We start from the raw sequence: 71,336 nt of genomic DNA, 5'->3' as shown, positions 1-71,336 counted from the left end.
GTAAATCTTCAAAAAACCACAGTTTATTTATTTATATTTCAAATATTGATAAAACTCTATTTCCAGCTTTCTATGTACACTATGTTTGAAATTAAACGATTTTAAAATTCTGAAAAATCCATATTGCTTTATTATTTACTGCTGCTTTGTGGAACAATCCAGTTAAATAACCTTTGGCGAAACCTATTAATAGCAGTGTCTCGTCAAAGTATATCACCGTAGTGAACTTTCACCATATTCCGGTGAAGTAAAACTCAGGCCTGTCAAATCATCCTTCATGAGTTTCTCATTTGAAATGCTTCATGCTACTCACTTGGATAATTATTTAATAAGCTGTAACTGAAACAAGGCAGGCAGGTGCACTTTAGGGACAGTTGTTTTGTACTGTATTAAAAGAAAATAGTTGGAGATCCAAAAACAGATGTAAACATAGATGGAAATTGTTATACAAAGATAACTAAGAAAAAACTATCTGAATCAAAAAATTTGAAATCTTTTAATTTGTGCTATAAGATTAGTTCAAAATTCATACTTTAACTACACTATATTTGAAGGTGCAGAAGTTATATTTATAATCTTAAAGAAACTAATGACTATAATAAGTGTTATAATTAATCAACATCCTTTAAGGGATTCAAAAAGATTTCTAACAAAATCTTTTAGAAAAATAATATTTTTTCTGTTTGATAAACATACGACCAATTTTAAACTGCTTTTGCCAAACATGTTAAAATATTGAAAACTAATTTCATGTTCTTAACTTCAGTTCTTAATTAATTTTTCTCATTGTTAAATATTTCAGAATTTCACATGTTTTTTTCCTGCTTCCGAACGAAATCCGTCTGGATTTTCCGCATATTAAAACATATTTCCCAATTTTAACAAAACAAGGAAAAAGTATATCCCATTATCCTGCTTCCGAAACCCGTACATTCCCATGACTTTGACTTGTCGACTTAACCGGTGAAGCATTTCCGCAATGGATCTGCGGCTAGTCCTTTAACTTGGCAAAACAAGAAACATTCCCATTGATTGGTTTTACCAGGATCAGGATTCGGGATCCGTGGGACTTTGAGACTAAGCCCATTGCGACACAAGCGGTCCTTTTTTGAGGATTGACTTTGGGTGATTAAATTAAGCAATATTTACACAACATTTAGTACAAACTTTCCCAAGCGGTGGAGAGTCAAAGATCAAACAGGCTGAATCAATAGGTCCTGTAGGATTTTCCCTGAGTGCGTGTGTCTGGGATTCTGTGTTGGCCGGATTTGATTTTCGATCCGTTTAAACATCGGATGTGCCGTCGGTTTGTCAGTGCCTGACAGCTTTAACCTCGGCGTTTGGCAATTGTCGCCGCTGTTGACAGTTGACAAACAGTCGGCGAACTTTTCCATTTCAAAGTGACTGGGACTGGGACTCGGAATGGGAATGGGAATGGGACTGGAACTGACTCCGCCTACCCTTTCATTTCCCTGCGTTTGGCTTGGAGTCGCGAGCGGTAATTAACATCATGTCATAAGTGTACAAAGGCAAATAAATAAATAAATAGATAAACACGGAGTGGATGGAGTGGAGACACATGAAAGACACAGGCCGAATATTTCCCAGCACATGATATATGGCATCGCACTGGCTGACTTCCTGCTGTATCCATTTGTTGTTGATACTAATATTATTACTATTGTTGTTGCTCTTGTCAACACATGGCCAAAAGGATTAGCCATCTCTCGGGGGAAACACATGTCGTCTGTGTCCAGTATTTGCATGTGGAAAACGCGAGAGCCGGAGAGATCCTCCAAATCGCGGAAACGGAAACCGAAGGATAAGATGGCCATAAAAAAAAATGGGAAGACCTGAAATTCCGGGCCAAGGACCTGCACCAATAAAGAAGTCATTGGCTCGGCCATAAAGCCATAAAAAACTATAAAACTCTCGACCTGCTCGACATTAGTAGCCTGTCATTGTTTCCGGAGGTCCTGCTCGACGGAAAAAATATCGAAATACAAAAATGTAGAGCGTAAAAAATATAACAACGAGAGCAAAAAAATCACAAAATCATCATAAACCGAAAATGACAACTTACTTAGTCGCTTCTTTGGCATCATAAAAACGCCCAAAAGACACTTCGCAGAAGACCCTTGGTTTTGGTTGACTCTCAAATCTCCGGACTCTGACCCGGTTTTTAGCAATGTTCTTCTTTTTTTGGTTTGCTTTCATTGTCTGCATTTTTTTGGGCCACAGCCATGCATATTTTATGGTATTTTTTCGTGTTTCCACGAATAAAATTAGATTTTTTAGAGCAGAAATGTCAGAGTCGATGTGGCAGAGTCATGGACAATAATTGTTAAATGACTTTTTAGTGGGCCATATGCCAGAGGTTTCGCGTTTCCACTAAAATCGCTTTTTGTTAGCCATGGAAAAAATCAGGAAAATGGAGAGTCCTATTTTTTGGGAATCTCAATTTGATGACCTTCACTTATAGGGAAATGTTTTATTTTTTTCCAGCGAATGGAACTTCTTTAAGCTACTGAAAGAAGTTAACCGAGATTTTTGATTCCATTCGAGGAAGTCATAATAGTAAAGAAATAGTTTCGATGTCAATAGAGGAAGTCACTTGCAACCAATATATGTTTATGTTTTACATTAAACTAAAAATCAAACATTTTGATGTGCACGATTTTGAATGCATGATTTATTGAAATAATATTAAAGAATTATGGATTTATTATGATATTCAATTTTAATTTATAATCAATAATAATGGTTGAGGTCCTCTGAATGCAATGTTTTAGATAATACAGATTTCAGTACGCCATTTTGCTGCGTTGCAACAAAATCCATCTCTAGGTACAATTTTACATAATTTCCCCCAGATGGGAGGGGTTAAAATGCAGCACAATTTTCTCAGGCCCCAAGTTAAGATGGAAGAGGGCCAAAAGCATTAGTTCAAGGCTTCACTCAAAAGCAATTTGCAATTTCATGGCAAAAACAGACCAAGTGTAGTAACAACGATGAGGTAAAGGAAAAAACAATTTCAGTTATTGGAAATTCTTCCAACGAACTGGGCAACAACAACAACCAACAACGCAACCTCGATTTCCCAAGCAAAACGCCAAAAAGTCGCTAAAATTGTTCCACAGCAGTCCTTGGGATTCGCATGATAATTAGGTAAATATATATGGTATTGGGATTGGCCTTTTGAAGGGATGTGCAGAAGTCAAGGCTGCCGAAAAAGACGGGTGCATGAGGCATTGTTGCGATTTGAATTGCTTGCGAAAAGTATCTAAACACACCATAAACGCGTCACGCCCGCGACTCCGCGAATCGTAAACCCAAGGACATCGCGGCCATAAGTTGCCACGACCAAAACCAAAACTCTCTCTATCTCAAGAAAAAGGGGTGTACCCTTTACTAGCGTAATTAAAGGGGTGTGTACGGGTAGGGTGCCCAGGTAGCCGATACCATCTTGCTACGGTGCTGTAGGGGTCATAAACCCGGGTTCCAGGACCAGCAACCCTAACCCTAAACGTTACCCTGAACTGGACTTTGGCTTCGGGGACATTGTCTTTCGCATTGCGGTGGGCGCGACGCACTTTTACTCCTTGAAAAAGGATGAATACATCCAGATATATTCCCTCGTTCACGCACGACCATCGTACCTGGAAGATCGGGCGAACAAAAGGAGTAGCCCAAGGATTAGTGAGCTTGGACCGAGTATCCTTCGAATGGTATTTGCACATTCCGCGTGTGTGTGGCCTTGTCCAGTTTTCCCTGGCTGAATTCGAGTGTAGCGAATCCGGAAAGGGTTAGTCCGCAAAAAGGGTTGCACTTTATTTGCAAAAATAATTAGATTGATCCTGAGGGCAGTTGACTTGTCTGGTCATATTAGTCCAGCGCAAGGCAACTCCCCCACAACAAACCTGTGATTTCCTGTAGCGAATCCAAAGGGTTTAGGGTTGAGTTCGGTTTTGGGCGAGCAACTCCCCGAAAGGATTGGCACTCTATTTGCCAAAATAATTAGATTAATCCTTTAACTTGGCAACAGATTAGTTTCGGGTTATGATTGCCGAAAGAGTGTTATAAGAGGTCTATGAGGATGGAGGATAAGCTAAATACCAAATACCTAAAATATAAATGCTTTCAAAATTCAAATTTCTACAAAATATAGTACCTGTTACCTTAGCTTTTAACATGATATATAAAATATTTTAAGGCTAAGACTTACATTCTATTGAATTGTTATATCAACAATGTTCGTAAATCTATTTTTTTAAATATGACTATACATTTAACCAGGAGTGGAAACCGATTTGTTGATTTTTTAATGAAGCTAAAGCTAAAAAGAACTTAGCATATGTACCTTAATTATTTCCGAAATTTACCTTGTTTAATAATTAAGTTCTGGCCTTTTGAAAATTTCACTTATAGACTCTCCATGGCTTCTTTTTCCGTCTAATTTCCACCCAAATCGTGACTCACCTCCCAAAACTCCTCCCCTTTGGCGTTATCGACATAGGCGCTTTGTGGGTTGTCAGCTACCTAAAAGCACCTCGTTCCCTGGTTGCCTTATCGATCGGGCGGCAGTCACCATCATATCATCATATCCTATCCCCACCATGATTGCGTTGCTGTTTGCCGTAGCTTTATTACCATAAACGGAGCCCGGAGCCAACCCCGTATTTTGATAAGGGCCTCGAAAATGTCGCAAAAACAGAATGAGTTGGTAGAAATCTAATAATAAAAAACGGCACGAGGGGCGACAACACCTTTACGACGATGGCCCACAGTTAGAGCGAGTGGGATGGGGCTAAGGCGGTAGAAAGGGACGGGTGACCAGCCAGCGACTTTGATTTTAGCCGCTGCGCTTGTCATAAACATCGGCCGACTTTCATATTTCGCCGGCTGTTTCCCTCTTTTTTCCATTTATTTTCCTTTTATGCTTTATTTGCGTTTGTGATTTAGCAATATGGCGGACGGTTCGGTGGATATGGTGGTTAACTTATCCGGTGGTTCAGTGGTTCGGTGGTTGGGTTCCCATATTCATGGCCTCTCTGTCGGCAGCCCCCAAAGTAAACCGCCAGCCGCCAATCAAAATGCCTGGCCGGAATTAACCCACTGAGGAATCTGATGATTGGATAGTTGGCCCTTTACAATAAATGTTGGCATATGTCGACAAAGTAAAAAAGGGATGGATAGAAGCACAATTACTTCTTATATAGGAAATGAGATTTGGAATTTGTATATTGATTAAATTGAACATTATAAAGTGGTAGGAACTTATATAAACTTAATACATTATATTATATTATACATTATGAATTCCTTTATGGTATTTTCAAGCCGTTTTGAGCAATTAACAATGACTTTTAAGAACACAAATCAATATCTAACTAACTAATGTCTTCTACAAGAATATAAATAAATATTAAATATAAATAGGTATTCAGTTTTATTAAAACCTTTAACAAAATCTATGATTTTCACTTTAAAAGCTAAAATTTAATTTGTTCATTCCCGAGCCACCATTTTTTATTTCCCTACAGCCCACCAAGTGTTAAGAGTCAGCTCGACTTTGTCTTCCTTTCGAAACGATGCTTTGATTAATTAATAATGGAATTGCTAGAGTTCAACTGGTGATCAGTTGGGGTGCCAGCACAGAGGACTAATTGAAATGGCATGAATGAGTTTACTTGAGGGTCCCTTTCAGCTCGTTCGATCTTTTCAATTAGCCCGAAAAAATCACCTGGGGAGAGTGTTCGCGCTTTCGATTCGAGCCACGTCTAATTACGGGTAGTATTAATGAAGGGCGACCCCTTTGATCTGGGCATCGGGATCTAGGGTGATGACCACCCATTGATAGATAATCATGGTGACTGATATAACCCCAACATCACCGGGCGTGTAATCCAAGACAAGTGCGTAATTAATAATGCCCCAAGGGCCACGCTTCTCGCTTTTCGATGATTTCCAGTGAAGATCTCTCGTAAAGTATTCAAATTACTGGGCGACGAAAAGTGTGAAAATGCGTTCAGAAATACATGAAAGGTTGCACCCCTGACATTAAGTGATTTATGATGCCAAAACATGTGCGACCCACAAAAAGACAAGGTCCATAGGCTCCATGCCAGATGGAGATCCTCCAGGATGGTTCTCCCGATCCTTCAGCGCCACTTGCGGGAGTGTCAAGTGTTTGTTTGCTCCGATTACATGCTATGTTGGTTATTTCGATCCAGCTATTAGGGCAGTGTTTACAGTGCGGCGCTATCCATAAATTACCAACATATTCCCAATGATCTGTAGCGGAGAAAGCAGATCTCCAGTTCGTAACCCGTAACCCGTAACTTGTAACCCGATGCGGAATTTCAATTTCTGGAAAATCTCCCCAACCCCCAAGTTTGTTTACATTTTCCATGAGACTAATTGTCGACATTGTATTCGAACTAGCAGAGACTTTCGGGCACTGGGCAAAAGTGCTTCAATTTCCAACTAAGTATTTGAAATTTATTGGTCAAATCTCTGGATATTCTTGTAGCTTGTGTGGTCCATAATCGCATTTCCATTTGCATCTCAAGTGGGGGAGTGTTGGCCGTTTGCTGGGTTTTGCAGTTGCATTTTTACGACTACTTAAGACTAATGCCCGGTTCGGGGAATCTGGAGATTCGAATACGGTAGTAAATAGTTGCACCACTCAAGTGGCTGCCCGTGGAGTTCCAGCTATACGACTTAACCCACTACCGAACAACACTCCTTAAAAAAAATTCCAAACCTGCTTATCAGTTCGGTTTTGTTTGGTTTCGTTTTGACAGGCCTGCGAAAGGAGCCATGTTATGCACTCTTGTGGTTGTTACAAAACAACCATGCCACTAAAGTCGAAGCGGGAAGTTTCAGATATCGCGGCCATCGATTCCCGGGAGTGCCAGTCGGGATCATAAAAAAAAACTTAAGTGTATGTCTTCCCATTTTGCTGCACTCACTATCTATTCATTCAAATTTTATTAGATGTTTAACGTTACTTTCAAAATTTAAGTGTTCTGCGTCGAAATCTTGCAGAGGTGTCATCTCAAAGTAGTTTAACTTAAAAGCGACTTCGATGAAATTTAATTGCTTTCTTTACTTACCAGCCTCAGCATTGATTTAATTAAAAAATTTAGTCAAAGGTAGATAGGTAAGAACTTTATTTTCCATTTAGGTGACAACATATTATTAGAATGATCAATTCATGGGGTGAAATACATAAGAATATAATCAGGGATAAAAATGTTAAACGAATTATACGCCCCCTGCTTTAAGAGTCTTACGTGTTTTAAACCCTTTGATCAGTCATAAGATAAAATGTTGCATTCCTTTTCAAATTGAGTTCAATTACCCTACAACCTTTTAATCTCATAAAGCATCGCATTGCTTAAATGTCTTAATTTTGGTCCTGAAAAAGTCCCCTGCTAACACATTAAGTGATTAAACTAATCGAACTTAGTTTCACGGTTAACCCCAGACTGCCCGCTCCGTCACCTTGGACCACACACATTCCAGGTCCTGGAGATTGTATCCAGCAGGTTATTCTACAGGTCCTGCTGCTAACTAGTTACAAATAATTATCTGTTTCCCAAATACTCGGGGACAACTTTATCCGGAGAACTGGCCATCTCAACCAACCGTCCATCCAATTGCAATTATAAGCCAGTGACCTTGAGTCGCCGCTGGGGCACCGAGGTTAGCCCAACCATCAGAGTTTTGGGTTTCGGAACTGGCATATCGAATCCAAAGGAATCGAGCGCGTCCTCTGAAGTGGAATCTCTGCGACTAATGCTGTGATTAGCATCTGCGTTGACAAACACAGTAAGCGGTCCCAAGGCAAAGATCCTGCCATGCAGTTTCTTGAGTTTTTCACATCTACGGAATAGAGGGAACTGGCACTGGAAGACGAACCCCACCCAAGATGAATAATTATGGGTGATCTTTATGCTAGCACCGGCTCCTCGCTGGGACCGTTAATGCTCAAGTTGAGTCGCGGGGTTCCAGGGGTTCTACGGAGTATGGGTTCCGTTCCGTTCCGTTCCAAAGGCGGGAGGATTACCTGCGGCGTTTCCTCTGGCATTCCTGAAATTTCCTTCCTTCACCTTCAATTGATGCGCTCGAGTCGCGCTTTGTTAGCAGCTATATATTCACGCGTATTCCGCCGAAACTCGCTAATGGTCACAGCAAGTCGTCCGATACGATACGATCCGTACCGAACTGAGCCGAACCGAAACCATGTTTCACCTTGGTCCCCGCCTGTGTTATTAATGATGGAAATTTGAAAATACAGAAGGTTCAATAATTGCAACATCATTGGGTCTTCGATTTCTCAACCTTCGGCTGACTTTTGTCCCCGGCCGTAAACAAATTGCCAGGCATTTCGCCACACTTTCCGATTCCGATACCAATCCCGGACTTGAAACAACACACGCGCGTCCCTGAGGATACGAGAGGGAGAAATATATATGTCCACATACCGAAAACATGGCTTTATGGACTGGGTCTAGGCCTACATCTACCTACGATCCGTAGAGATCCGATCGGCAGCACTGCGTTTATATTGCAGCAATTTCGAATCAATTGAATAGTTTCCACGAATGCGCACAAAGGCCATAAAACGCGTCGCGTGGTGAAGGCGCGCAGATACAGATACGCAAACTATGAGATATTGTAACCGGGAGAAGGACAAACTTCTGCTTTTTCAGCAACAGCTTCACCTTCACTTGGCTCTGTTGCCTGTTGGCCCTGTTTGCCTGTTTTATTGGCCTTTTTGTCATCGTAATTCACGTGTAAAACATGCCGAATGCCAAGTTCCCTTTCGGCCATTTCCCCTCTGTACCAAAACGAAAAACTGGACTCGAAGATTGCGCGTGCGCACCTCTCCATTTGTTTACATTGCGCGCACGCCCTTCCTCAGGGACTCCTTTGGACTTCCTTTTTAGAGGCGTACGCCCGGAATCCGGAATTTAAAATCAAGTAATGAACAAACAAATGCTGAGCGACTCATCCCATTGTCGATTCCCCTGAATTTTAGGCGCACGAATCAAGTTCTTTTAACACTTGCCAAGGAGAAAGTTATATTATTATGGTAGTTGCCTTGTCAAAGGAGCCTAGAAAAGAGGATAGAGAATGCTTATACTAACTGAATTAAATATTAAATTGTACTAGAAGTAACCTTTAACTCCTAGTAATAACCTAATATTTATTATAATCTATCTAATTCGGAAATTCGGAAACGAAAATGTATAAGGTGCTGCAAACCCTTGTGAAGATTACAAAATCACTGTCTTTCATATTGATTTCCGCAATATTTTAGTTCACTGCAACTCTGATTAGAGCCTATTCAAATAGTTAGTTCTTATCATCGGCAATCGCGGCCCTTGAAAAGTTGGACAAGTTGCAGTTAAGCTCCCGTCTGGATGTTTTTCCCCTTAAGCTCCCGACCAGAAGTGCTTCTTCAAGAGTCAAACCCCCCGATAAGCTATCGGCGATTGTCTGCCTTGGAGCAGCTTATATCAGCTGAAACCTCTCGAGAAGCTCCCACAAGTGGCAGTACGGACCGAAAAGCCTAAAATCAAAAGCCCAAAACCAAACCCAATTCAAGTAGCTCGTGCAGTTCACCTTAATGCGGCCCTCGGCATTCGGCATTCAACATTCGGCACTCGACGGGGGACAGGAAACTGCAGCTCCAAGTGACCGCCACTGCAACTGCATTTCGGACTCGAGATTGGCCAGTTATCTGATGTCAGTCCATAGTCGTCACTCCTCCCTAGTTCCTCTGTCCAGCAGATAGCTACCCGTCATTGTCCGGAGGCACGAGCTCGATTAGTTGCTAGGGAAAGGTGTGCACTGAAAGAAAAACACTTAGGCTTTGGGTCGAAAATTTTAAAACTTTTTTACCAGTATGCGTTCCCGAATTTTGGTTTAGAATTTTTATGTGAAATTCTTTTTTGTTGCACTGTTCATTTCCACAAAATGCCCGTTTTAAAAATTATAAATCTGAAAAACTCATTCTCGAATATAATATTTTGTAAGATCATGTAAAAATTTTGGTAACAAAGAAACATCCTAGCTAGTTAAAAAGAAATATCCTTTTATAATTTCAATTTTGTTTGTTAATTTGCAATACTTACATTTTTTGTTTATAATTTTGGAAACTTTTTTCCGAGTGTGTTGTTTGCCTTTGACCGGACGTTAATTGGATCACTGCTGGACCCCAGTAGGGCCTACTCCCGGTTCCAATCTTGGCAGCTGTCTGCTGAACGACGCCCGCTGGGCACACATGTCCTGCGATGTGTCCTCCTTTGATTGCCTACTAATCCTGGCCATCGATGCTCAGGCGACAATCGAAGTAAACAGCCAGACAAATGGGCAAACAAATGAGCCGGGGCGTGTGTCCTTAAACGAGCCAAATTGGATCATAACTGCGAAATGCTGAAATCTGTGCAAACAGCGCTCTAATTAAGTCCTGCGGAGAAGGCTCACATAAAAAGGGCATCGGACCTCGCTCCAAATAGCCGGGACCATTAAAACTGGACAATGTGGGTGCGTGTTTTCTGAATTGCGTCACAAGAGCGTTGACTTGTATCGGGAATTAAATACTTGGGGTAGAAATAGGCCTCGGGGGAAGGTTCTGACGTCAGCTGGTTTCTGAAACACAATAAAGTAGATATTTTAAAAGAGGTGCGATAAAAACCCAAGTAGAAGACCAGATTACCATTTTCTTTAACACAAAAACATTTTTAATAAAATCGATAAACGCCTCATTAAAATATGTATATTCAAAACTATAAAAAGAGCAGAAAAGTATAATTATTTGTAAAAAAGATTTAACAAATTTCTTCACGTAGGCATTTTGGGGATAGAAGAAGAAAGGGTCAGAGTGGCCTCACGACGTAGGGCCTTGGGAATCGCGTGATCCTCTAAAACCAGGCTTGCGATAAGGCAAGACCAGAAGTCCCCAAAGTGTGTGGGGCGTTTCCCATGTGTATTTGATATTGCCAGATATTATCCAGATTTGAGAACTAATTTCCCAACAGAAAAACAGAAACAACTCTCAACTCGATGGACGCAATATCGACAATCTGGGTTTATAATGGGGGCGAAACTACTGATCGAAGCCACTCACAGCCACCAGAATCAGTAGAACCACCAGCACCACACTCCATCGAAATACAATTGGTCCCATGGGGCACCTACTTATCGCTCGAAATGTTCGTTTTTTAATTGCCCCGTTTTGTTGAAATACAATTTGCTCATGCTGATGCCTTTGTTGAATTTAACACTGTTTTTATCGAGAATGAAAAAAGAAGAGGAACACTTACCGAGAAAAAACACTTAGCGTTAACTGGCCGCTATCAAGTGTGAGAGAGTGTTTCGCCCAGAGCCAATCGGCATCGAAAGGGCCTGGGAAGTGGGTCGATATAACGCCCACTCCCATTAGCTGGTGTGGAGCCACTCTGAAACATAACCCCCCAACCACCCACCATTCAGATACCCTTTGCATTTCCCAACGAGCCATCATCGGACGACTCCAATCGAATTAATGCTAGAGGCCGTTTCTTCTTCCGTCCTCAAATGTGACACACTTAAAAGATATTTTCCTCATTGAAGTGGTTTCATAATAATGTGTTTTCCTCTTATAAGATAAGCAATTTGTTACATATATAATATTATAATTTTAAAGAACTCTATTTTCAGATGTTTGTATAATAATGTTTAGTGAAAAAATAATAATTTTCATTAGCATAAGTATTTTGTGTACAACCATTTTTATTTTCATTACCTAAAAACTGTAATTTAGTCGTACTTTTAGTCTTAAAATATATTTGCTTTAAATCATATTTTATTACAAGCATTTGTTTTCGTTTAAGCGCATATCATACAACTTTGGGTTATGGTAAATCATTTCAATCTTTCTTCAGACATTTCTCTGAGTGCATTTCTGGGCAGGGCCAGGCACTTCAAATTACCGCCACTAATCTTGCGGGCATGTCAGCCGGACCCGGCAAAACCATTGACAGATCCCAGTGCCCAAACCGAAAGCCGAATTCAAATCCAAAAACCGACGACCCAGGACCGCAGCTCAAAGTGCAGAGTGCACTTGACAGACAGCCAGCTGCAGCAGCTGCCAAATCTATCTGTATCTGAAAATGTATCTGTAACTCTGGGCGTATATTCCTTGGATCCGTTGCTGCATTTCGAATGGCAATTGCATTTATTATCGCTCCATATCGCTTGAGGTTCAATTAACGCTTACTACTGTCCATTATCGCTATGTTTGGAGGGCGTTTCGCATCGCCATCGCAATTCAATTGTCCAGTTGAATATCTTGAGGCCGTTTTGCAACCGACAGTTAAGACAGATGACTTAAGTTAACACTTGACTTGATTTCTAGACGGATAATTTAATTTCAAGTATTATTGCCAGCATTCTGGGTTTATCCCATTACCATAGATTCGTTTAAATATTGTTAAAGATACAAGAAATAACGATAAATCTTACAGATAAAACTATAAGCAAAAAATTGCCGTCTGTTTTGTTTTTTTTTATAGTAAATTTAAGTAATGTTACATTTAACATTTTTCTAGTTTATACCTTATTTTCAAAATAAATATAGCACGTGCAAAAGTCATATAAATATTTTTAAATCAGAGCCTTGTTAGTGGCGCCATCTTTATTGGGTTTCAACTTTTAAGCCAGGTGGCAACACAGCCACAAATTTTTAGATATCCCAAAAGTATGCTATAAATTTATTTTTTAAGTTCTTTCCTTTGAGATAGGCTATACAATGTGTTTGATAAATAAGATAGGTTTTAAAAAATGGAATTATTATTGGGTATAATAATATAAATAACCAAAGATTTAAAGCCTAAGATATTAGAATTCAAATAATATAAACCAAATCATTCATCCTGACTCTTTAATTACTGTCTCACTTTAATTACTTGAATTATACTATCGATATATGTATCGTTATCGATAGCAGTTCCAGTTGGAACTTTCCACAGGAAGGGAATCCCAGCAAGTGCATTTTGTGCAATTGCACTAACCATTCAGAAACCACAACAAAACATTTTGATTAGCAATGTCATTAAAACCCCACGGCACAATGGAAGATAAGGTTATCGGATCTAAAAGTTGGGTAACCGACTCAATCGGTGGAAAAGTACGGAGCGATGTGGGTGCGCAGCGGAGTGTTAATTGTATTTCTAGGGATTCTGGGGGTTCCTCCCCCGATCTCGGCTGGTAACGTTCTGGCTGTCTATCCGCACTTTGGTTTTAGCCACTTCAAAGTGGTGATGCCCATACTAAATGAGCTGGCGACTCGGGGACACGATATCACAGTGATCTCGTATGTGAAGAATCCCCATGCGGTAGCCTTTCCCAACTACGAGGAACTGCTAATCTCAGCGCCTGGTGAGGATCAGTCGAGCACCACGATCAATTTGGTTCCCCTGACGGAAAACACACCCACCAGATCCCTGCCAGTACTGATCCGGGAATATAAAGCCCTGCACGATGAGGGTCAGAAGACCTGTGGACATCTCTTTGCCAGTGGTCACATAGAAAGGGTTGTCGAACGACACCGAAAAAAACCTTATGATCTATTCCTCACGGAATATTTCAACTCCGACTGCCAACTAGCCATGGCCAAGTTAATGAATCTCCCAATTATAGGCTTGAGTACCTGCGCCCTGATGCCCTACTATTACGATCGCATCGATCTGCCGGATACACCCGCCTTTATACAATCTGAATTTGTGGGATTTGCTGGCCAACTGAAATGGCATGAGCGTCTGCTTAACTTTATACAAGCAAAGCTATTAAAGTTTCTCTACAAATATCACTCCAATAGAGCCGACAACATGGTGATACGAAAGTATCTTGGCGTAGAAATAGATGTAGAGGAAGTAGCTCGTACCCAAACTGCTTTTATTTTCGGAAATCAGCATTATTCGCTAATGGGCAGTCGTCCACAATCCCTACAATTTGTGGAAATTGGTGGAGTGCACATCACTAAAAAGGCTGAAAAGGAATTACCAGAGAATATCAGCAATTTCCTGAATCGGTCAAACGAAGGTGTGATCTTCATCAGCTGGGGTTCTATGGTGCGAGCTTCGAGCATCGATAAAGATAAGCTAACAGCTATTTTGGAAGTTCTACAACACCAGCCCTTAAGAATCATTTGGAAGTGGGAGGGGGATGAGACCCCAAAAACAGATTCCTCCAAATTCCTCTTTATAAAATGGGCTCCTCAATTAGCTCTTCTTTGTAAGTTATACTTCTGAAATTCCCCAAGCCCGGATTTCATTTTCAATAATTGCTTTATACTAAATTCTAAACATAAAACCAGTTATTACGTAAAAACCGGACTAGGGCCCTTTACATTTTAAATATCTACTCACACACAATTCTATTTTAGGTCACCCCAAAGTAAAGTTGTTCTGGTCTCATGGCGGCCTACTTGGAACCACTGAATCGGTTCATTGTGGGAAACCCCTACTAGTCACTCCGATATATGGGGATCAATTCCTAAATGCATTTTCTGTGCAAAATCGTGGAATGGGTCTAAAGTTGGACTATGAAGATATTACTATACCAAACCTAAAGCAAGCCTTTACAGAGCTACGCAAAAAGAGGTAGATTTTGAATACATTTTTACGAAGCAACAATTTTTTAATCTCTATCGTTTTTCCAGTTACGCACAACGTTCTGTTCAGATCTCGAAAATTTTCAATGAGCGTGAGAAAGCGCCGCTGGAAATAGCTATTTGGTCTGTGGAACATGTCATTAAAAATGGTTTAGTAGCCGCAGAACTACTTCAATCGCCAGGCATTGAACTTAATGGATTTATCTACCACTCATTGGATAGTATAGCCCTGATATTCATATCAGTGGTTCTCTTGATAATAATCTTAAGTTATATGTGCAGAGGAAAGCCATCTACGCCTGCCAATAAGAAACTTGGCAAGCCAAAGAGATCTTAAGCCTCACAAGTCCACTAAACATAACGAATGACATACAAATTTTTGTAACAAGAAATATATAGTAAGTATAGTTTAATGAGGATTTCAGTAGCGCAGGCGTTGCATGCAGTCCCTGCGACACTCCTCAAAGGTCAGGAAATTATTCTCAGTGGAGGCACAGCCCGTGTAGTAGAAGCTCTCGCAATTTCCGGTCTTCTTGTTGTAGGCATATCGCAGTTGACGACCTTTGCACAATCCAGGTGCCTTGGGCTGTCTGCAAGCTGACGAAATATTAAAGTTTATAAAACATATAATAAAATCTTATTTTTAAAAGAATAAATAGCTCACCTATTATCTGTTCGATTTGGTCGTGCGTCTGATTTTCCAAACTGGGAAGACCCAAAGAGAGGCCAACGAACAAAAACAACACTAGACAAAGTTGCCTCCACCTCACAATCAAGGCCATTTTAATTACTTCATAAATATAGCAATAGGCTAAACAAATTTAATTAAATTCCAGAATTTAATTTCACTCTATCCTCCTGTTCAACTTTCGTTTTTAAACTATAGAGCTTCAGTTTTCCGGTGCGATCTGCAGTAACGTCGGGCACAGAATGTTCTTATTTAATTTGTCTGGCATTTTGACTGATTTTTCTCAGCTTTCTCTGTGTAACGATTCTTCTTCCGTTCGTCACGTACCTGAGTTTTGTTTTTGGCCAACTTCGTTTTCATTTCAGCGTTTCCTCTTTTTATTGCATATTTTCCGCTGCACTCTCTGCCAAGTGAAAACGTGTGCAAAGAGTAGCGCCCATATAGGAAGAACCTTGGATAGGTTAAATTTAGGTGGAGGGCATTTACATGATGTAAACACAATGTAAATTTCGTTTTTCACTTAAATAAATTACAAAGCTTTCTTTTTGAATGTCATAATACTAAATATTGTTATCTATGACGACCAAAGAAAACTGTTAAGGGAAGAGCTTGCTAGAAAAATACAAAGAACTATCGCATAAATTTGTTTATTCAATTTCTAACTGATTTACTTAAAAGAGACAATTAAAAGGGCATGTTATTCGTACAAATAATAGACATGATCGCTAGGACTATTGAAAGATAGAAGAGAGGCTAGATAGAGTTTTAACAAATGTTTTTTTAGGGCGTATGACGGAAGACCTTGGTCAGATGTTGCTTTAAAATGTTCTTACAGACTATAAGGCAACCCGATTTGTATGCATTAACAATGATATATAATAATTATGTTATAATATTTAATAGATACAAATAAAAAGAATTTATACAATGCACATGGCTAATAGAGCTCCAAAACAGAGTCACAGAGTCCTACTTACAATTTACACCAATTCCAGGCGAACTAGACACATATCCTCATTACAAAATAATAGTTATAAACTCGTTAATAAATTCATTGCGTTGCACATCATGGGGATAACACGTCACGGAGACGTATATCTATAAATCTAAAAGAGCTAAAAAACGATGGATGATTGTGTGCTTTTGTGTCGGCCCTTGGCCTTGCGACTGCTACGTTTCTTTGTTTTTTGGGGCAGCTTTTCAATGCGAGCTGCTGACTGTTGCTGTTGGCTTTGGCGTACATATGGCGCACTTAAGATCAGTTTCTTCTCCTTCCTTGCTTTCATCTGCTCTGGTTTTCTGTAGCAGAAGCGTATAGAGAGCATCGTCTGGGAAGCGGGACCTTAACTCCCCCTAGAAGTCCTTGTCCCATCCAGTGACATCGTCAGGTGGTGGACCCTCCGGATCGGCGGGATAGTCATCAAAGTTCGTCGTATCCACCACGCTTTTCACGGCGGGCTTAATGGGCGGTTCCAGAGTGCAGTTCTGTAGGCCCCACCAGTAAAAGCCATCAAACCATCTGGATGGGACGAAACCAACATATTAGTTTGATTTAAAGATACTTTTATAGGGAATCTTACTTGTGCTTCTGTATCTCGCTGATTCCCCCACGTTGGTAGCCCAAACGCTCGGCGGGATTGTCTCGGCACAGCTTCTTGATCAGATTGCTGGCATTACGTGTGATATTTCTGGGGAACTCGATGGCATCGATGCCCTTAAGTATGATATTGTAGGTACGCATAGGATCCGAGCCAGTGAATGGAGGGGTACCTAGAAAAAGGGAATAGATAATGTTTATTCCAATGGCATTATTCTCCCAATCATTTGCCCAACTCACCCGTTAGCAACTCAAACATGAGCACTCCCAGCGACCAGTAATCGGCACTAATGTCGTGACCCCGGTTGAGAATCACCTCGGGAGCTACATACTCCGGCGTGCCGCAGAAAGTCCAGGTCTTCCTGCCCGTCTGCAGCTTCTTGGCGAAGCCAAAGTCTACCAGCTTCACATATCCCCGTTCGTTGAGCAGCAGGTTTTCCGGCTTCAAGTCCCTGTAGATAATGTTCCGCGAGTGCAGGTAATCGAAGGCCTCCACCACACACGCCGTGTAGAAGCGGGTGGTGCTGTCATCAAAGTTGCCCTTGTCCCGCAGAATCGTCCAGAGCTCTCCGCCCAGGCAACTCTCCATCAGCATGTACAGGTACTTTTTGTCCTTGAAGGTTTTGAACAGCTTCACGATGAACTGGCAATTGGCCTCGCCCATAATCTCCTTTTCGGACATGATATGCTGCTGCTGTCGCGTCTCCACGATCTGTGACTTCTTCATCTGCTTGAGGGCGAAGGATCTGGAGCTATCTCCATTGGTTTGGACCAGCTCTACGCGGCCAAAGCCGCCAACTCCTAGGGTAGCGATAACTCGCAGATCTGTGAGGTTGATGTCCCGGAATTCCTCATTGATCCTGAAAAGAGTATTGGTTGTTAGTCTATATGTACTTGGTAAGTCAAATATCTATTATTTAAATGAGTAATAGGCCTTTAGGGAACATTTTAAGCCTTGTTAAAATTTAATCATATAATCTTTTTTAAAATAGCAAGTAATAATATATTTTCCTCAATTGAAATCTGAAATGAACTAACATTTTAAATACTTCCAATTCTAATTAGCGCTTTATAACTATATTATTAGTCTTCCTCTCAAGATTTGTATATTAACTACTAGCTATGTTCAAAACAAATGTGGTAATTAAGTGTGGCGATCACTTGACTATCAAATAATTATACACTTCAAAATTTAAATAGCTTTGAGTTGATTTCGAGGCAGTTTATTGACCTTGTTGTACGTTGATTCCATTCCTTAGTGCTAATCTTGATTCATATTTTTTGTTAAATCATTTTTTGCTTACTTTCTGCGCTCCATGGCTCCCTCGTCGTCGTAGCGATGCTTAATCTCGTCCAGATTTGAAATTAGCTGATTGAAGGTCTCGCGATCGATGACCAGACAACTGACGCCATCAGCGGATTCGCAAATAATATTCGCCGTGCGCAGATCATCGCTAAATAATAAATAATTTAATTAGTTTTGGTACGTAATAGAGAGTTAAAGGTGTAAAACTCACCCCTGGAGAGCCTTTTCTCCAAAGAAATCCCCCTTGCCCAGCATGCGAATGAACTTCTCCTCTTGCGTATCCTGCTGTTTGATCGTCACCCGAACTTTGCCCTTTGAAATGATGAAGAAGGTGTCGCCTCTGGCTCCTTGGCGCACAATGTAGTCGCCTCGCTGGTAGTGCGTCTCCTCCAAGACATCGGAGATCTTGATAAGCGTGTCATCCGCCAGGTCTTTGAAGATGGGCACGCTGGCGGAAGATAAGAAAGCAAAAATTGTTAGTTTTTTTCGAGAGATAATCGTAAAGAAAGTGGTTTAATTAGTGGTCGCGGCAAGTTCGATCCAGATAAGAGAATTCCACAGTAATGGTAGGTCTATTGTTGACCTACATCGATCACTGAGAGTCGCACCAGAACTCCTCCCATTATGTTTTTCCCTCTGGCTTTGTGCATCGCATATATCTCTAATCTCTACACTGAAAAACAATTTTGTAACTTTGGGAAGTGAAGAAAGTAAAGTTAAAGTAGAAGTAAACTAGTCTTTGAACCAAGCTATGAAGTATATCAGTTTCAAAAGTTATAAAAAGGGTAAAAAATAAACAAAATAGTTGCCAGATAGATTTCTTGGGTTTTTAATAAACCCTTTATACACAGGGCTTTGAAATGATTGTACAATTTTCCCTAAGTGTAGACCAAGATAATCGAACTACTACTCCGCCCATTCTTTTTCCCTGCTGGCTGGCATTTTTTTAGTGAATGCCCACATGTATCTGGCAGCTGCAGTATCTGTATCTGAATCTTTCATCATCATCATCATCATCCCAATGCACTTTCATTTTCTATCCGTTTTTTTTCCGCTACTTCTTTGAATGTGGAATAGGCAACGAGTGCATGGTCGAGGCCTCAATTATGGTTTTTTAGCAGTTTTTACGGACGACCAATTAAACGCGATTAATTTGCCGGTCACTTTGGGAAGGAGCGACTGGAGGTGGAAGTGAGACTGGAAGCTGATCATTGCACAGACTTGGCCAAAAACTGGTTGCCACGGCTGCCATTGGAAAAAGAAATTTCTATGCGTTCGTTGGCCGCAGTTTGAAGTTTAGCTGAAGTGAGCTGTGAGTTTTCAGCTTGAGTTTTCAGTTTGAGCCATTGCACGTCATATGGACGCCCATGACCATGACGATGACGGGATGGCCATAATGGTGGATTCGATCTGAAGAGATGCCGTCGATGGGGCCGACGGAGAAAGTTACCTTACTTTATTCGACAAACCTTGCACGATTTGAAAACACAAATCGACCGGGGCTAAGAAATGAAAAAAAAAATCCTTAAACTAAGCGATTTTTACATTTGCCATTATAAAGTAATGACCATACACGAAGTGCTCTGCGGAATTGATATAATTAAGTGCAAATGAACATTAATTACGCCCAAATTGCAAATAACCAGTCGGCACCATCTCGCCATCGCCACAGGCCCAAAGGCTCATTAAAATTCACATTAAATTGCCGATTGGCAATGGGGAAGTCGGGTCTGGTCTTCGAGAGGCTGTTGGCCAAAAAGGAAAGCGGCGGACCGGGCGGAGGGCTACTCACCTCTTGAGGAAGTCGCTGTACTCCGCCTGGCGAATGAGGCCCGTTCGCATCATGATGGTCTGGAAGCACTGGCGCTCAATGGCCCACAGGTTGCACTCGGTGATCGCAGTGATGGTCGCCGTCCTCTGGCAGTTGTACAGGATGGCCAGTTCGCCAAGGACCTTTGCCCCCGAAAGGGTCGAGAGGTACTTGCCCTCGCGGGAAACCTCGACGCGTCCATCTGGGGAGGAAATAATGAAATTAGTAGGACGAATAAAACAGTTTTGGATACAAATTCCCCACTTTTGCTAGCCTAAGTAGTAATTCTATGATACATTGTAAAAATATTATCATATTTTTAAAAACTGATCCTAACTAGAAATGATCTTAACTGATCTGATCATTCTCCATGATCAAAATAAATATAAAATAAATGTATTATTGCAATGATCTATTAGGAATACCTTAAACCCTTATCCAATCCAATCATCTAACCCTTACCCTTCTCTGCATCTTCCTCCTGCCCCCCACTCGACTGCTCCTTGAGATTTCCGGTCCTTCGCCGCCGGGCATATGTGTGCACTGGAACGATGAGACGAGGCCGTGGGATACAAAACCCTTCCCCGTTGAGATCCTTGGAGCTGCCATTACTGCTGGCAGCGGGCGAGATGTGTGGACTCTTCTGACGAACTTCCTTTTCCTCCTCCAGTTTGAGTTCCTTGATCGCCTGCTCCAAACTATGACGTCTCAGCGATGCATTGGAATCCCTGGATCTGCCTATACTTCTGCTGGAGGACATTGATTGGTTGGGCATCCTTATGGTGGCATATCTCTGAACAGAAGTTTGCGATCTACTTAGTGGTTTGGACACCCTTTTGGGTGGTTCCGGAGGCGGTTCTCTGGGCGGCGGAGCCATCAACCTCTGTGGCTGCTGGCAGATCACTACCTGATCCTGAGAATCCTCTGCAGCGGAGGAGAATGTGGAGTAGGCGGAGGAGGAACTGTTGCTGAGATTCTGCTGCGTTTTGCTGGAGATTTTCTGGGGTGATCTCAGGGTAGCAAAGCTGGGTGGTTGCGACATCGTTTGAGAGCGACGCAGCGAGGGCGGTTTCACCGAGAACTGTTGTCGTGGTCGCGGAAATCTGGGTCTCTCCGTGGGATCCAGGACATAATGATTGACAGCGGGAGATTCCTGAAGATTAGCCGACTTTTCTTTACCCTCCACAGGTGGACGTATCTCTTCGATTTCATCCTGATCCTCGGCCACCCAACCATTGTGCATCTGCTGCTGCTGATGATGTTGCAATGCCGATGGTCTATAACCATTTAGTTCCTTGATGGTGCTAACTATACGTTTATCCCTCGATTGCTGCTCCAACTGGCGGATATTCTCCAGGGTCATTTGGTACTTGCTCAGGGCAGAGATGCCCTCGATGAGGAAACTGCTGCCGGCGGAACTGCTCTGCCGGATCAATTTGGAGCTCGTCGGACGTGTGGGTTGGCTCGCCTGAATCGCCTGATTAGCCTGATTCGCCGCCCTTAGCCAGTTTTCCTCATACAAAGCACCCATGGCACTGCTGCCCTCCAGCGAAAGACTCGCATCGACGGCTTTGCCCGGATAATGTTTGATTTTCATTACGAAAGACAACAAATTTCACTTGACCAGCTGCAGCGACGTGCTTCTTTGTTTGTCTTCACTTCTCCGTTTAAGTTTATGTTTTTTTCTTTCTGTTTTTCTTTTGTTTTTGTTTTTTTGAACTCTTTTGCATAACCCAAGAGTTCGGAAATTTCGCGCACGGAATATTTGAAGAGTCACTGGGAATGGCGATGCCTATGGTTTTCAGGCCTTATGTTGGTAACAAAATAACAAAATTTATTTGTTATTTATATTGCAAAAGCCACACACGTTTGGTGGCTCTTTGCTGTTTCAGTTGCTGTGTTTCTGCCGTTGTTGTCGATGTTGTAAGCTTTCCATGTTTTCGCGACTTGCCTCACGTTTGTGCATTGATTTTGTTTATGACCAGTTGATCTACCCACTTTGACAACTCTTTCACAATGCTGAGCAGAATAATAACAATAAATTTAAATTCAAATTGGGCCATTCCAAAGGAAAGAGTCGTTTTCAATAAGTTTACTGGTAAACGATTATAAAAATGGGATTTTTAATATTCCATTAACAGTAATTAAACTTTAATAGACTTTATTTCCTATTGGGTAATTCACTACTATGTCTAGAAAACCATATATCTTGCCGGATTTGGGGAATTACGCACGTTTCAGCCATATACAATGTTAAATAGCATTTAGCTCAAGTTGCAAATTAATTTCGGGCAATTGGTAAGAGCGTGTGAATGAGTGAATCTCGATTTTTTACCACTGGCGAATGCATCGAAAGCTTAATCATCGACAAATTAGCCAGTTGTGAATGAATGTGGGCGACGCGGTGAAAAGGGGAAGTGACAATTGGCGATATTGCCAAGGGTAAACAATAATAAAGGCATTTAACAATCAAAGGTGACGTATTGGCCGACCTAGAAAACCCCAAAATAAATCAAGTGACCATCGGTGCTGGGCTCGAAAATAAAATGGGAGCGTGACTCTGAATTGGAAGGGAGTTGTTAGCTACGAGGGATTTCCAATCGAACGTCTGTGGATTCATTTACGCTAATTGATAGGCCAAACTGACGCAAATGATCTTGTGTGGGTTTTATGACTCAGTTTTTCCATGGGGGTGTGTTCGATAACTGCGGGTGATCTCTAGCAAATATTTACTTTTGAAGTAGACTTTAGTTAATATTCAATGAGCATTTGGAGAGGGCATGCATGACTAGAAAAAATGTGCACAGAAAATTAGAAAGTCTGGATTTTTCGGAATTGGGTGTGCTGTAAAAGTGTTTATTAATCGCGAATGGGAAATTTTTATGGGTATATTAATTAATAACACCATTTTTGGGATAAGATATTTATTGATCTCCCAAACAAATTTAAAATGAAAAACGCACTACTTTTGAAAACCTTTGATATAAATATAATATAATTGCGAGGAATATCATAAAAATATCTGTCAGAAGCAGACAATTCTCTTTAGCTTTTACTAGAAAAATTACCCAATAAAAGCATTTATATTATAATACGTTTTTCCCATTCAATACACTCTTGTTAAACATCACGCTAAAAAATTCCACAACATCTGCGATCCAATTGAAAACACTCGATTGTCACGACTACGCACAATCGGAAACGGTGACTAAACAAACACCGGCGACGAGCAACAATTACGAGCGGCGAGCACAAACAGCAAACAATGATCATTTGTAGCACCTTGAACATGATCAATCAAACAGTAAACAAAAGTGTTGTTGAACTATTCTCTTAGCTAATAGCAAATAAATTACCGTACAAACACACACAGAGATACAGATACTATACATTTGCGTAAGAGTAGGCGGTGAGATATTTCGAGAATTCGTTATCACTACGTGGTTTTCCCTGTGAAAACCCCTCGTGCCTTGGCTTTTTTAAGTGATAATGGGTAAACAACACACGACTGAGATTGCGGGCTAAATACAAATTTTCCTAGGTATACAAAACAATTTATATAAATTTAGTTTTAATAATGGGCAAGATTTTCCAAAAACTAAGTGTGGAAAGCACCAGTCTGCCTAGTTTGGGGTTCGACGAGTTCAGAGGGGTCGAGGTTTGCTGGCTTTTTAAAATGCGGAAATCCGTCAAGCCCAGCTGAACACCCCAAAACGAAAAATAACAACTAAAGGAGAGAAAAATGTGTACAAATTGAAACTGCAGACATTTTGCAATTTTGCCCAGAGACTGGCTTCGGGTATTAATGGTTGTTGGATGTCGAGTGTTGGCAAGGTCAGCCAGTGTCTGATTCGCCGATTTGAATACAATCGCGCAAGCGGAGGGAAACAAGAATTCGTTAAGAGCAACTTTAGATTTACTTTGCACTGCGGGAAACGCATAAAAGTCTGATAATAGCTCACTTATTATGGAATTTAATCGTAGGAAATACCAATTATCATTATAAATAGTATTCATGGGATAACACTCAATAAAAATTGTTGATATTATTTTTACAAAACGGTCGTTTAATAATATGAGTGCTTACAAAAATGAATGTACATTTGTTAAGTAGGATATTAAATATTAATCAATTGGTAAATCTGTTGTGGTCAAAAAATGTATAGATTTTAAAAATATTTTTCCCTGTGTTCTCCACCACTTGGCCTTTTGAGACTGCTATTTTTAGAAGTTAACGGATCTCCAGAGCAGTCTTTCGGAAGCCTCGATTAAGGCGAAGTTAGTCACAGACATTGGCTTGTGTGCCAAGGGCAGTTTTTTTTGGGTTCGGATTCAGATCGAGTCCGAGCCCGGATCCAAGTCAGTTTCGGTTTTGCATGACAGCTCGTAATTATACACAAAAAAAACTTGGTCCGCCCTTTTGACTGACAATTAAGGCAAGACAAAAACTTCAATGGCTTAGTCACTATTTTTGGATTATTTCTGCCTTTTGCCAACATGACCGCATTTTGGCACACACACACATTGGCTTGTAAATCATCGCAATAAATATTTATGGCCATATAGCTCTGCTCACGTCTCTTTTGTTTGTCTATGCTAATGAAAGTCACATATGAAGAAAGTTATAAAAATTGAAAGAATGAGGGAGGGAAAAGACCAGAGGAACGAAAGATCTTTTGTGTATACAATTTAGATTGTAGTCAAGCAAGATCAAGAGGGAATTGAGATTGAGAATCAGCTAAACGGGTCCGATCGAATTCGCATATTCGTGCTCTTTGTTTTGAAAAAATACTTAATTAAAAACAGCGATCAAGCTGGCAAACAAGATTCCGAACTGATCTATAGGGTTCTATGCACTGATTGGCTTTGGAATCCGAGCTCACGATACTGATTAGTTCGCAATATTATTGGGAAATGCCCCACAGATTCTCAAACGGGGACTTTCTTACAAGTCTCATTTAAGTGATACATTATATACATATTAGCAGACGAAGAGTCATAGAAACGACTTAATGGCCTTGTATCATTAACTTTCGATTAATCAACATGGAATAGCTCTTGGCCATCGACATAATAAGTTAATTAAGCTCTTCTTCTATTTTTTTTAAGAAAAAAGAAAATACTAATATTTATTGTTTGATATTTTTAAAAAAGTAGTTTTAAACATAAACAAGAAATAATTCCAGTTCATTAAAAATTTTTAAAAATCAAAACCTTTAATCATTTTCTAAAGTACTAGTTTGAGATTATTAAAAACAGCATAAATTGTGCAATGCTTTTCCAATTTCTCTATAATGCCAATAAACCAAAAGACAACTACTGAATTCGTTCCACTTGTTTGAGATCAATTAGAAACCGCTATGGAGCACTATAATTTTGACCAATTCAGACTCAAATTTCCCAATCATCTTGTGATCTACTTCCCGCCAGCGATCATTTTCCACTTTTCGTCTATTACTCAATCTTATTTGAGCGCCCAAGCGAAGCCAGTTCATTTGGCATGTCAAAAGGCGAATGCAAAACTTGTTGGGTTACTTAAAAGTGAGAGTGCCCCTCGGTTCCGAGCCCCCAAGCCCAAAGGCCCCGGAATCTCCGAGTTCCGACCGGTCTGTGGTCTGAGTCTGAGGTTCCCCCAGCTGTAACCATCCACCGAGTTAAGTTGGGAAAATGACAAAAGAAGTCAAATGGCAGGTTGAGACCCGGTTCCAGGGCATGACATTAGCTTCTGATGCTTCAGCCTCTCCCTCGCTATGATCATCATCATCATTCTTGCCAGACTTTCGACTTAGTCTTCACACGATTTCTAAATTTTGGGTCTTTGTTTTATGTTTCTAGCAATATTTAATTTTATTTTCCGCATTCTTTCGCATTTCAAGTGAATTTCTTTCATTTTTGGAGCCATATCAGATTCTCTGCGGGATTTATGTTCTCACATTCTTGCACGATCAAATCGGAGTAGTGACATTTGGCATTATACAGTTTGGCCGTAAAAAAAACAGCTTTATAATATCTGTATTTCTACACCATTTTGGTTGATTTTTTGGTTTTAATTTCGGACCAATGACCGAGACATAATACAAATACAATTCAACGGAGCAGTAACAGCAATAAAAACAACAACAGCTGCCAAAGGAAAACCACAAACCGGAATTCTTCAAGTGATCTTTTCGTTCAATTCGAGAAAAAGAGCAAAATCCAAGTCAAGTCGCCGTTTCTGTGTCTCATTCTCCGCACATTATTTGTCTCTGTTTCTCGCACACTGTAGGCGTTTTAGTTTTATTTTTTTCTTTCCGTAATACAAGTATTTAAAAAATGCACTTTCACTTTTAATTCACTTTATTCCAAGAATTTACGAGCAGTTCAAAGAAATTAACACGAATCGTTTGCTGATCTCTTTCAGCATAATTACAGACACGATGGGAAAAATGTGTGGTTTTTGTTTACTTGTTATGTAGAACAGCAGCAACTAGAGCTATTTATGTAAGCATTGTTGGAAATAGCGCAAAGGCATATGCCGAGGGGCAATGCAATTGTCCGGTATGTGGGTTTTATTATTAATATTTCACTTGGGACTGCCATATGCGAAAATGAAATGAAACCGTTAAACGCACACGATCCACAACTCAAAAGACCCGACAAAAACCAACCCGACGAAATCGAGAAATGCGAAGTGGGAGTTTTGTTTTTTAGTAATTCTTGTAGGTAAAAATCAAATCCAGGTGCAGTTTCTGCAACCGAGCGCGCATGCGCCTCACACGTTTAATCGGTACGCAGCCTGCCGGACGAATGACGAATTGCCCGAAGATCGGGGATTCGAAATACTGGTGTATTACTCATTCGCCACCGAAAGAGAAGAAAGAGCTACCAGAGAGCCGTAGTCTCTATAGTCTCTATAGATAGTGGGAGAGATATGAGGCAGCAGCTCAGCTGGCCACGCTTTGTTTTTGTTTGTGGGTGAGAGCGCCATCGGGGGATATATGTATGTATATGGGCAGGGAGAGACACTATCACAGGTAAAGAGCTGAGCAAAAGCAAGTGCTGTGCACTGAGAAAAAATGTATCAATGTTTTAAGAGATGTGTTTATAATTTATACTTTAAAATGTAGAAATATAAACCATCCGATTAGACTAATTAAAAAATTGTTCGTTTTTGTTGCGGCAACATTTTATTAGTTGACTAGAAAATGTATTACTACTAATTATTATAAAAGAATCACTGTTTCCCAACGAATGTTTTCTAAACAGACATTTTTTCTCAGCACTTAGACTATTTTTCTGAGTGCAGCTGTAGAGTGCCAAACCGTAGAACGGGTTTGGTCATATGTGACATGCCGATTCGCTACGCAAAGGAAAAGAAATACAGACGTTATCATCTGGAAAACGTAACAATTCATAAATGGAACAATGAACATGCAGAAGTATTAATAGATTCCCAGGTCCAGTGACCTCACAGATAGCAAATAAAATGAGAACAATCTAGCATTATGTGTTGCCTAATCAAAGCACAGTAATTAGCTTCGATTTGGTAATCAGGAAAGAGTATAAAAATAAATCAGACATTAGATAGAATGGCATAATTAATAGGTTTACTATCTCAAAAATATTTGTTCTATTTTTAATGCCCATTATTTTAAGTGCATTTTCAGGGGATTGGAATAATCAGCAAGGCCGAAACCTTGCCAGTCTCTTAAACATCTGCTGGTCGGGATTTTTCAATCATATATCATTTTCCTCTCTGAATTTTCTCTTTAAAGTATCATATGTGCGAGACTATATGATATATAGACAGATGCCGTGACATCTGTTCATCGGTTTCGAGTGGCGGACATTGGTGCTTCAGGTTAAGGAAGCGAAAATCCCAGACGATGATGTTGCAAGATTGAGGAAGCATCCTCTCTTTCAATTCATCTTGCCACTTGCGAATGCATAATTCGGATGTTGATTATAATCATTGTTATTACTTTTGTGCGAGGCATAATCTTCACCCTATGGTTGCAATTAAAATGCTAATGTTAGTACGTAAATTAAGTCGGCGACTAAATTAACACACGAAAGGTATTCAAACACAGAACTCAAGCGAAACCGAGCCCATTTCGAGCAAATATTTAAGCCAACAATTAGCCACGAAGCTCGAGTCAAAAGGCCCAGAGCACACCCAGATATAAAAAAGGTTGCAAGACAAACACGCAGAAAAACGTGCAAAAAACTATTAAACAAAATGCTAAGCGAAAATTGAAAGGAAAACCCGCTTCTTGGGCATTGTTCGTTGTTCGAGTCGACAGTCAGTCGCTGACATTTCGCTGCAAGGCGAGACTCTGAACTTCTCTTCTTCTGGCGGCGTGGGTGTGACGCAGTCCCCTCAGGACCCCTCTGCAACCCCCATATCATTTTCAGACCGCGTTCCAATCCCAGCCCACAGTTCAGGTATTCCACATCTGGCCAAAAAGCACACGTGCGGCTAGCCAAACTGAAGGAGTATACGCTTATCTGCGTTACTAGTTGCACGATCATGGCGGGGCAAGGTGAACACATATATTTAGGTACATGGAGGGATACAGAAAAAATTAAGGAAAAGCGGGGAAACAAGTTTGCGAATCCCTGAAGAACAGTTATCAGGAATGTGCTTTAAATATTTTGGTGCATCAATTAGTAGAATCAAATCAGGGTAAGAATCTCGCAGAAAAAGGAGGTATATTCAAACCCCTATATAAAAAAATACCTCAAGATTTATGAAAATAATATAATATCTTATTATAATTATTTTAAGTACCTTGTGGACAATAGAGTATATAAAAAACCAAACCTTTTACATGCATTTTACACCTTTCGGGTTGCAGTTAATAACCTTTTCTTAGCATACTTTTCGGCTGAAAATTATAAATGCAATTGTATCTGAAAAAGGTCGTTGATGTTGGTCGAAATATACCAAGTTGAAAATAATAATAATAATAATAATAATTGTGGCAACATATCTAGTTTCGAGAACATATTGAATGATCCTTAATTTAAACAAATACAATTCAAAGTTCTTATCCTAGTTGTCCTTTCATCAATCTATCTATAATAATTTACACTCTAACCCCTAAATAGCTTATAAATATCCCAATGTTGTTTCAACTTTGAACTCACCTTCCATGACATAAACAATGCTCCCGACATCGCCTTCCTTAATGATCAGATTCTTGGCTGGATATTTAACCGGGTACATGCAGTCGACGATCTCGCGTATCTGCGTCAGATCCAGGTTCTTCATGAAATCATTATCCAAAATGGCAGACTTAATAAGTTCTCGGGAGCTGCACAAAACGATATATAAATGCAATTAGATATGGATATTAAAAATGGCAAGAGACTGTCAATGAAATGAGCAAAGGCAAGAATCCAATTAATTTTCCGACTGACACATATAAATCGTTTTATCTGGTTGGCCAGTTTGGCTTACAAGCCGGGCAACAAGTTGTGCCACCAAAATTTTGCGGCATTTTAACTATATTTTTTTGAAGCCCACTATCGATGGATGTTGGCATGCGCGCAATCGACCGATATGAAATTAATACAAATTTGAAAATTGTATGCTTCGATTTTGGAAGTGGGGGAGATTGCTTGTTTTTTTGGGGGAGTGGGGATCCATATTCATGGACCATGCCATGCTATGCCATGTCGGCTATGCCTGTAAATGTCAAATGACTTTATCTGTCAGCGAACTTGACAACTGGCCCGGGCCAGAGAAACAGTAATGGGACTAGAAGCAGTGTATCGGGTAAAATTGGAAGCCAGAGCTGAGCTCTGGTGATTAATTAAAGCCAGTCAGACAAAAGACAGTGTGGCCAACATTTTGTAAGACTTCAAATACTACAAAAATACCTAAAATCATACTCGAAAAAGCAATTAGTTAGTTGATAAAAATAAAAAGAATATGAGATGAAAGTTAGGGGAACAGATGCTGTGAGTCTGATGGAATTAAAAGCAAGAGGTTAAAATTGGCGACTAAAGGCCAGTGTGACCAACACTTTATGCGACGTAAAGATCAAATAATCATTTAGAAAGATCTACAAATATTACATTTGCTTCACTTAGATATGGCTAAGAAATGGAAAGGTCTAGTAAAGATGCGAAGAAAATGATACAAATAATATTGTTTTCATTACATTTACAACATTACTTTTTTTTGAGAATTCCTAAATTATTTTCAGATTTACCGCTCCAAAATGGTCCCACCGATCCGATCTTTTTTTGAGAATTCCAAAAATTCTTTTCAGATCTACCCCGACAAAGTGGTCCCACCAATCCGATATCTGCCCAATGATCAAAGTTAATCACGAAGGCGTTGCACATGGCTGTCGTCGATGGGGTTGGGGGCCAATTTGTAAGCCTCGTTTTTGGCAGCAATCTGAGTTGGGAGAAACCAGCAGCTACCTGATTGCCCCAAAATGTGGTGATGAGTTGGCTTTGCACAGTGGAGTGGGGACATTTGGCCGAAACGTACAACTACACCCAGACTCCGACACCTGTGGCGCCCGTTAGGCGGGTATTCATGTATCTTTGCGGTATTTTCGGGTACACCACATAACACTCACAATTAAAATTTAATAAAAAATAATAAAATGTAAAAAAAAAGAATCAACTCATGTCTAATCGATACCCTGGTCACGATCAAGTGGGTCTAGGAAGCGACAATCTGTAATAACATGGATAGTTTTTTGGCATGTTAAAGTATTAGATTTCAGCGCGCCACAAATCAAAACGAGTTTTAATAATGGAGTTTAAACTAAAGATGGAGACGCTCACACTGACAAAAATATCATATAATTGCGTATAAAACTAATCTTAATAGTATAAGGATAAATAACATTATAAAGAAATCCGAAAATCCCTTTTTTTATTATGTCAAATAATACTTAAAGCATTGCTTAAAATGTTTTAACGTTTATTTTGGAATATATTTTTAACATATCTGGAACGTTATGTCGAGTAATTTAAGAACCTTTTTTATTTATTACAAGTTATTCAAAAGATCAACCACATTTTTCAAGTGTAGACGAGTAGCCGGAGGTGGTGGGTCGCTCCGTGGTGTTTGCCCCGTGGGGTTTTTGCCGGCGGAGCACTTTTTATATGCCTAAATTAACATTTTCTTTGGCTGCAGCACCACGCACATGCGTGGCACAATCACAATGCTGGTGGTGCAAGTGGTGCCACTGGCATAGTGGTGGTGCCACATGCGTGTACGAGCCAAAACAATTAATAGCTTCAATTAGACCTACGGGCCGGATCGCTTGAGCGTTCCAGTTGTCGGAAGCTATAACCATTCATATGGCTATATTTGTGCGTAAATTGAATTTGAAATGTGTGCCAAGGCATATGGAATGAAATTGGCTGCACCTTAGGAAATACGCGGAGTCTGTCCCCAAGAGAGATCTCTTGAGATCCCCGGTCGTCAATCAGTTGCGGGTGCGTTCAATTTGCGGCTATCTGGCAAAACTGGCAAAACGAATTGAAAGTGCAAATACTTTGCGGCTAAGAGCAGTTGACAATAAAAACGATCTGGCGTCTCGGCCAGGGAATTGAAAATGGAAATTGCGAATAGAAGTCAGCGCCAATGGAAGCGGCAGACCAACAGCAAAGTGAGCTATTTTGGGTGGGGCTTGGTTTTTGGTACAATCTATATATCTATGGCCATGTGTGAGGTGGTTCACTGTCTATAAAATGGCAATCAAGTCATATACGCCGAAGGGGAGGAGATTCGACGAGAGTCTAAGCAAGTGAAAAGAAAAATTGCACGCCAATTTGATGTTGTTGAACAAATTAAATAATAGTTAGTAGTTAGCTACTGTTATAATTTTGAAATAATTGAATCAAGTTTGGGCCATTATGGTAAGAATAAAAAAAATATTAGCTTTAACTACTTGACAATCAATACGATAATGCTTGTGAAAAATGTTTCGACTTTAATTTACTAATTCAAATACAACCCATAATTTATCTTTTTGATTTATATCTTTGTAGAACGTTTAGTGACTTTTTTAATATGCTATTCATGATTTATTATTTTGATTTATATCTAGTGAGAATTTAGTGCTGTTAATATTCATAATTTATAATTTTGATTTATGCCTACTGAAAGGTATATGTATCTGTATGATATAAATCAAAATCATAATGCATTAATAGTATTTTACTTAAGTCAATTAAAATGCAAACAGTAATACTCCTTACTGAAATGTATCTACCAGAATATAAGTCTCATTATGCATTAACAGCCTGACCCACAAAATGTTTCTTTTTGTCATCTTGACCGTTGACACATGTGCAGCATGTAGCAAGTTCTGAATAGACCCCCTGCCAGTGCACGCCACTGCCCATATGACACCACCCCCCTAGAAACTCCACTTAGAAGGCAATTTCGCACAATTTTCTGGCATTATTTATTAGATGGCCCCGTTGAAAGCCAACAAGCGACAGTTGCGTGGTGTAAATGGCCACAAAAGTACTGAGAACTGACCAACCTCAGTCTCAATCCCGATCCCATAGATTTAGCGTATATATATACAGCTGAGTTGGAGGCCTACGGCGCTTTTGATTTATGCCATGCAAGTGTCAAAAAATGTCCTGTTGCACACACAAAAGTCGCCGTCGGCACAGATTTTGGTCAGAGATAAAATGGACCTCAATTGGCTGGCTCCAAAATCCAGACTCTATGGCCCCCTCCTCACCCATCGAATTTGGCCATAGTCGCCGACCATTAAAATGTTTGAATTGCAATTGGATTTCGCGAATTTGCCGGCGATTTTTTGCGATTGTGTCAACAGCTTGGGGTCATAAAAATGGCCGATTTAAACAAATTTGCCGCATTACTTAGCGTCCGATTCAGATTAAACCACACCAGCTTTATGCATAAATAAAATAAATATGAAAAACTAAAGCATATCGATATTTTTTTGACATCAAGATAGTTAAGATTACTCCAAAAGCCAAGTTTTGATGTCATCGATTTAAGAAAAACCATCAATTTCTGTATTATATTATAAAATGTTTGTTAAATTAAGTACAACATCTTTATGAAATTAAAAATGGTTTTAAATTATTAAGAATACTAATGGAAAGCCTTGATCTCCAGATAATTAATTGATTGTTTACAAAAGAAAGAACAAAAATAAACAAACCAAATTGTTATTTTTAGAAGTTCCTTTAAATTTTTGGCTAATTTTGTCTAAAAGTTTTCCACTTCTATAAAAAAAATACATTTAAAATAGGAAACATTTGTTTGTTTACGCCACCGGCAATAATAATTTAAATATATTTTTTTGGCTTAGCCACAACAAAACAAAGAAAGAACATCGTGAAAAAAGGAATTTCATCGCATAAAATATGGATCTCCCTGATATCAAGCAAAACACCATTAAATTAAATTATAATCAACAAAAAACTAATAAAAATTAGTATAATATGTGGATCAGCAATTCTTCGACAGCGCGTGTCGCCATTTAAATGATATGTGATCGCACATGCCCCGCCGTATTATTAAAAAGCATTCAGGAAACATCGCCACATAGCCAAAGAATAAATATTTGTGTTTTCTTATGTTTTTCAGCAGACAAAGTGGGGAAAGCTGGCCAAGAGCAACGACTTCCAGTTGGCAAAAGTGTGAAAAGCCCAGAGCCGACAGATCCGCCCACGCATTTTCACAGATTTAATTTTATACTCTTTTAATTATTTGGGTATATATTCCGAAAAGACTGCAACGAATTTTGCACGAACAAAAAAAATACGAAAAAAAGGTGTCTTAAAAAATCCCCCATAGAATAAACCAAATGTGACGCAATGTAGCGTGAGTTAGCTGCCAATTGGCAGTCTCTTTGTGGGCCGCAATTCATATATGTGGCTTATATCTGTATATATTAATACAGATTTTTATATCCGAGTACTGACACCGCCCAAGGCCATTAGGCGGGGTGCTGAGAGGGTGGCGGCTGGTGCAACCGCGCCTGTCACCCCAACTCAATTTTAATAAACGCATTTTGTGGCAGGCGACACAAGCAATCGACGACAGGCGACAGGGCGCTGCTCCCAATATTTGATTAAAATCGCCGATGTGACGCCGATGCCGATCGTTATCGACCCGACTATATAAAGGCTATATAGCCACACTCGTCTACACTTTGTACATCCGTATACCCCGGTTCGACATAATGCAGGGCTAATCTGGGCAGAGCGATTAGGTTCAACTGATTTTGCTAGAAAAGCCAGTGTTTTCAACTCTTTTATAACTACAGTCAAACTTCTCTCTTGAAGTAAATAAAAATACAATCACTATAATTATTATTGTTAGCTACTAATAAATAAAATGAATAATCATAATTAACCATAAAGAATGAAAAAAAACACTTTCATTTATAGTAAACAGTCCAATTTAGAAATAATAATGCAATGAAAATATATTTTGAAATATCTTTAGAGAACCAGAAAAGAACAAGAATAATGACATTTCAAAGTATATATTAGCCATTTGATGGGTAAAAATAAGTAAAAAGGTTTTCGGAATAGTTATATTTATATAGGGTATTCAAGGATCGGTTTCCATTTCAAAATTTACGACTCTGCAGTGCCCGAAAATATTTTTACAATTATTTTTCCAACTCACCGCTCATCCTTGTCGTATTTGGGAAAGCTGACGTGCTCGAGGAACAGTGAGGACTCGCTCTGAGGCTCCGCGGATATACCCAAGGCCCTCTGCCTCTGGAAGTTCTGTCCCGACTTGCGAGTGGCACCTGTGGCTGTGCTGGGCCCACTTGCTCCACCACTTCCGCCCGCTCCAGATCCCGATCCCGATCCAGTTCCCGCACATCCCGCCGCACTGCTTCGGCTGAAGGGGAAGACACTTTGGAATTTGTCCAAGTGCGATTTGAGCTCTGCTATCTCGTTGTCTTTAAACTGCAGGGCTTTTTGCATTTCCTGTATCTTGAGCTCCTTGGCCTGAATGATCTGGATGAAGCGCTCCTCTTGCGGCGATGCAGCCACATAGTTGCTCACTATGAAGTTGGGATCCACCATACCCACCGGCGAGGGCGTGGCCGATCCCCCCGAACCGCTGGGCGTGCATCCCGAGATCCTCAGACTCTGCATCTGCTGCTGAAGGTTCAACGTGGTGGGCGGCTGCAGTTGCGTGGGCGAATGACAACTGGCTCCGGGAATGGCCACCGGTTGACTCGATCCGGGACTGGGCTGATGGTACAGCACCGGACTTCCCTGGCTGGTATATAGACCTTGGGTCTGGGCCTGAAGCTGCTGCAATTGCTGATAGCGCTGCTGCAATTGCAGCTCCTGTTGATGCAACAGGCTCCTGGGATCCTGATGCAATTGCTGTGCCCCCGAGGGCGGTGTTCCGTAGATCAGCGTGTGTGTCAGCACTTCAGAGTGGGTTGGTGGTGCTGGTATCAGCCGCAAACCCGATGCCGTATGCTCCAGACCTATGAGACCACCAGCCGCCGGCAAGGTCACAATGCCACCCACCAGATTGTTATTATTGTTACTATTGTTGCTATTGCTAGATCCACTCGGGTGGGTGTTTGTGTTATTATTATTATTGACGATGCTCACCAGACCCAAGTCGGTTGGGAACTGATAGTTGGCGTTCGGCTCCTGCTGCATACTGGCTGATTTTCGTATCGCCTCCGTAGTATTCGAATCGGTTCGCCTCGTGTTCAGATTTCGATCTTCGGCACTGCTATGCCGGCGATAGCGCTGTGGCTGTGGTTGTTGTATCTGTATCTGAGGAGGAGGAGGTGGTATCTCTATCTGTTTGTGCTGCTCTACGGGTTCTATGTGCTCTATAATGTCCGGTGGCTTGGCCTCGCTCCTCGTATCTGTCGTATCTCTGTCCCGCTCCCAGTCCCGATCGATTATCGCCGGCTGCAGCTTCTGGTAGTCGGCATAGAACAGATTACTAACTGCTGGCTGCTGTTGTGGTGCTGTGGTTTCTGAGGCAGTAGCTACATCTACATCCGCTGCTCCTGGTGGTGCATCTACTGTGGTGCAGTTGGGTGCATTGCTATTAGAGTTTTGGGCTGGCCGCTTGGTTGCGAAGCACAGCCGATCAAAGCAGAAACGCATCCAGGCGGCTTTCCTGATCAACAGCCGCCACGGAAAACTCAGTCACCCAAACGTTAGGAGCCCTAAAAAAGGTAAAAACAAAAATGTAACAAATCAAAACGAATAAAAAGTAAATGGAAAATAATATAAACATTTTAAAAGCAAATAATAAAATATACATATTCTTTAATAAACAAATGGCCACATATAAATAATTATCTACCTTTCCATTGGCTAGTGTTTTTCTATGACTTTTATAATATTAAAGTAATATGGTAAACATGAATCACTTTGTGACAGAGTGTCAATCAGGCTGTTATGAAATCTAATCGCTGGCTAATCAGTTGAACTGAACTGATTTACGATCGATGGGTTAACGCGATTGCTGAATAAACAATGTATGCAGGGAAATTCTTCAGAAATAAAAAAAATTTCACACCAAGAGAAAATAGTCGGATACATATGAAGAAATTGTAAAACATAGAATGTCAATAAACCTATATACCCCGTGATAAATAAAAAACTTTTAAAAATAAAAGGAAATTCCTAAAATATATTTAAAATAAGTTCCTAAAAATAATACATTTAAGTCTTATACTCTTTACCCCAAGTGTACACATTCTTTACCATAAATTCCCATGGCTGGCAACAACTATCACAATATCAAAATAAAATTCGGTTATCATTTCCCTCGGATACACAACTTGTTGGACAACTTGACAATGTCTTCGCCTGAGTTTTATTTCGGGGGACGACACGCCTTAAGCCCTTCAAGATAAGACACTGGACAAATTGTCGACATTTTGTGAAAGAATTTGAATTAGAAGAATGCCAAATAACCAAGCTGGCACATTTTTTGTGTATTTACTTTTTGCCTGTTGGATTTGCTATTGTTTTCGGACACGTTTAGACAATAATTCAAGTGGAATGAACGGGGCTAAAAATAAATCCAGCAAAAGTTAAACATGGCCTGGCCAACTTTTAAACAAAGCACACCGAAACCCTATAAACAAGTGCGGCTGGTTTCGGTTTCCACTTAATGTGCGAATCTGAAGCGGAACATAGAAAAAGGGGCCGAAATTCGCGAGTGGGATGATCACTTGCGTAAAGAGTGGGAATTTAAAGATCAGCCACCTAAATTATTTTCGATTAAGCATGACAAGAAATTTTGAAAAAGCTGTTGAACAAGATCAACCTTTAAAATTACACTAAAACTTTTGCTTATATCTCTGCATCTCATAAAAATGTTACTTCATGTAGATAATATTCTAACCAAATTTAAGATAATAAACATAATAAAAAAATCTTCTAGCTTTTATTTATAAGTTCTTGGAAAATGCTATCACCAAAAACTAACGGGTGCTTGAACTGAGGACAAGCAATAAATTATCTGTATTTCAGTTTAGGCAAATATTTTCTTAACTTAAGAATCAGAAGACAAATTGGGAACATTAAAATATAATTCTTTGAAGATACAACACCCATAATCGCTTAACATGTTTGCCAAAAAAAATTAGATCCGTTTAGAAACTCGTTTAAATCAAGATAGATCATTTGCGATCATTTGTTCAAGTAGCTCGCCACCTTGATTCTGGGCTCATCCAAGTGTGTCTGAGAATTCGCAAGACTCTTGACTTCGATTACAACGAAAACGATCGTTTTAGACGGGCATTAGCATGTTAATGATCGCACAGCGGATTAATGTGCGATTTGTATGCCGTGCTATTTATACACCGAACCGACACTCCATAAACAATACGAAATCGGCATTGGGGTGGGGGAGCTGAATGGGTTCGAACTTCGGACGGATGCCCTCAAAGTGCGGGCAATTACCGATCTGTAATTACCCGCAAATTCGCTAAATGCCATTCTCGATCCACACCGAAATAGTGAAAAACTGACACAACAAATTGAGACAATTGAGGAAGAAATTGTCTGTGGGTATTTTTATTTATAGAACACAATTGACGGGCCACTCAAAATCATCTTCATCTACTTCCCCCATATTTTTGTGTCTGTTCAGTTCCATGGGTTTTCAATGAATTCGTTGCTCGTGATCGGAGGCAGCTTTTGGGCCACTTAAGCGCAATTACGATTGCAATTTGTTTTCATCACGGGCGCATAAATAAGAAAGAAGCAGACAATCAGACAGAGGCGTATACGTAATATTTTAAACGATTTTATGTTTTTAGCGTAATTTAAATGATCCCAATCGCTTTGGTGGCAACTCTGGCAAACAGGTTGCCGTTTAATTTTAATTAGTATTATGAAAACATTTATTAAACGACAGCGCGAAACTCGAAATCTTTCAAATGTCAACTCGATTTGGGTGGAGGGTAATAACATCGACCGATCGTGAGTTCATTCATGCCTCTGATAACAGGCCAAAGCCGAGTCAAATATATGTTTACTGCTTATATATAATGAGTAATTGTAGGGAGGTCTTCGCATCGATTTGTTATGCTGACCATTTAGGGAAGTTCTGCGGTTCGGCGTGACTGGCCATGCAAAATTGCGAATCCCCAACAACTCACGATGGCAGATAGCGCAATTAGTGTGTCATTATGATCGCAGATAACGATACAGGTTGTGAGCACTCGACAATTAAAGCAGCTGGTCAACAAATTTACATAGATCAGGATTTGCTGATATTTTTAGCAGGAGATGAGATTGATATATAAGATATATTTAGCTGCTGTTAAAGTGTTGAGTTAAGCGATCTCGATATGTCTTGCTCAGAAGTGGAGTAAATGGATCAGGAAATTATGGATCAGGAATACTTCTTAATTCCTTTCCTTCGTAAAAAAATAGGGGGTTTCTACTGTTCTTTTTTCATAGCATACTTTTAGAAACTTTTAATGAAATTGGCAAACCCTGCATATTAATTGTAATCAGTAACAATACCTGATTATTACATAACGATTACATTTGGTACAAATACCATCCTTAAAAAAATGACCACCGAAACCCACTTTATTCTGACAGCCTGCATCCTTGAAGTCTGCTATCCATCAAAGTCAATTCCAATGATCAACATTTAAATCGTTTTTCTTCAACTTTCAGCTTGCCCCTCTGGCAAATTGCGATCATTGTCGACGCTGGCTAATCAAAACTGACATTTGCGATCATCAGGAGATCCCGAACAAATATTCCGAATGTCCCGCCTGTCAATCAGAGAAAGAGACGGCAACAGGGCGAGCCGAAAGAGACGGGCATAGAGATTGACAGGCGGAGACAGCATGTTAAACACCGGTAGCAACAAATAGCAACATAAACTTAATGGGCATGCCAAAAATGCGCCGCATTCGAAACATTTAAACATAATTAAGCGGTTAGTCAGACCCAATGACGATCCCATCTTTCCTTCTCTCGAATTGAGACATCAATTGAGAGTTATGTCAACCGTATTTGGGAACGCCATCTTCTGTAAACAGATATATATGTTCCGAGACTGCTATAATTATAGGTTTCAATTACTGGCGAGTGCCCGGCGCTTCCTCAAAATGCGAACAAACAAACTCACAAGAAGCAGCACCAAATTGAAACAAGAATTCTCCGGATTTCTACTAGACATACATATGTACGTATGAACATATATAAATTGATTCAACCGGGGAATTCATTCCATTTCACTCCATTCGATTCGTTTCCATTTACGCCGCTGGCGTGCAATTATTCAAGTTATTTTCAATTTTCGTACGTTGCATAAACAATCAATAAAAATGTAATAAAAATTAAACTTGAATCGTGTGTCTATGTCGTAAATTTCACAAGAAGTTTGTTTTCAGACTGACCTGACCCCCTGCGAACAAATGTTATCAAAGCGAGTGATTTAAGACCCCTCGAAATCTAGCCAATGTCGAGGATCGTACATATAGATATGTATTCAGTGTAATTTGCGGCTAGTTTTCAGTTCTGTCGTTTTGTTTATCGTTTATTTTTGGCTTACAAATGTTCATTAGTCCCGGCGACACGTCCGTTGATCGATCGCCATGCCGAAGGCAATTGATCGCCTGATAACACTCGAAAGACATTCAGATACGGCCAGACTAGTGGCTCGATTTAGGCGGCTAGTGGGCATTAAGTGAGCTCTATCTACGGATACGGATACCACATTTTGTATGGCAAAAATTGGCGCAACGCATGCGGATCGCTTGGTATGAAACGCACGTTCAATCAATTAAAACCTTCGCACAGCTGGATTGCAATTCCAGTTGGTTTGTTGGGCAAAATTCGGAGTTGGTCCCATTTCGAGGTGACTCACCGAAGGTTGAGGAAGGGTTTGCTGTTGGTATTATTAGGGATTTCTTTTGTAGAGGAAATGTTAAGTACCATTAAGCCATTAGTTGGCAGAAGTAAAACCTAAATAGCCATTTGAAATAATGAAGCTAGGTACCACGATATTTGGGCCGAGAAAAAGAAATGAATAAGCCGAAAATAAAATGAAAACAGCTTTGTTTCAAACTTAAACTACGTTCTGCTAGTCTAGAAAAGCATTTTGTCATGATCCAATCCCTCGTAAAATATTTTGTTTACATAAATATATGTCTGATAATTCTAGTTTCTTCAAAGCACAAGACAATTATAAGACCATAAAAGTTCTTAACGAAAAGACCAACTCAAAAGAGCCGCGGTCTGCGATCAAACAAGTTCTAATCAAACTTTTTGCTCATGAGACACTCAAATTACTTGAAACTTTTGCCAGTCATGTGGTAATTCGATGAAAAATGGATAAATAATAACAAGAACTCAAGATTTGTAAAAAAACCTATAATGAATTAGTATAATTTGCTTTGTTTAATAATTAAACACATCATGAATATAATCCTAGGTGTCTAATGATTTTCAAATTATCCCAATTTTCACACATTTAAATAAGCTAAATAATCATTTGTTATTATTGTTACTGAATTCTTATTATTAAAAAAAATGTTTTTTAGGGGATTACTAAGTTGTATGATTAGTGTAAAGAAAAACAAATAACTTCCCTTGTACAATCATATTAAACTCATGCAACTGAATGTTGCCATATTTCAAACATCGTTATGTACACTCCAAAGTCCCCTCTTTAATATAGAGTTGTTAAAGCATTCCATAATGATCCTAACGATGATCAAACCAGCTAATCAACCGTCACACTTTTTTGTACACTGTTCCGATTTTCCTCAGAGGAAACTCACTTGACAACCATGAAGAGAATTCTGGATTCTGGACCCCACAGCAAGTGCCTGTAGCTTTTCCCCGCTCTTCTTTTCGGACCCCTTATACCATCCGTTATGACAGTTCTTGGCTACCGAATGCACTGCGAGAAAACGTCACTTATGGCAACATTTTTTCAATTATATTTTAATGAGTTTATAAATTAAAAATCCTAGTGTTATAATCATATCATATGATATCATTTGACTTTGCTATATATACATTTTTCAAAGTACAAAAGTGAAACTAATTTTCTCTGCGTGGCTCTATACATTGGATGTCTTTAAGACTTGAAGATCGCCTTGCCTGTCACATGACTGTCTTCAGGAGCAACTCTTCCCAAAGAACTTCTTTTTCCTTTTTTCTCTGGCATTAATTAAAACATCGGCACACACTCACACAAACTTGGTAAGGAAAATTGCCCGCCTGGGAGCGATGCAATGTAAAATAAAAAAAAGTTTCGTAAAAGGAAATTGGCTGTTTTACCTTTGAAAGGCTGGCAAAATTCTCGTAAACAATTTGCACTTTTAATGAGCCAAAACAAAGTGTAACACACGCACAAGCACAACCGATTGCCGTTAAGATTCCGATCCGCTGTTTAATTAGTTGGAACCGTTGATTCCTACGCGCTTTATTTTATTTGTTTTTATTTTATTTTTATTTTTGGTATTTTGTATTTTGTAATTCACAAACTGAGGCAATTTTTGCCTTTCAGCGACAACATTCGTTGTTGACCGTTTGAACGACGCTCGAGAACTGTTTTTCGCAGCGAGTGTTGGGAAGCAACGATCGTAAGATCGTAAGATCGTAAGCCTATCGATAGTACATGTAGTTGACTGACGGCGGGGCGTTCGACGTCGCCTATCGAAGTGAACCCAAACCAAACCCCAGAAGCGTTTGTTTGTCGTTCGTTTGTGGTTGTCGCTTAAATTAAAACTCGGAATTCGGCTGAAACCAGTTGAGTGCACGCACACGACCACATCGACTATATATAAATTCATATCAATATGTCTACGCCTCGCCTGTGATTCGTGCGTTGGCTTTTGCCGATCGTTTAAATAAAATAATAGTAGTAACGTAGCAGCACACACACACAGTGTGACGGAAAAATTGCATTGGCAGCGATCTAATTGCTGGCTGGCATGCTAGAATGAAAAGCGTTTCGGGGCAAAAAAAAAATCACAAATAATAACACCATCTAGTATCGAAAGTATTTACTTCCAGGCACACGCACCATCGACCGGCACTATCGCTTTAATAGATCCCCTACTTGAATATTTATGAACAGCCCTGGGCAGTTGGGATAGCTTAGCTTCGCCGGTAATTTAAAGGATATGCACCTGACATCTTAATTGCGGGTAGCTTTTGGAGGTAAAAATTATTTGAATTCAAGTGTATCATTTCGATTTTCAAACTTAAGTAAAATTGTTTAAATTAAATCAGTAAATAACGAATACTGACTCAATAGATGTCTTTTCTTTGATATTATACATTATTTTTAAACATTAGATATTTATTTTGACTTAATAAATTTGGTTAAAAAAAACCTAATATCAAAAAAAGTTATTTTAAAATTGTTCAGGGCGTATACTTAATTACATCTCGGATTTTAATATTTACAAATAAAAGATATAACGAAAAAAGGAAATCTTTTATTATGACCTAAACATCGCTTTTAAAAATATATCACGTATACGCCAGGTGCATTTGACATATTGTAAGTTACCCCAGAGGAACTAACACTTTTTCAAATTTATTTTTTCACTCCAAGCTATTTTGAACCATTTCTTCATTGACATGCTCCTTTAAAATATTACGCATACGTCGTGTTGACAGCCCAAGGCAATTTATTGTAAACTATACTTAAACTCTCGGGGCGGCACTCAATGGATGATTTAGTGCAGATCACTTAATAAATCATATCCCGTAGCTCAGCCAAATTTCGAAATAGCCAAATTGTTCGCTGGTTATTCTCTTTTTTATGTCATAATTGGCCGCTACTTGCGCGATATTGCTGCGGAAAACGTTTAGGGAAACTGATTTATTTATTACAAACAATATTACGGGGCATGTAAACAAAGCCGAACTGGAAATATTATCAACTCAATGCAGGCGGAAAAGGGGTGCGAAAAGTGTGGACGGGGAAATTGAGTCGAGCATGCAACAATCATTTGGCGTGGGACGTGATTTAAGCAAAAATCAAAACATTATTAAATTGTTTACATGGAAATTCAATTGAAAATAGTAAAAAAAAAAGTGCAATGGAAGAATTTCAACCACTGAACAAAACTTGGGGGTCCTTTTCTACATTTTTCAGAACCTATTTATTCATATTCGGTAAAAAATTTAAAATTTTTTGAAGAACTTATTATAATTTAAAGAGTAAAATAATTTTTTTTAATATGTAGATATAAGAATATATTAAAAATAAAAAGTTATCATATTTCTTCCTGTGTTGTAACTGATACATATTTTTTAAAACCTTTACATATTTACAATAATTTTTTTGTGTGGATATATAAAGAAATTTGCATTTATTTCCATGTCTGGTAAATTGAGTTGATTGGCAGACAGGGGCTTTCGTAAAGGGGGTTTAAAATTTCCATTGAAGTTTTTCGGACGCAAAATAAATATTGCATTATAATTCTCAAATGTTTGCATGACCTTAATTAACGTAATATTTTCTCATGTATTATGTCTGTAATCGGAACTTTGATTTTCTTAACAATTTTAATTAATTTTTTAATAATTAATACAAATTTTGTTTTAAAAAGTTTCTCCACCCATGAGGATCCATTCAGTGGCCTGCGTATAATTTTATTAGATTGCTCGATACAAGTTGTCGTTTGTTTGTATTTGGCGACATTGACGCTATTGATAAGGCGTCATGAGAGTCGCCGGTGAGAATAATTATATATATTTTATTTAATTGGTGCAATCGGAAAGGAAAGGTTATTTGGGCGGCAACAAAGCAGTAATATTTGAGTGGTGACAGCACCCGCCCAGTTTTTGTTTTTTGTGTTGCTGAATGCAATTTGGGTTGGGCAGTAAACAGAATTTTATTATTGAATCAGATAACACCATTGTATAATATTAATACTTATAAAAATAGACAACATTTTTAAAAGTAAAAAAAAATTTTTTCAACGAAAACATATTTTTTAAAACAAAAACTACGTTTTAAAAATATTTTATTTTCCTTATTTATTTAAAACAAGTTAAACCGTTAAATTTTAGGACAGCTTTTTAATTTAAACAACAATAGAGAGAGAGCTTGAAGTGTTTATAAAAGCTCAGACATTAAAAGCTTTTTGTTATTGGTGATGGAAAAGAAATTTAATATATCGATAGGAAACAATACGGCTAATTATCGAAATAAAAACAGAAATAAAAAACATTTTTCATTGACTTTTAGCAATAATTGTTTGATGGGAAAGCTTTCAAGTTCATTGAGACTCTCATAATTTATTTACAAACATGTCAAGGAAAATCATCAACAGCTGTTCTCAAGATCAGAGCGAATGGCTCTCTTCCATTAAAGAGTAATATTTTCCAAGCCAAAGAGCTCTTAAGTAAGAGCACAATTTCGATCCCATAACTCTCTTTAAATAAACAAGTTTCATTGATGAAAAATCAAATTGGTGTTAATTTTTTCGCAAATTGATTGGTAAAGCGATTTTCATTGTCGTTTTGTACTGCTGAAAATTTGACAATTTGACATAAATTTGATATACAGCTTAATCAAGATCTCGTTTCGTGAAATTCGAACTGAAAGAGGGGCACGTCTGCAGAAAGAAGAGCTAACAAAATCTTTTAGCGGGTAAAATTGCAATTGTTTATGGTAGGGTGAGGAAGAATTCGAATAGTCGAAAAAATGCTACCATACGAAAATTTGACAAACTGTTTATTTTGCGGGCTATAAATGAGCGAACTATTTTTTGAATAAGCAAACAAATCGATTTTGCTGTTTACTACCAGATATACAAATTTATGATATATGAAATTGTAGGTATAATGAAAAAACAAATAACTTTCAAGAGCAATATTATTTTTTTTTATTTAAGATTTTATGTTTTTTTTAAGAATACCGAATTTTTTATTGTTTAATGAATGTTAATATAAAATGTCAAAATATTTCGCATAGTAAAAATATAAATTTTTTAGGTGTTTATGTTATGCTCCCCAGTTCGAGTCCCCACAATTTCGTGGTTATCTTTTAAAGCTCAGATAAGAAAATATTACCTCGCAAACCTGGAACTCAATTCCCTATTGCGACTTAACTTTCAAGAAAAGAAACATTCCAAGGCCTAGCAAATAAAGTTTGCAATTTATTCCTCCCCATTTGAACATGTGTTGTGCAACTTCTAGAATTACTTCCGATAAGAAAACCTTTTCCTCATTACTACCCAATATATGTGTCTACGTTTGAAATCTGCGCAGTTGTAAAACCGAGTTAATAAACCCTCACACCTAAAAACCGATCGAAAACAAATCGCAAAACAACCACACATTTTAATGGCACACAGTGTCAGCTATTTTTCACTGTTGCCTGGTTGGTTTGTTTGTTAAACTTTATGACAAAAAGCTAAAAATAAACTAGCAAACAAAGCAGAAAAATGAGAAGCAATAACTAAAACAACAACTGATCTTTGTTCCCCGTGATTTGCTATGAATGTACAATATAAATCAGCACAAAGAAATATACAAGTAACTACGAAGAAAAAGATCCCCGACTTATCCTTGGAGTGCCCTAGAGAAAAGGGGTCGATAAGCCAGAAGTTTTATCAGAAATGACTACATCCCATATTTGAAAAAGCATAATATAAAAACTTTAATACATTAATTGGTTTATTAATGATAACTAGACTTACTCTCTTACGCATCCCAAATATATTTGCAATTAAAACTTATTTTTAATTTGTATAGCTTATTTTTGACTTGAAGAAAGCATTTTTCTTTGGAATAAATCCATGTCCATGATTCACTTTTGATTTTTAGGAAACATTTTTTGTTGCATACTTTTTGAATACCACGTTTTCAGTAGATAATGGATAAGTCAATAATGCAAGAAAGTGAATTTGTTTACAAGAGACCTTATGAAATTTTTACTATTTGTTGTTTATGTTTACTACAGCTAAATAATTTTAGCTTTATAGATGATTTCAAAATGTTAGATAAGATTTGAATGAATATCTTAACTTTATTTTAGAAGCCATAAAGGGTCCTCCAATCTAGTTAAAAGTAATTTTAAGTTTCATTTAGCATATTAATCTTTTTATAAATAAATATAAAATATTATTAATATTTCAAGGTTGTTGAAGTGACATGGTGTCTTTCCTTATCTCTCTACGATATCTTGTAATGTTCGGTATTAAAAAGGGCTAAAAATCCTGAGCCCTAATTAAGTATTCCAGACACGGACGCGAAAGAGATAGCATTGCAACAGCGAAAGAGAGGGCTATAGTGACTAAAATGGTTTAAGGGCGCCATCGCAAAAAAATATTCAAAGGCCAAATCGATTGTGCAATCGCAAATTTCGTAGGCGGCATAAATCCATAAATAAACAATAATAAATTAGCTGTTGTTCGACAAACAGCCGACAGTAATTGCATATTAAAATGGGGCTTACATGTCGACGAACAGTGAAGAAACTCCAGAGGCGTATGAAAAAGTCCAAGAGAATCGCTCTCTTTTCCTCCTCTTCTTGGTTTTTGTGATCAGCCGGCTTTTGCGAAGAAAGTTTCTCGGGTTCCACTTGTTGATTTGATCGGCTCTCTCGCTCGCGCACTCTTTAGTTTCCTCGTTAATTCACAGGAAGCACAGAATTAAGGCCGAAAATTTATATGTATAAATTAAATGCAGGCGGCACACGAAATTTCGTCATCAATTTAGAGAGCCTGCACTTTTGTTTTCTCGAGTCTAAAAGCGTTTCGTATCTATGAAATTGGGCATTAAAATTTAAATGATATTAGCCGCAGAACACAAAAGATTTGAAAACGAAGAAGAGGCCGAGAATGTCACTGGGAGAGCAGCGTTTCAATCTCTCTTTTACGCTCACTCACTCATCGCTGTTATTGTTATCACCTGAGTCAAGTACAGTGGGACCTCGACCTTTAAATTTCAGTTAAATTGCATTTTGATTTTAAGGCATAGGGTAATTGGGTCAAAGTTGGCAATTTAAGTTTTTAATATTTTTTTTGGTTTGGTTTTTTTGGCAACAGTGCGTGTGAGTAATATATTTTAGGTCAATGCAAGGGCCTTATTATTGTTAATTTTTCCTTATTTTCCTTTATATTTTCCTCACAAAGTGTTTTTTTTTTATTTTAGCAACTTAAAACAAATCTTTATTTTTTAAATCTCGATCATTATTTCTTTTTAAGCTCTAAGTGCCAGGCTCCACTGTACTGTTCACTCTCTCTCTCTGTCTTTCTCTCTCTCTCTTTAACTTTATCGCTTACACTACTCTCTTTTATTTTCAACCTGCTCTCTCGCTCCGCATAGTTTGCCTTGTTGTTGTTTCTGCCAGCGTAGCGTAGTTAACTTGAGCGGCAGCAACAACAACAGCCATACTTGTTGCTAAAAATAGAAGCGCGGCGGCGAGACAGAAACAGAAAACAGAAAAACAGCAGCGGCGGAAAAAAATATGTATAAAAAAAAGCGAAGGCGGCAACGCGCACAAATTGGAAAAAATTGTATATGACGAGCAACAAAAACAAGGAGTAACTAACAGAGAGAGAAGAAGAGGAGTAGTTACAACAACAAGTGAGCTTCTATCAAAATATATCGAAGAAAGGCAAAGAAGAAGAAGAATGCCAAAAGAAGGAAATGCGACGCAAAAATGCAGTTCAAAGAGAGAGAGAAAGAGAGAGGTATTTTTGAAAATGCAATAAAAGCTTTGATTGATGCATAGAAAAGTGTCCAGTTTATGGGAATTTCTCAGGAAAAATCAGTCACAAAAGTGCGTCATGCCCATGTGCCAAAGAGAGATAGAAACAAACAAGTGATTTTCCATGCATTTAATTGCTGGCTAGACTGCATTTTAATTTATTAATTTTTCACTTTAAAATCACAAAACTGAAAGAGAGCCGCTCTTTCACTCTCCTTCTCTTTTTCTCTGGCCTTTCTTCCCACCCCTTCTACTCTCTTCTTTTCTTGCATTTCATTTCACTAAAACTGCAGTCACATTTCACATTTTCCCGACATTCAGTCAACTTTAACCGTTGCCTTTGCTTTAATTAACTTCTAAGGCAAATAGTTGCACATATGGAAAAGGCTAGTTGGTGTTTTTAGAATTCAGAATTGAGCACAAGCGCTAGATCGTTCGACTAGCGGAAAGCAACAACAACAACTAACCGAGTGGCACGCACACAAGCACGCGTCGTTTGAAAAACCGCCGATTGGGATCGCGATGTGAAGCCCGCGAGAGCGAAAAGCAATCTGAGCACTCGGCGCAGCGAGAAAACTCAGTGGAGCCACAAATCGATGAGGAGAGCACCAGAGAGGCCCCACTGAGAGAACCCGTAATCAGCAGCAGGTAGTTCGCGATAGTACAGTCAGACTCCTCTAAGCGGAACGCTAAGTTAATAATTGGATAAGACCCCGAAAACCTATTGAGTTGGTAAAAAAAAGTTTTTAAAATACAGTAATAAACTTTTTTTGGATCAGACCAAAAGTATAAGCACATAAAAATAATGTTAAATATCAATATGACAAGTATTGTAGTACATTTATTATCACATACATACATATGAACTTATAAATCTTAAACTATTCGTACTTGATTTATTCTCTGACTGTAACGGCTGTGGTGCACTTATCGTTGCATTTGAAAGAACGAGATGATAATAGTTTACTGGATAATCATTTTCTCAGAAAAGTTTAAGCAAATCGGCTTTATTAATCACGACGAAAAAGCGGTGCATGCAGTCATCTAAAAAGTCGGTCAAGTGCGATCTCTTTCAAACTAATCCCGTGTTACAAACTGCAATGAAATTCGAGATATTTATTAGCTTCCTAACGTTTATATATGTACATACATATGTACAGTGTAGAACTTGTTAAAAAATTAAAGCTTCCTCTTTATAAAAAGGTTATCTAGGTATAAAGACTAAAATTTAATGCAAAATAATTGTTAGATAACTAATATGGCAGATGGATGTTGAAATGTTTTAGAATTAAATTTAAAAAATACAAAATTTCAGTGGTGTCCACAGGATATGGTTGTGTCAATATGTGTGAGTGTGTGTGGTTTGGCGAGGGGTTTTAAGAATACATTTTGTGTAGCATACGTTCCAAAACAAATTTTGTGTAGCATACTTTTCTACCGATGAAAAATAAATAAATAAATAGTCGAGACATGTACCAACTGATTGTGTGGTTGTGTACCTTGGTAACTCATGTAGAAAACTATGTAGTATACAAGTAGAATCATTACTTCGGTAGATCGCCGTTAGATGGCGCTATAGCTTGATGTAGAAAAAATAAAAGCAAGTAATAAATGATTTGAAAGTAAATAACTTAATACAAAATAGAAAAATTGAAATTTAAAAATAAAATTTTTAAATAGGTACAAAAAGTTACATTTTCAACTCCACCACCATATCAAAAATATTTAATTTTACAGTCAATAAAAAAGTTTTTAATTTGTTCCTTAAATTACGGTTTTAAATAAGATGGTCCATTTTAGACGTGTATGTTGGGGAACGAATTTTTCGACGAAGTATATTTTTTAACTTACTTTTGTATTGTAAATTATTTAAAATTCACTAAACTAACAAGAATACATAGTTTCCCAAAAATAGTCGAAGTCTTACATCTTACATAATGGCATTAAGCAGTGAACATAACTACAGCCCTTCTATTTCAACTTTTTTCTCTCCCGTCAAGAAATGCCAGCAAAGACTAAGTTCCTTATAATTTTGATTCTTTCGAAAGTTCGCAATATATTTAGTTGTAGCAAAAACCAGATGACCTAGCACTTGATAAGCATTTGAGAAGGCGATAAGAAGCTGCGCTGGGGTATAAATACCGTTGCACGCCCAGGAAAATCATATTCAGAAAATCTACCGAGATGAAGTTGTTGGTTAGTGCTTTCATTTAGGAACTTGTAATAAATGTATTTAATATTTATACTTCCTGCAGGCTGTGCTTTTTGCCGTTCTGGGCCTTGTCCTGATGACTGCAATTCCTGTTCTCGGAAATGTGCTCCCACAGCGTCCACCCACCGGTGAGAAAGCCCAAGGCGGCAGCTACCCAATCACAGAGTTTTCACGAAACCGTCAAGTAAATTCTCCTGTTTATTACACTGGAATAAAAGGCTTAAAGGATAAACAAAAATATATTTTAAATTATAAGTAAAAACAAAATTCAAAATAATACAATAAACTAATTTTTAATATTTCTGGCAGTACACAGAGAGATATATCCAAGAAGATTGTTCTGGAATTGAGAACATTCGTTCTTAAAAACCGTGTAAGTACATTTTGGTGTTCTTAATATTAGAACAATATGGTGAGAATAGAAAAGTTAAATTGAGTTTATTTAACAAATTTTAAGTATACACTACGGACTGAACTGTTTATTTGTTTATTTGTTGAGATATACAATGTATGTTCGTAAATACCGAAAATTCAAGCAAAAGAATAACTTTTTCAACTTAAAATGTCGTTCTATTTTTAAGAACATTTTTAACTCTGATGAGAAAGTCAGAATTTTCTCTGTGTATATCATTTTTAAAATTGGATGCCTAGGGAGACTAGGAAGTTACAATAATGTTTAGTAATCCCCATAACACTACTAATTTCGAATAGTACCCTGCTGACTATCCCAAGGTACAATAGACAGGCATCCTAATCCAAGACGAGCGTGTAGAACGTCCTCTGGCACCGCGAACTGACATGCAAATTAAAAAGCATATGCTTTGACTCCTAATCACAAAGCACTTTCATTCAGTGACTGCTCCACCCCGCCCAGTATTTTCCTTTTTTGCCCAGCTCACTTGATGGGTGGCTCTTTTCTTCCGCCTGTCAGACGTCGCTGCCGTCGCCTTGTCCGCGCTCACATCCGCGTTCACATCCGCACTCCCATCCGCGTCCTGCTCCGCCTGACGTTGACATTGATGTTGGCTGTTAGCTGTTGGCTCTTTGGATGTGTTTGCTGTTTCGGGTGGCGGCTGATGCGAGTGGCTGCCATTTGGGTGCGTGATGGATTTCTGCAGCACTGCGAGTCGAAATCCAGCGACTCCGACAGCTCGGCGCACAACTACGCCCCAAATGGCGCAAAAAGCGAAATCCCCCAAAATGATTAATGACTTATCAAGTGACTTGCAACAAAACCAAGTCACCAGTCACATAACGAGCCTCAGCCAGGATCAAAAAGTTGTGGCTGCACTGAGGAAAATCTTTCTGTGCCGTTGTATGCTGAAAAGTATGCTTTGATATTTGTGAAAATTATCCAAGTGATGTTTGAGATTTAGGATAATTATCAGACCCTTGTTTTTAAATATTTATTTAATTGAATATTTAGAAATATTAATATACCTTAAGATAATAAGATAATTATGGCAACATAAATCTTAAGAGGTTTTAAAATTTCTTAAGAAAGTGCTGAAAAGTATGCTTTAAAGACATCACATGGATATTTATACCTAAATCTTCTGGAATTTAATAATTAAGAAACTAAAATTTTAGAATCCCTCAGATTTATAGAACCCTTATCTCTAAGTGTAATGCCTTTCTTTGTGGGCGTCTCAGAAGAGGGCCACAAATTAGTCTCAGCAAACGAGGACGCGACTCGGCTCACATCCACATCCACATCCACGTCCACATCCACTTCCACGTCCAGAGACATCCTCCGCTGCTCCGGGCTGCTCGTCTATCTTTGACATCACTCTGGCTGAGTGATGGGGCTGCGTGTGTGGGGTCCTCGTCAGTGGAATTAATGATTTAAATGCGGGGGAGGGGACCTCCACTGGCCTCACTGGCTGACTCGAACTGTTGTCGTGTCATTAACCAACACTCCGGCGTGCCATTTTCACCTGCAGCTGTAGTCATTTTTCAACACTGAGCCAGTGGGATGTCATCGTTAATTGCAGGCAAACGTCAAAAGTCGTCTGTCAGCCTCCAAACCTCCAATGGACCATTGCTCCATTGCTCCAATGCTCCCCCAGCCTCCGACCTGCGGGCTCCTAGCATCAAACATCAAACATCAGGCTGAAGCCTGGCTTCACGTCCACGTCCACATCCACGTCAGAAGCTGTCAGGCTCACAAAAGTATACATCACGGGCCAAAGTCCCCGAATCCATTCCCGTTCCTTTAGCCAGAGTCCAGGCCTGGCCTGGTCATGGTCGATAGTTGGCTGTTGCTGTTGCAAAAGATTGATGTGTGCTGTACGACGTCGGCAGGCAAAACGGAAAATAAATGATGTTGGTGATTATTTTTCTTCATTGAGCGGCAGTCGCTGCTGCCTGTTAGCCCCGCCCTCCCTTTGGCCGTTGTTTCAACAGCCATTTTGGCCATCAATCTCGGAGAGGCATCAGGCGGACCCAACGGGTGTTTTCGAGGTGGCCATCAACTGGCGGATGGCAACAGGGGGGTTGCACTCGCACTCGCACTCGCTTATTCATTCATTCATTCATTCATACGCAGCACATTTAGACAATCTATCAAGTTAGCCTGGCTGGAACTGGCTCAGATGGGTGGTAAGTGACGGGTACTAAGGATCGGTGTTTATTGGAATACACCAAAATATGTCCATGGATCAGTAGGAATTTAAGCTTTTCCATTGTTTCCCCAACATTTTATCTTTATAAGACATTATGTATTGGGGCCGTTGATTTGGTGCCTATATTTTATTTATTTATATTTTATTGTTTTTAAGATGTTACTATAGTTTCGAAAACTAATACTTAAACTAGGTCATAAACCTAAAAATCGTATAGAAAGTAGCAGTTAACACCAACTATTTGTTTATAATGAAGACGAGAAAACACGTCTATGACTAAAAAGGGAACTAATAGTACTATACAGAGAAAAATTGTATAAGATTTAATGATAATTTTAATAAAATTCAGTTTGAGTCCTAAATATATACTAATATTTGTTGTTTCTTTTATTTCGGACAGTCTCGCTCTTACCCAGAGTAATATTAGACGCCACTCGCTCTTTTTTTTACTTTTTCGACTTGAATTTTTGAAGTATTTCCAAAAAAGAACAATTAAATTTTAGATTATTTAATGGTAAATTTGTTACTCAATAAATTTACAATGCGTATGTCTTATTGATCATTAAGTGACTATTTTTCTGAAAAGATACCATCAACTATTTATTCAAAGAATAGAAAATAATACCCATTAAAATGATCTCGGCGACTACAATTTATTTACCATCAAAGACTTTAGACCATACATTTGCTAGGATGGATGACAAACGAATAACATGCCTTTGAAGTCCTTTTCCATTCGTGGCGTGGAGGACAGCACTGCCTTTTCCCCGTATCCACGAGCATATATCTCCATCCATTACCCTGCCACTTCTCGCAACCAGGACATTACCACAATAACGCCCACAACTCTCGGAACATCTGCAGCTCTCCTACTCGAACGTTAGTGGGGAAAAGTGCAATATCATCAATTACTCGACAAATTTAGTGCCAGAAGACCAAGTCACTGGTCGTTTGGCGAAGCTGCGGGGCGAGTTGCCCGAACGGCCAGAGGGCAGAGGTCGGAAAAACGAAATGTCCGGATGCAAACAATAAAATACATTTTCCGGTTACTTGTCACCCACTTTTCTATCGGGGCCGCCTTCGTCTTGACCCGACGGAGAGGAAAATCCCTTCTTTGGTCTGAAAAGAAGTTGACACATGCTGCTCCTCCTGCTTTTCCTTCTCCTCTGGTGTTTCCTCCAGCAGGAACTGCGGGACCAGCACAGCTGCAAGTTCTCCGACTTCTCCGGGAAACTCCTCGGCAATTGCCAACAAAGCATTTCACTTTTTCGGTGGGGAAAAGCACTCTTCCTGCTGTTGTTGTCGTCCAAAGTCATGTCGACAATAGCTTTAGCTTTGCTTTTGACACTTGGTAAATGGCGCCCGCCTGCTGAGCGACTGCAGCCAGCATTTCGCCCACATGGCTCAGGCCCTCCTTCAGCTACCCCCCTCCCTTCGACTGCCAGCATCCTGCGGCCTTCTTGTGGGCGGCCAGTGGGCGTGGTCGGGTCACTTGTTTACCGCTCCACTTACGCGTCGCTCTCGGGAGCTGCTGGACACTTTTCCGGCCACTGCTGGTGAAGCTCCTTCCAGTTTTTCTTGTCCTGGCTCGAGATTTCCGACCCAGGTGCACTGAAAAAATTAGGACAAAACAGAAAGTTTTACACAAATCCAAAATCTTCCATTAATTTTATATTACTAGGGTTTTGAGATCGCGTTTAAAAGTAATTTTAGGTGCCTAAAAGTATGCAACGAAATGTATCTCTGAATTATTTCATGCTATTTCTTAGCTTAAATATATTGTTGCATACTTTTGGGCACATACAAAATAACACTTAAAAGTTGATGTCAAATTCATAGTGATTTGTGTGGAATTTCTTTGGAAATATAAATAAATTTACTAATTCCCAAATTAGCCTATTTCATAACACTCATAATAATTTGAAAATGGGTATAAAAACAGTTGAGCTAGAACAAAATGAATTTCCCCGACTGCCATAATAATTTTTTCTCTGCATGCCAATCCCATTGCAAAAACCCCCTTCCTTTTAAATAGAAATTGTCCCGAAGTGCAAAGTGCAGGGCACTGAGGGCACCGATGGGAAGTTCGCCCTTCCTCTCCTGCTGACTTCATTGCCTTTCATCACCCAGACTGCAGATAATAATTTATCAAGTGCGTGTCGGGATGCTTGACACAAGATTTGTTGCCGCTGCTGTGGGGATATGTCAAGTCGGATGCCAATCGGCGACAGTGGGAATGACAGACGGACGTGAAGTATTGGATCAAGTTGGCGGCAATCGATAAGGCAATCAGTGGGAGGGCATTTGCATGGATACTATTCTAGAGCGGAAATTGATATTAGAGCTCTGGAGGGAAATTAATTTCTGCAGAAGAATATACAAAAATCATTATTTACTGAAGTTGAGATCTGTGCATCTATCGTACAAAAAATATATCCCAAGAAAGGGAAAGTTATGGACAACATAGCGACTTCCACTACCTTCACTTTATTTATATCAAAGTATCATGTCACCAGAGTCCTTGGACATTTATCCTTCCCCTAAAAGTTTCTCTTTCTCTCTTTTTCCATGGAGCAGGCGAAAATATTGGCCAGCATAAATCTTGGCGGCCAAGTAGTAAATTTTCATTTTCACACCTTTCAACACTTTTCACGCTAACACGACCAGAAGGAACATTTTGCTGTCAAAAATAAAAGGCAGACTAGCAAAGAGGCAAAGAGATTCGACCTCTGATCCCGCCCTTTCTCCCCATCTGTTTTCCCCCTGACAAGCTACACAAATACTGTCATATGCAGCGGGAAAGGACCGGGAGAAAGTAGTGAAAGAGGAGCCGAGCAGTCCGAACAAGGAGCATCAGAGGAGTTTGGCCAAGAAGAGCGGAGCAGACAAAGTGCCTCTGAGCGTAAATAAATTGGAAATGTCCTTTGCCCTGGCAGTGCCCCCCATCAGCCACGTAGAGGGGGATTCAGAGATTGCACTTGGAGAAAAATTATAGCTTAGTCATGAATCTTAACAACAAATTTTAATCAATTAATTAAACTTCCCGAATATTATTAAAATGAAAATAAATAAAATAAAATCAAGAAGAGTTGTCCTTCCATTTAAAGTAACTAGAGAAAATATAAATCAATATTTGAAAAGGATGATACAAAGATTAATCCAAAACGAGTTTAGAAATAAGTTCAGCTAGATATCTATATTTTTTTATTCTCTCACTTAATATTCATATATCCTTAATGGGTTGGTAAATTTCTTAAAAAATTAGAAAGCCTCTTTTTTTGAGTGTCGCTGGGGGAAGCGGAGGTCCTTGCTGGCATTGCAATGCGTCGGACATTGGGCGAAGGCGATGCTTCCATTTTAATATTAATTTTACCCCAAAGCAGCAGACGGGGCCCCGGACACAGAAAAGTTATTGCCAGCGCCGAGACCGTGGAAGCGACAGAGACAGAGGCAGTAATCATGGGGCAAGGTCCTGGGTACGGCAGTATCCATCCTGCAGATCCCCACGCCCCTCCTGTCCGCCGGCGTTGTCAGTTGAAGCAATTTATGTCAGTGCATATCCGACAGCCTGGCAGTTGCAAGCCATGTGCGGATCCCGGAGCTCCCAGTCGCTATCCTGCTCCTTCTTGAGGCCAACACCGAAGTGTCCTTGTTGGCAGCAGCACAGCAACAACAGGAACACCAACAATGCAGCCAGCACCTATCAAGTTATCAAGCAGCCAAAGGCTTCCCACTGTTGATCCCATTGGCGATGGCAGCGTGACACGAACTAAGTCAGCTTGCATCCCATGGTACACTGCAAAAAAAAAAGAAGCTTTGGCAACCATAAAAATTCAAACCAAGCAACAGGACTTCTCTATATACAAGAGCAACACTTGATCAAAATGGTACAATTATTTTTTTGGTATAAGAATAAAAAATAAAATATTTCAAACTAGTGGCGATATCAGTTCTACAACAATAACAGTACTATACTAGCAATGTGGAAAAAAAGTTTGGAAGCTGTATCTTTAAAAATGGGGGCTTTACATTGATTCTTAAAACTATAAAATGTTTTTTATATATAGTATTTTTTTGGTATTTTTTTTTTACTATCTCTCACGATTCACGCTGCCATCTCTAAACGCATTTCACCAGCAATACTCATCGTTCTTGTTGTTATCCTGGCAACGACATCGAGCAGGCTAAAGTTTAGTGCAACCTTTGATTTATATATTTCTGCCCGACCCTTCTGAGCATCCCCCCGGTGTTTTCCCCCCGTCCCCGAAATCCCTTGCACTTTGCAGATGCCAAAGGAATTGCTCCATTTTCCCAGGCACAGGACTCCATGTCCTTTGCTCAGAGCCTGTGGCACCGGAAGGCGAAAGCAAAATATTTATTAGTTTGTTAAATTGTGAATTGGCCAAGGGAGCCCCAGACATTTTCCCTCTTCGATTTGTGTTGGCCAGGGCATTGCATTTCGTTTTAATTTTTTAGCTGGTCGTAAGATTGGCTCCTGTTTTTGGCCCCGGAGCCGGTCCTTTCAGGCCATTCATTGTTTGTTCGGCCATGACTCCTGCCTGACCTGCCTTTGAGTCCCTTTCTTGTTGAGTGGGCCATAGGATTCCATTATTATTTTTCATTGGAATGCCCTTTGACACCCAATGTTGTAGATTAAAATGTCCCCCTCTGTATGAACGAAATAAACCGGATGTAGAATGTTTGCACTGAGCTGCAAATGAATCGGACCATTTAATTGACTACTTTTGCGTGTTTATAAAGCTTAAAAATTACTATTTAATGGGGGAACCCCCGCAAAAGCCAAACACTTTGCGGCTTTATCCAACGGACACATGTTTTGGGTTAAGCGCCCCCTGGCGGCCGGCGCCCGGCTTCATGCGATCATCGGGGGACCCATTTTGATATATAATATTTTAATTAAAATGTAAATCGAAATGATTAAGTGCTTCCAATTTATACACAATATTTCATAAGCACAGTAGAGAGGAGGGCCATAAAGCACTGAAAATTGTCGGTGGAATACAAAAGACCATAATTAATTACACCGCTTCGAGCTGGGCACGAAAGGAGCGAGAGAGAGAAGGCTAATGACGAGAGAGAGAGGGGGGATTGGCCGCTGATTAATGATGGCCTGCGAATGAGACAGAGACAGAGTGAGCCAGGGCAGAGCGAGAGGGGGCTAGAGAGACGTGAGACTGACGAAAATGAGCACAACATCATCATGATAAATTTGAGGACGATAATGAGCATTATATGATAAATCAGTGGAGCCAGCGGTGGTGCTGCGAATGGCAACGAATGCTCTGTTGAAATTTCTGTGGCACAATAATAAATTAATATAAATGATACTTAATTTTATGATTAATGATATTGATGAGTTCCAGCCAGTCGGGCAGTTGGGCAGCCAGGCAGCAAGTTCTGGCCAGAAAGGGTCGCTTCGGTAAGAATAATTTTCATAAATTTATCAACAATAAATCAGCTGGGAATCGGCGTCCCTTATATTCGAACCGATTCTCTCTGTGAGTAATGCACAATAAATAAAAAATAAATAATATATAATTACAACTTTTGATTATTGCTTCTGCCGCCGCCTTCGAGTTGATGGGCTTCGATTAACCCACTCCCCAGATGGCACCCCTCCTACTATCTTTTTTCGACGCCATTGACGCCTTTCGACCCGGCCAACTGACACGAGCACGCAAAGCTCTGGGGGATCCGGAATATTCGGGGGAGTATGGCCTCTGACAAATGATGCGCCCAATTTGGCCAGGGAAAAGATACATTTCAAAATGATTGAAACGCGTAATTAATTTACTTTTCGTTGGCCTGCTCGACGTTTTTTTCTAAACCATTTGGGACAATTCGTTTTCAGTCGCTGATGAGGAGTTATTTGTCAAAATTATGAAAATTAACGGGAAAACAGGGAAGCCATTGGTTAAAAATTTAATTTTGTGGGTTAGTTTTGGTATTTAGTTGATACCAACTATAAGTTTTCCAAGCAATAAAGTCAATAATACAGTTTTAATCCACTGTTATGATTTCATTAGTGATTTTGCAATGAACATTATTTGGTTATATAACCCGCATTTTAGTACTACCTAAGAAAAAAATATTTTAAAAATTATTTTTCTTAGAGAAAGACTATACATAATCCATACGTCACTGATCTTCTAACATCTGAAACTCTCATCTGTGCAAAAAAATACCATTTACCGGGAGAACCAACTAAAAGAGTAATTTCCAGATTGCATAAGTCGCATAAGTCAAACTGTCAACGGCAGGCAGACAATCAGACAACAGGAACGATTCCTAAGGGGAATGGAGAAAGTTCCGTTGCCTGAAATGAGTTGAAAAAGTGAAAAGTTAAGCGAAATGAAAAGGAGTTGTTCCCCCCCTTTGAAGCCCACACCCTCCGCCCATGTCTATCTTTCGTTTCCTTTCAATGTGTCGTTGCTGGTGGCATTGTTTCCATCGCATTTGTTCCAACAAAAGTGCAATTTGCACCCAAAACAGCCGCAAACAAGGGGAGAGAGTGTTGACAATGGCAGAGAGCAAGGAAAGAACAAAAGAAATGACAAACAAACAAATAACAACGAAAATCAACAAACACACATGACAGAGGCAAAATAAGAAAAATCCCCTTTGTCTAGTGTTGTGTTTTGTAACACGAGTGTGGAAAAAATCACGGAAAACTTTACAAAAACAAAAAAAAAAAGAAGAAAATAAAGAAAATAAAAACCCCTTCTGTGGAGTGTGTGGCATATGCTGGCGAAGAAGAAGAAAAAGCTGCCAGTAGTGAAGTTCAGTTCGGTTTCTGTTCGCTATCCCGGCGATAAAACCCCAAACGAACTGGCTGAAAAGAAACGAGGCGGCAAGCAGGCAAAAGAAAACTGCAAAATTGCAGCAAATAACAATGGCAAACTGACAGGAGCAGCAGCAACAGCTACTGCCAACCACCCACCGAACCACCGAACCACCGAACCACCGAACCACTGAACCACCCACCCACACACTCCACCGAAGCGGTTGGCTTGGAACAAATGCGTACGTGACACTTTGGTGGCGCAGAGATATAAGAATGTCACATAACTCAACGTGATTAACGTCTTTTTGTCGCTCTCAGGCGGCGACGGTGTTTCCCCCTTCTTTCCTCGGCATGCAAAAATATAGCTGGCCATAAAACAAGTGGTTCTCGGTGGGTTCTGGCCGGGTCTGAGTCTGGTTCTGGATTTCCCCATTGCGTTTATTCGTACCCCCCTTACTCGGCAATCGTTTAACGAAAACTTTGGTATTATGCGAAGGCATTTTCCACCATCCATTTCCACGCTCAGTTTCTTCCACTTTCGGTTATTTATGATCTGGTATAGCGCATATATTCTATTCGGGATTTGTTGGTGCAGTATGTTCTCATAAGGGTGTAATGTTTATGAAGGACATCGATTTATGATTATTATATACTTTCTTATCCTCTTTAGGTTAAATCTAATTTATAGCTTATCGATTTCATTTATAACTTGTCAATCCTTCGGATGAAAAAATTTAATATAACCTGCTAAATTTATTTACAAGTCCTAAAAAGAATCTTAAAATCTTGTATCACTTTGCCTTATAAAAGTGGAAAATAACATTGGATAACTAATGATCTAAAAAAAATAGATTCTCCTCTTTAAACTAAATACATAATTACTCCCAATCAAGACGGTTTCGTCACACTTTACGGCCATAACTCATCCGCCACCATGCCTCGTCATCGACTTGATCATCTAACCGGCCAAGGCGAGCATGAAGCCAAATCCCATTATAAAATCATCAGCCAAAGCTGCAAAACGAACCGATCACAATAACTTATGGCAAAAAAAAAAAAACGAAGCCAAAGAAATCAACAAGAAAATATCAATTCGAACAATGGAAAATGCGTTTGATATGCCATGGAGCATGATTGACATGTTGTGGCAACCGGAAAGCCAAGACATTATACCATCTTAGATGGATGGCCACGTCGAGGAAGAGGCACAACGACCGATCTGGGAAGGAAAAAAAACAGTCAAACGCTCACGCGCGCAACAAATTGGATTTATTTACGCCCCGTCAGCAGAGATCCAGAGCTTATATGATCCCCAGTAACCGAACCCGTGCCCGTACCATTCCCATTTTCGTTCATCATCATCATGCATGATGCATGATCGCTCAAATGAACTCACTTGGCCGGCAATTACGGCCAACAAACTGGGACCGTATTGAGTTACACCAAATCGCATTTTGCGCTAAAAGCGATTTGACATTTTCTCCGCGCCCGAGTTCTAGTTAGGAGTACCGGGCTCGAATCCGCAGGCGGTTCCAGCTGCGCTCCAGTCAACCTTAATGACACTCAGCCCGATCGACAGAGCGGTATGGCTACTGGATTTCTGGGGAGGGGTACCGAGGAGGGTGTAGGGGACGCCTCTGCGTTCATACATTAATCAACAGACGAGGCTGCTTGGTGGTTGCCTTCCACCGATGTTGTTCACACATTTCAGCTCGAATTAGTCGAGGGTTTTCATGAATGAATCGAACGAACGGTTTTTCTCCCATGCCAGGCCATTTATTTCTTTTTTGGCCGGGAGTTGTGACCACATGCGGTCTCTTCGATGGATCGCCGAATCCCCTGAATCCATTGAATCCACAGCATCCACTGAACAATAATAAAGAATTTGGCGAAAGAAAAGAAGCCGACAAATGCTGGGCTCTATCATTGAGAAGTCAAGAAATGCGCAAGGCCCCGAGATACTTGACTGGAAAATAATGCCCCGGACCAGGCCAATCGTCATCATTATTATTTTGTAGCGTTTCATGTTGCGTTGCGAGAAATTGAAATCAGCATGGTGCCCCCCAGGAAATCGGGGAAATCGGGGATCGATCCCAGGCAGCCGTCGGCGAAATGTCTTTGTGTGTAATCGGCCATAAGCACAAGCCGCGGGGGTCTATTTTCTCAGCCCAATCTTTTGAGGAAACTTCACATTGGCTAGACCCCTTAATCAAAGAGGTTTCGCTTACAACGAACGGGGGATAAAATTGGTTTAATTTACATTTCCCCCCCTCCCAACCTAGCCCCAGTTCATTCATCAGGTGAAGATTTTATTTTCAATTTCCCCTGCCATTAGATTATGACACATTCTCCACAATCAACACAATACAATCATCAATCTCTAACATCAGAGCTTCACAACGGGAGGTTAGAGTCTAACAGGTCCTGGTTTTAGGGTCGATGTCATGTCCTTTCCGTTCCCCAACTTGGCTTTCCCTTCTCGTTTTTAGACTGTGACAGTTGGACAGGCCGAGTGACAGATTTGACCAGAAAACAATTCGTGTGGCACATACAACAATAAACTTATCCCAAGCCAAGTCCCATCCTTGGATGCAAAGCCCGACACTGTGTCTACACTTCACTTAACTCAACTCCGCCTCTTCGCCCGACTCGACTCGGTCTGTTTTTGCATTTTATCCTCGTCAACAGGATTTTTCAGCATGAGTTGCCTGCCAGGAGAGGCCATCATCAGAGTTTACAGCCAGGGGCGGGCAGAGTCATGTCATCTTCATGTGTCCAGGCAGGCGGAGGAGCCATCTGGACTGGGAGTACGAGCACGGTTAGCTGCAGCCACACATAATGTCCGACTGGCAAGCAGCTGTCACTCAGTCAGGCCGGAAGAAGAATGCCGGGATACCCTAACATTACTGGTTAATTGAAGTGGAGACGAACTTTACAAAAGTCTCCAAGTCCGATTTATCATCATTGATAACTTGCATTGTAACTAACAAAATGATAATACAGTGCATACTAAAAGATATTAAAATGTTGTTTTTATAACTTGAGGATTACCATAAAATATAAAATATCAGTACTAGTAAAAACACATAGAGATACATAACGAAATGGAAAACTTTATATTATTTATATCAAAACATTAATTTGATATTACGCACTTACTGACATACCTTAGAAACAAGGTACAACTACCAAAATTTAGTGTCAAATAAGATCACATTACAAAATCAAATGAATGTTGAACTTAAGTTAGTTAGAATCCAGGAAGTTTAACTGTATTCGCATACCACTCTTGTCTTCAAATATACCCTTTAGTAGGGAACAGAGTATATCCCATGTGCCTGATTCCCGGAGTCTGTCCGGATGAGTCCCGCTCATGAAACTCATTCGTGTGCACTTGTCAAGAGCAGCCACCAGTCCGTTCCGTTCCCCCGGCCCCTTCCGTTTCATTCCATTTCATCCCATTCCATTTCCCGTCACCACTGTCCTTGCAGTCCGTTTGTGGTCAGTGTTACCATGCGCACGAATGACGCACGCATCTTCGTATGTGGAGGTTTTACTTCTCCAATGCCTCCATCGCAATGAAACTGATGGATTGCTCGACTATTGGTAATGCAATTACAATGCCACTGCCGGCTAATTAAATCCCCCACAAAAAGGTAACCCGGACAATTAATAAGCTTATGGGGCCAATAAAATATTGATAAATGCCCGAGAGCTCCGCACAAATCCCCTGAACAACATCGCGAAACGTTCGTAGTGAAAAATTTATGTGTTAATATTTACAAATAAATTAAGCGGCCTGGGGAAACGGAGGGAGCGAGCTGCAGGGTGGCTGGGTGAGATGCCTAGACCATTTCATAGCCCATTTATAAAACCCGGGAATTCGCATCCCATGTTGGTGAAGAATTCACTGGGGAAGGGGCCAAATGGATGAAGCAGAGCCAATGCAAATAAGGCAACATTTGATTAATGAGTGGGCCGGAAAATTAAACGGCAAAGCAAGTGCCAGCGACACCCGAGTGAGAGGGGATCAGGTCGTTGAGCCTGGGGCTGGATTTCTAGGGGCTGTTTCAAGAGGCCGCCATGACTCAACAATCCAAAAATGGCAAATACTTATTTAATTGCATTTTTTTACGTAGTCATGGTCTACCATGAGTAATATTCTTTATCGAAATATTTATGAAAATCTTTTATAATTTTTCTTTATCTGCCCACTGAGTCTCAATTTCATTGCATTGTGCTTAACTCAACTGTTTAGCCCCCTACTATTTTCTTAGACATTTCTGGAATATTTGCGAGGGCATAACTCATTTGGTAATTTAAGTACTTGCACGAGTTGGTCGTTGGTCGCGGGTTTCACGTACTCCCCTTCCTCCCTAGAGGAAGAGGCAGGAACTGGTGTATCCATTCAGTGGAATAGTGGGATAATGTCCAGAAACGAGAGAGGGTTAGGGCACCGAAAGAAAACTGTGATATATGATATCATATCATATCGTATATGGTATTATAGGTATTTTTCTGTAAGTATTTTCAGTATTAATGGTGTGCTCTATTACCAAATTGCATGTTTTAAATTCAATTTCAACCTTTAAAATATTTCTTTTAATTTAAAAGATATTTACTAGGGTAGCAATTCGGGTTTCTTTCCGTGTAGTGCAGCAAGTGCTTCAGCTGCTTCTTCCGCTGGTGCTGTGGGGGTTTTGCCTTAAGGAATTAAGCGTGTAAAATACGAGCGCATAAATCTATTTGCTACGCATATAAACAACAGAGCGCATTTGCGTGTGCAATCACGCCATTCTCCATTTGCCATTTGCCGAGAAATGTAATTAGGCCTGCCTCCATGTGGAACGCATTCTGGCCATGCCCAAGGGCGATCTCGGGGCGGGGGCGTGGCAGGGGCGGTGCCGGCTTGTGGTCAAGGGGGGTGGGGTTGGGGGGTGGTCAAACAGATGGCTTCCAGCTGACCGCGACCGCACACAGCCAACTAGCCAACCAGCCAACCGGCCAAAACGACCAACCATCCGATGTGGATGCATTTTGTGGACTGCAATCGCTCTGGCCCCAAATGATAACGGATCACGAATGCCTCTTTGCCCAGTGATCAGCTCCACAAAAACCCCATTAACAGAGGGAAAAAGGGGGTTAATGACAATATTACTGCCCTCAGCCGCCAGGTGAACGCTTTGTGAATTTATTGAATTATGAAACGAGCGGCGATGCCATTTATTCGCCCATAAAGCGAGTCATTAAAATAAGTACCAAGGAGGGCAACTGGCTTTATATACTATAAGCAATGCCTCAAATACCCTGTAAAAACCATATTAAACAAAAAAATATTACATTGCTATAAAGAAGAGTAGTAGTACCTACATGCAAAATACAATATTTTTCTTTGGAAGCTCACTTATCCGGAATTTAAGATCAATACACTATTAAAGATATGTTCGAAATATTGTTTTTAGTTCTCAGTTTACGCCCGTTTAGTGGTGTTAATAGATAAATCCAACTTAAATAAAATAAAGGAGATTTAAATATAATAATAATATTATATTTAAAATTTGTATCTCTCTATTCAATCAAAGTTCCTAGACTTCAGCCACTAAACATTTTAAAAAAGTAATTTATTGAAACACCCTCCTTGGACCTTGCATGATAGATCGAAATATTGTGAAAAGTAATTCACAATTCGATGCCTTTTTTATGTAGACCACACTGCCCTTCATCAACCTAATGACCAACTGATAATACCCTCCGACCAACAATGCACTTAGTTCCGCTGCCGCAGAGGTGACCAAAAAATGCTAAAAAGCTGCACCAAATGTGCAATGAAAAAGTTAGTAAAACGTTAAGCCAAAAAAAAAATGGAACCGAAAAAATGCAGCCCAGCAGAGGAAAAGGAGCGAGTGAAGGAGATAAAGAATAATGACCACTTTGCCATCTCGTGGCAAATAACCATTCATCAAATTGTCCAAATTACAGACATTTCACAATGACGCACCCCGCGCTCCACGAGCGATTTGGACTTTTGCAATGCCGACAGAGCGACGACGACGACGATGACGATGACTGCAATTCGTTTACACCAATTTTATGGTAACAAGCTTCTCTCCAGCTCCATACCCATGCCCCATACTCCATAGCATACCCCTTTCCATTCCCAACCCCATGCCCTCCTTGCAACTGAACATGCCCCATGGCAGCTGCTGGCAAATGAGTTGAGCTCGAGTTGAGTTCGGGCTCAGTTTGGCTACCCAGGAATTGGGGTTTATTGGTATACCCTTGCAGAGGAATACAATGGCTCAGCAAGGTATTTTGGAGAGATGTTCGGTCAATAGAAGTTCTGAATACTTGTATTATCACAACTTAAAGATATAGAAAACCAAAATGGTAACATTTTTTAATGTTTCTTGTTTCGAATTTATATATTATTAATATATACACCATATATAGGTATATATATATACCACGGGGGGATACGTGGGATAAACCCTCCACTCGTGTTTAAAAGTAAAAACCAAAAAATATTAACAGGGTACTACGATTAAAATATGTATTTTATTCCCAATTTTTGATTTTAACTTAAAAAGAAAATGTTTTTATCCCCCCACAACCAATTTTTAAATCCGCCACTGAACAAAACCATTCTATCTTCATTAAATAGAGTTGTTTTGATAATATTTGTATTTTTTGCTCTCGATTGTAATATTGCTTATTAAATAAAGAGTAGAGGATCCTGATGGCTGTTTATACGAATAAGCATATTAACTTTTTTTCAACGTTGGGAAATATTCTTTGTATTTCTAATGTAGAACCGTTTTTACCTTATAGCTGTTATCCGTATACCTCTGTGGTCTTTGTATTATCATACTATGGAACCACTATATCTTGTGAATATCAAAGAAATAATTACCTGAAAGGGTATTTTCATTTTCTTTACCCAATGCCAGCTTTCTCGCTTTATTTTTTTTCCGGGATTGGTTAAAGTGCCGGCTTCATTTGGGGGATAATCGCTGGATGGTGGGATTGAGGAATCGCCCTCGATCGAGGGCTGGGGAGCTGACATGTGTCACGCCTAAAACTATGCAACAGCTGCCGCAGCATTCGCTTTCTGCGCCGGGGCGACATGCATTCAATTTCATGGCTGACCGCTGACAACAACTGCAATTTGGGGACATTAAGTTTTGACATTGAATAATCACCGCCAAAGGCGTTGACGACACACCGAACTCGCCGGCCTGCCGCCTCCTGCCGCCGCTCACACCTCGGTGCCCATTCATAAAATCGCGTACATCGCCATCGCCATGGCCTATAATAAATTCAGCTCACTCATCAGGCAGTCTCTGCATGTGAAATTTTCATAGGGGAGCGTCATCAGTTGGCTTGATTGAGGAGGTGGCCCTGGGGCCAGGGGCTCCCAGAAGGGGGGGGCACAGTTCCAGCCCGATTCAGTTCAGCTGGGCTCAAAGCCTGGGACCGGCTTTTATTTTGATTTATTTGCCACAGACACGACAGTTAATTTGATATTTTGATTAACTGCAGGCTGGACTGGTTTTTCTGAGGGGGAAAACCCACTCTCAAGATTGGCATGGAGCGGAGGGTGAGGGGTGAGGTGTATGAGGGCAAGGGTCAGACGTCAGCTGCTTGGCCCCCAGCTAATCCCTTACATAAGCTCTCACTTTCGCGGCCACGCTATCGACCTGCCCCCTTGAGAGCACTCCGCCCCCTTTATCGCTTCCACATAATTCTATAATTTTTATTCACTTTGCGAAAATGTGAAAATAATTGCAGTTCAGTTAATTTATTATGTCGCTGCCAAGACTTGAAGTGGTGCGAGAAGTGTAAGCCCCTCGCAACAAAAGCAAAAGAGTTGCACAGTGGAAGCAAACATTAAAAATCATATAAAAAATAATGATTACACAAAGAAAATTCTGACGTTTTAAGCTGAGTTGAAAAAGTTCTTAAAAATAGAACATTTTTAAAGTTTAAAATAAAAATAAATAAACTATTAGTCAAGTCAGTAGTGTATACTTATCAAAAACTTGTTAAATAAACTCAATGTAACTCTTTTCACCATTTCGTTTTAATATTGAGAACATTGATACAAAAAGGTCCTTAGACGGTTTTTAAGAACGAATGTTCTTGATTCAAGAACAATGTACTTGAATAATTCTCTCTGTGTACATACTCTCCTTACTCAATTCTTTAAAGATTTCCCAGTAATGGAAATACTGAGAATATGATGAACTTTTGATGTTCCTGAATGTATGTATATATAAAATCAACAGATCATGGTATACAATAAGTGCCTTTTCTTGTGAAATAAACTTTTTTTATTGCGATTACTTGGAATTATGTATATGCATTACATTTTACTGAGAAACAAGATTGCAATCCAGCAACGTACAGCTGATAGTCCACCATTTCTGGTAGCGATAAGGAGCTGCTCTGGGGTATAAAAGCTGTTGCACTTTGAGGAGAACTCATGTTCAGAATATCCGCCAAGATGAAGTTATTGGTGAGTGCAATCGTTTAAGAAATTTTAAAATATTTATTGAAGACATAAAATCCTTTAGGCTTTTCTTTTTGCCGTGCTGGTTGTTGTCGCGATGACTGCCGCTCCCGTTTTTGGAAATATTCCCCAGTGTCCTCCCACCGATGATGTGGCCCAAGGCGGTAGCTACCCCATCACAGAACTAATGCGAAATGGTCGAAGACCTCCTGTCTATAATACCGGAAGGAATGGAAAGTAGAACCAGGACAGAAAGCTTTGAAGTGTAAATAAAATGACATTCTTCTGACCCCTTTAAGTAAAAAGAGCGTTTTAAACAAATAAGATTCCACAGAGAAAAACTAGATAGGATTTTCGGAGAGTTTTAAATATGGACATCTAGCTCTTGCCGAGAGTTTTTTAAGAGGAAAAGTCAAGGATTGTTAGAAATAATATTTCATAAATGTATCATGCGCATATGAAACTGATCCTTAAGTGCAGGAATCGGTTAGATTACATTTTTTCCTAAAACCTTCTTATCAATACAATTTCCAAAAGTCAGTGATTTGGAATAATTGGAATGTATGCATTTTCTCCAGAAGATTTTTCGAATTTAAAATTGGTTTTCTGATCTTGGTCCCACTGTACAGTCAGGCATCGACATCGTCTGCCGCCAGGGCACACAACTGTTTATTGTGAAAATTGATTTATTATCGCGATGGCCGAGTTTCTTTTCCCTTTGCCGCAGGCCTCCCCGGCGACACACACATGCTGCACCACCGCTCCACCACTCCACCGCTCCACTGCACCGCCGCCTGTCATGTAGCATGCACCACCATCAGCGTCATCAGCAATTGTTGTTGCCCCACTGCATATTTGCATCGATTAAAATAAGAATTTTACATGCGATTCGTGTTGTCGTCGCCTGGCTTTGTCTGGCGAACCCGGTGCCCAAGGAGTGATCCCCTCCTTTCAGGGCTTAATAAATTTATAAATACGGCAACAAAAAGGGGTGGTTCAGTGGCGGAGTGAGTGCTGTTCGGCAGGGGGTGCTGGGGGAGGAACTGCTTAAAAATGCATGCATGCATGAATTTTAACGAATTGCTGATGAAAATGTCGCATCATAAATTATTTCATATTTAGGGCCCTTGCCATCGAAATGCAGGCGAAATGGTGGGCGAAGGGTTTGGGAGGATAAATGCATGTATATATGTATCTGCGATCCGCGTGAGATAAATTGCACTGGCTACGGATCCGGGTGCTTTTCAGTCACTCGGTCCTTCGTTGTGTGCATGCATAATTTAAATTTATATTTTACTTTCGAGTTATGCGTCTGGGTAATTATTTTATCTTATGGGGCCCCCCAAAATTTAACCCATTCCTTTAAACACACACACACAAAGCACAGGCTACGTGGTCATGCATGGCATTCAAAGGTTAATTGGCATTTTCGGTGTATTATTTTATTTCGGCCTTAATTGCACATGCACCACAAAACTTGGGGGGAGACCACTCCGCACCACCTCAACCACCTGGACTTTGATGGTGCACCAACGTAAAGGGCGTGACTGAGCCGCTGAGGTGGTGGCATTCGCTCCGGGAGAGTGGGCTCGAAATTGTCAGTTGAGCGCTGATTGATTGATTGATTGACTGATTGGAGGCGAAAGTTGTTTGGTCGTGGGCAACATTCAGTTGAGATGTTTCAGGGTGGAAGTTTGTGTGCGCTGGGGTTGCTGGTAAACTAGTTTATTCTAGTCTGACGACGAATAAACTTTGACAGCCCTTTGAATGCAAAAACAAGGGATAAACCTGGTTTACTGTTCGATCGAAAATCAATTTTTCGAATTTAAAATTGGTTTTCTGATCTTGGTCCCACTGTACAGTCAGGCATCGACATCGATGGTTTACTGTTCGATCGAAAATCAATTTCGTATAAATAATTCTAGCTATTGTGCCTTAAACGTATACAAGACATCCTGTAATATTAATTTGTGAAGGGTTTTTGTTTTAATATCATGAAAGACTTGGATAGTCTAGAACTTAAATTCTTAAAAAATTATCAAGATTAAATTTGAATTTTTAAACTCTTTACGCTGGTTCAAGAATTTCGGATGAGCTACTTTTTCAGCTTCTCATAAATCTGGCAAATAAGAAATCAAACCTCATAACTCCATCATTCATTCTCCACCATCTTGCTCCCGCATAATGATTCATCCATCAATCCACTCTAAGATTACTTCTTACAAGTTGCATGTCAACAAGCAATTTCTTAGCTTGCATTCCCCTAACTGCAAAATATGTTTGACTATAGGCCACTTTGCCCCTTTTTCCCTTCGCAGCCGCAATTTCCGAATAGCTCATTCCCCGTAAGACCCATAAACAACCGACACTCGCGCACTCAGTCACGAGTGCAACTTGTCTTCCCTGATGGCCGTGACCAAAGGCGGCAGATGGGTTAAGGGGGGAGGGGGGGCTATATGGCTATGGCTATATGGCCAGGGCTATATGGCGATATGGTGGCAGGCGTCAACTTCGGCGCGCCAGAATTGGCATTAATGAGCAGACAAAGAGCTCAAACAGGCGAACAGCAAACAGCGAACTGCCAGCACCAAACACCAAACACCATAATGAAGTCAAAGCAACAGGCCACTTAGCAGCTCAGCCAACGAGATTGAGGGCCTTGCCCAGCTGGGGGGGAGTGCGGAAAATGCGTCGATCAAATTAACAATTTAATTTCTAAGAAAACTAATTAAAAATCACGCAGCGCTTCGAGCTGCTAGCAGCGAGGACTCGAGACGAATTGAGTGAGGAGCGCAGCGAAGTGGAGCTGTCTAAGCAAAAGACATGCCACTCCGCCCCCACTCGACCCCTCTTTACCCCCTTCAAGCCCCCTTCCATCTCCCCACCCATGAGTGGCTGCAACATGCGTCAAGCATTCGCAATTAGCGGAGCTGCAGTCTCTGTCAG

The 71,336-nt window shown here is 39.8% G+C and overlaps 4 protein-coding genes and 2 long non-coding RNA genes across 11 annotated transcripts; 3 read left to right on the top strand and 3 right to left on the bottom strand.

The window, feature by feature from the left end:
* The first annotated feature begins 13,055 nt into the window (after positions 1-13,055).
* Positions 13,056-15,347, top strand: Ugt36A1 (UDP-glycosyltransferase family 36 member A1). The gene is made up of 3 exons (XM_017081806.4): positions 13,056-14,289; positions 14,441-14,657; positions 14,717-15,347. Exons 1-3 carry the CDS (start codon positions 13,194-13,196, stop codon positions 15,003-15,005), a joined length of 1,602 nt encoding a protein of 533 aa, XP_016937295.3. The 5' UTR covers positions 13,056-13,193; the 3' UTR covers positions 15,006-15,347.
* On the bottom strand, positions 14,441-15,468 carry LOC108015394 (serum basic protease inhibitor). The gene is made up of 2 exons (XM_017081817.4): positions 15,333-15,468; positions 14,441-15,265 (listed from the first exon to the last, which is right to left on the bottom strand). The coding sequence occupies exons 1-2, from the start codon at positions 15,448-15,450 to the stop codon at positions 15,090-15,092; spliced, it is 294 nt and encodes a 97-aa protein (XP_016937306.2). The 5' UTR covers positions 15,451-15,468; the 3' UTR covers positions 14,441-15,089.
* A 519-nt stretch (positions 15,469-15,987) lies between these two features.
* Positions 15,988-48,805, bottom strand: for (cGMP-dependent protein kinase for). 3 transcript variants are annotated; one of them, XM_017081773.4, is made up of 10 exons: positions 48,708-48,805; positions 46,984-47,290; positions 34,708-36,238; positions 29,199-29,365; positions 20,052-20,271; positions 18,471-18,707; positions 18,258-18,407; positions 17,194-17,813; positions 16,937-17,126; positions 15,988-16,875 (listed from the first exon to the last, which is right to left on the bottom strand). In XM_017081773.4, the coding sequence occupies exons 3-10, from the start codon at positions 36,174-36,176 to the stop codon at positions 16,710-16,712; spliced, it is 3,219 nt and encodes a 1,072-aa protein (XP_016937262.3). In that variant the 5' UTR covers positions 36,177-36,238; positions 46,984-47,290; positions 48,708-48,805; the 3' UTR covers positions 15,988-16,709. The 3 variants fall into 3 exon arrangements, with proteins under 3 accessions (XP_016937262.3, XP_016937270.3, XP_016937276.3); XM_017081781.4 differs by lacking the exons at positions 46,984-47,290; positions 48,708-48,805 and adding an exon at positions 41,841-42,068; XM_017081787.4 differs by lacking the exons at positions 29,199-29,365; positions 34,708-36,238; positions 46,984-47,290; positions 48,708-48,805 and adding exons at positions 20,532-21,876; positions 26,215-26,516.
* On the bottom strand, positions 21,818-26,647 carry LOC136117863 (uncharacterized). 2 transcript variants are annotated; one of them, XR_010655453.2, is made up of 2 exons: positions 26,514-26,647; positions 21,818-22,088 (listed from the first exon to the last, which is right to left on the bottom strand). It is a non-coding gene; the product is annotated as an uncharacterized lncRNA (long non-coding RNA). The 2 variants fall into 2 exon arrangements; XR_011603945.1 differs by having other exon boundaries at positions 21,818-22,164; positions 26,514-26,645.
* LOC118879780 (uncharacterized) lies at positions 36,106-41,548 on the top strand. Of its 3 annotated transcripts, none has more exons than XR_005016122.3 (3): positions 36,106-36,247; positions 39,219-39,735; positions 41,325-41,548. It is a non-coding gene; the product is annotated as an uncharacterized lncRNA (long non-coding RNA). The 3 variants fall into 3 exon arrangements; XR_010655452.2 differs by lacking the exon at positions 41,325-41,548 and having other exon boundaries at positions 39,219-39,486; positions 39,622-39,900; XR_010655451.2 differs by lacking the exon at positions 41,325-41,548 and having other exon boundaries at positions 39,219-39,900.
* A 19,548-nt stretch (positions 48,806-68,353) lies between the features above and the next one.
* LOC108012874 (uncharacterized) lies at positions 68,354-68,716 on the top strand. The gene is made up of 2 exons (XM_017078366.4): positions 68,354-68,396; positions 68,455-68,716. The coding sequence occupies exons 1-2, from the start codon at positions 68,364-68,366 to the stop codon at positions 68,629-68,631; spliced, it is 210 nt and encodes a 69-aa protein (XP_016933855.3). The 5' UTR covers positions 68,354-68,363; the 3' UTR covers positions 68,632-68,716.
* Positions 68,717-71,336: the final 2,620 nt, after the last annotated feature.

The sequence above is a fragment of the Drosophila suzukii genome, chromosome 2L, assembly GCF_043229965.1.
Source record: "Drosophila suzukii chromosome 2L, CBGP_Dsuzu_IsoJpt1.0, whole genome shotgun sequence".
NCBI classification, from domain to species: Eukaryota; Metazoa; Arthropoda; class Insecta; order Diptera; family Drosophilidae; genus Drosophila; species Drosophila suzukii.
This window is presented reverse-complemented; position numbering and strand designations above follow the sequence as displayed.

Excerpts from the sequence above, each read along its gene's own strand:
- Ugt36A1 (XM_017081806.4), top strand. The coding sequence starts at position 13,194 with ATGTGGGTGCGCAGCGGAGTGTTAATTGTATTTCTAGGGATTCTGGGG. Across the intron at positions 14,290-14,440 it reads TCCTCAATTAGCTCTTCTTT|GTCACCCCAAAGTAAAGTTG; the intron begins GTAAGTTATACT and ends ATTCTATTTTAG. Across the intron at positions 14,658-14,716 it reads ACAGAGCTACGCAAAAAGAG|TTACGCACAACGTTCTGTTC; the intron begins GTAGATTTTGAA and ends TCGTTTTTCCAG.
- LOC108015394 (XM_017081817.4), bottom strand. The coding sequence starts at position 15,450 with ATGGCCTTGATTGTGAGGTGGAGGCAACTTTGTCTAGTGTTGTTTTTG. Across the intron at positions 15,266-15,332 it reads CCAAATCGAACAGATAATAG|CTTGCAGACAGCCCAAGGCA; the intron begins GTGAGCTATTTA and ends ATATTTCGTCAG.
- for (XM_017081773.4), bottom strand. The coding sequence starts at position 36,176 with ATGCGTTTCTGCTTTGATCGGCTGTGCTTCGCAACCAAGCGGCCAGCC. Across the intron at positions 18,408-18,470 it reads GGAGAAAAGGCTCTCCAGGG|CGATGATCTGCGCACGGCGA; the intron begins GTGAGTTTTACA and ends TTTATTATTTAG. Across the intron at positions 17,814-18,257 it reads GGAGCCATGGAGCGCAGAAA|GATCAATGAGGAATTCCGGG; the intron begins GTAAGCAAAAAA and ends TACTCTTTTCAG.
- LOC108012874 (XM_017078366.4), top strand. The coding sequence starts at position 68,364 with ATGTTCAGAATATCCGCCAAGATGAAGTTATTG. Across the intron at positions 68,397-68,454 it reads CCGCCAAGATGAAGTTATTG|GCTTTTCTTTTTGCCGTGCT; the intron begins GTGAGTGCAATC and ends AAAATCCTTTAG.